Raw genomic sequence first — 72089 nt, forward strand, 5'->3', positions numbered from 1 at the left:
CTTAGGAAGAGATGGTGGTTACAGTATGTTAAGGACACTTTGCAGATACAGCAATGTCTATCTAATATGAGCCTTTCTATCTTTAATACGATTCTCAGCTATTGAGCCTCCAAATTATGAAGTTTGACTGTCGAGGGCATGGAATTTAAATATGCAAATGTTGGTGACCAAGTCATGGGATACTTTAAAAAGCACATTTTTAGTATATATTTCTTGAAAACAATATTTTCATCCATAATATGCATTTCCAATTAGGTCCTTTTAAAGGTCTATTATAACTCTCTGATGTCCCAGTAATAGTTAAAGCAGCAATACTACATTACCTCCATTTTTCTTCTTTTTTTTCTAATTTGTATATGTAAAAGCGTGTGACAATGGATAATTCTACATGCTTACCTAAGCTGGCAATCGTTTGGTGCTCCTGTTATAAATCTGTCAAAATCCCGATTGTGTAACTAGCATAATGGCCGCCTTTCAGTTTCAATGAATCCTTAAGTCAGAGTAACTCAGAAGCTACAATGTATCATTATATCACTGAGGTAACATTATCTAGTGTTACAGTTTGCAGCTCAAACTGCTGGTAAATTTGACGAAGTCGCCGCAGTGTGACGAAACGCGTAGAGCTGTGACGTCATCGCATTTATGTTGGTGTATTTGGAGTCCCTGGCTTCCCTGCGCTCCGGCTGGCGGTAATTTCAAGTGTTAGCAATAATTGTATGAGGGAGCAAAGGACGTGCAGGCATTGGATGCCTTTATATCTTGCTGCCAATTCATGGTGAACCTGGGCTGTTTACATCCACTCTGCAAACCTGGGACCCACCCTACCACCGCAGATGACCACAATAGAGATTTCTCTCCCACGAATGGTTCTGTTTGAAATCCTGTAAGTGCACATTCTTATGGGTTGCTGATTTTTTAAATAAATGTACCTTATTTTTTACTCAGTTACGTGCTAACTTTTGTTTGTTTTTTTGTTCATAGAATCCAAAAGTGGTTGGCTATACCACTCCCCTTAAAGCTGCAAAGACGCTCCCTGGATCTTCCATTGGGACTATATTTCTCTCTGGATTTTTTGTTTGAGTGGAACATTCAATTTGGATTTTCCTTTTTTTTCACTATCACGTTATGGTTTGTAGATATTATTAGGTTAAATTGTGGTAATTTTAATTTATTTTAATATTTTAAATATGTTATTATAATTTATTAGGGTTATTTCACATCCTCTTTAGCGCTACTTAATTTTTGTGTTGTCTTTGATATATATATATACTATATAAGATTTCATATGTTTTGCTGCTTTAAAATTTGAGTACATTTTAGAGTTACCCACCTCCCCCTAAAGGCACCTAACATCCCCATCAGTGACACATCGGAGCAAACCAAGCAATTTTGTTTTGTTTTTAACATACTATTGAAGCAGAGAGTCTCCAGAAACTAAACCCCATTAATTTCCAGGGACCCCCTGATTCCAGAGATATAGATACAGTAGGGGATGCCGGTATCTCTCTGCTTTTAAAAGCTCTTGCGTCACAAAGCCACAGAGCGCAGGAGCTTTGAAAAGCCGCCATTACGTGATCCCTGCTAGCGAGCCAGAGCGGCCACTGGCACTTACTATGGAGAAAAGCATCCCCGGAAGCAGGAGATCCCTGGAACTGACATTATTGGGGTTCAGCTCCGGAGACCCTGTGCTTCAAGCCTATGTTAAAAATAAATAAATACATTTGCCTGCATGGATTGCCTCTTTAACTCCTACTTTCAACTCCATTACCTACCCCCCATCAAACCTAACCCCTCCATCTAACAGTGGCTACCAGACTATTAACTAAGAATGGGTAATAACTCTTTCATTTCTTGTAATCAAATTAAAATAATAAATAAATAATAATATATATATATAAAAATATATATAAAACTACATATCCTGCACGTATTTATGATGTAAGATATTTGGGATGTTTTTTTTCCCACAGTGCGTCTTCGATTCCAAATAGGTGCAGGTGCCATGTGTCAATTACACATCTCCAAATGTCTTACGTCATAACTAAGTGCGGGACTGGGACTTACAGTATCAGAGTTTAATGAAGAGGCCCCAGAGGCTTTATAAGAAATGTCAACCCACCGCACAGGGAGGATACTGATAGCGCAATGTTTTGCAGTGTGAAATAGCTTTCTCAAGGCCTCAGGGCACATGAGCTTAAGTAAAACAGGTTATTGTTTTCAAAGTGATGTATAATAAAATGTGCTTTTAACAGATCCCATGACCTAGTGCATCAACTTTAACGCTGTCTTCAAATGTTTTGAGATTTGTCTGATAGTGGTTAATGCACAGGATAACTAATTGGGACAAATCTAATGGAGAAACAGGTGGTGACCAGATCCAGTTGATGTGTGTGCACTGTTACCATGCCTTGTGGTACCTATAATTCTAGTGTTTTTTTAAGGGCATCAGTTGCAATGATTTAACCCTTTCAACATGTCGCTGTCATTAGTTTACTTTGGTTCTCGAAGGAACTATAGGTTTAACCAAGCTCGTGTTTCAAACATGTTATTCTCTCACAGCACAGTAACAGGTGTGAGGTGAGCAAATGTAGCACAATTCTTCAGCTGTTCTAGTTTCAATGCTTACTCAGGTGGCACAACAGTTTGTCCTCCCCTCCTCCCCATCCTGCCTATAATTAGCCAAGTGTTAAGTCAATGTGCATGGCAATTTAGTTAAATGCGCTAATTTGCGAAATTCTCTTAAATCACTAGATTGACTTAATGGTGAGACTATAAATAGAGTACATATTATACCATATCTCGCTCACTGTCTGGCAATGTTTTGCTGACAACTTTTTTGCTTCATTTTTAGCCCTCTGAAGCTTGGCAAAATGGTAAAAATGGTCAATGTTAAAAATGTTGTGACAGCATTTGGACAATTTTGATGATTGTGGATTACGTCATCGGGACTTTTTTTGCAGCCAATGTTTATCCATGTCGCTCAATCAATCAAGAGGTGCGCACTACAATTTGTGCCAATTAACAATTAACAGAGTGTATTTCTGGAGGGCAATATGGTTGCACTTCTCATTCCAGAGTGAGGTTAGGTTCAAAGCTATGAGAATTGTTTGTTCATAAATAGATTAGGTTAATTCTGAAATTACGCTATGGAGTAATTTATTACACAGCGAAGCAGCCATTCGGGTAGTTTCTTGGATGAAAATCCCTATTGAAATCTATAGAGATTTTCGTGTGAAAAATGACCCCTCTGTGTACATAGAATACGATCTTAAGGGGAATCATGTGACTAAAAACACCTGTTTTTTGGACTTATGGACAACATTGAATAGCATGTAAATATGTAAATTGAAAGAAAAAATATTCACTTACGTGCTAGAATGCTACATGTTCGAATGCCTCTCAAAGATTATTTCACTTACATGGTGGTTGAGGTTTCTTGACATTTTCAAGTGAAAAATGTGGTTTATTGTAGAAGGTGGAACATTTGAACTATAATTGTTTTCTCCCACAAAACAAAAGTTTAGGAACATAGTGAATTTTGTCGTTGTGAGATGTTATTCTGAAGAGGTAAGAGATTCTTGATCCATTTCAAGTATAAAAAATTAATTCTATAATGTACTGTAGGTGTGTGATGCAAACTGACGTCCCACTTTTCCATCTGGAAGACATTAGGATGGAAATGGTTTTGGGTGAACATGTCCTTAGGGGATTCACATATGACAAGTACTTGAGACAATTAACTTTGTGTTTTTGTAAAAGTTTCAATGGAACATGATCTTTTGCCACTTGAATTAATAGTAGTAAACTTTGGACTGTGTTCAATACAGTTTAATAGGTAAATCTATAGGTCCCTTTTACACAATGCTGGACTAGCAATTCAACTCCATTCAAATGAGGGTTAAACTCTTCTCCAATATGGGGAGACCAGATTTCATAAACCGTGGATATAACACAGAATTGTAGACCAGCAAATCTCCAAAGCTACCAGAATACCAAGAAGTGATCTCCTTGAATATCCCCTCTGTGTACATAGAATACGATCTTAAGGGGAACCATGTGACTAAAAACACCTGTTTTTTGGACTTATGGACAACATTGAATAGCATGTAAATATGTAAATTGAAAGAAAAAATATTCACTTACGTGCTAGAATGCTACATGTTCGAATGCCTCTCAAAGATTATTTCACTTACATGGTGGTTGAGGTTTCTTGACATTTTCAAGTGAAAAATGTGGTTTATTGTAGAAGGTGGAACATTTGAACAATAATTGTTTTCTCCCACAAAACAAAAGTTTAGGAACATAGTGAATTTTGTCGTTGTGAGATGTTATTCTGAAGAGGTAAGAGATTCTTGATCCATTTCAAGTATAAAAAATTAATTCTATAATGTACTGTAGGTGTGTGATGCAAACTGACGTCCCACTTTTCCATCTGGAAGACATTAGGATGGAAATGGTTTTGGGTGAACATGTCCTTAGGGGATTCACATATGACAAGTACTTGAGACAATTAACTTTGTGTTTTTGTAAAAGTTTCAATGGAACATGATCTTTTGCCACTTGAATTAATAGTAGTAAACTTTGGACTGTGTTCAATACAGTTTAATAGGTAAATCTATAGGTCCCTTTTACACAATGCTGGACTAGCAATTCAACTCCATTCAAATGAGGGTTAAACTCTTCTCCAATATGGGGAGACCAGATTTCATAAACCGTGGATATAACACAGAATTGTAGACCAGCAAATCTCCAAAGCTACCAGAATACCAAGAAGTGATCTCCTTGAATACAGACAGAAAGAGACAAACGACAGGGTATCTTTGGTGGTCACGTATAACTCACATCTAGAAGCCCTACGCAAGATCACCAGGGAACTACAACTAATTCAACACCCTTATTATCATACAGACAATCTCATAATCTCAAGAAAATTAGGGTGAGGAGTAAAGTATTCAATAGTACAACTGATTGCGGGACGAAACCATGCCAGGACGTACAGTAAGATGCAAAATCTGCGCAATGCTCCACACAGCGGGCCCAATACAAATACCACACAGGAATTTGGAGTACAAAATCAGAGGAAGGTTCACTTGCTCTTCCAGCAATGTCGTTGTACCTCATCATGTGCATGAAATGTCCAGAGGGCTGCTACTACATAGGTGAGACGGGACAGGGGCTAAACAAGAGAATCAATCTGCATCGCGACAGCATCAAATGCGGAACAAGAGACAGTCCTGTTTGTGAACATTTCTCTGACTCTGGCCATAAGATGAACTATCAACAGGGACCACAAAGTATCTACACACACAAATAGTAATGCAACACCCTCATACATTTCTACACCTACCCACGCCATTGGTATACACTACCACTCCACACACACTTTTGTAAAGCACTGTATACACTGTGGGCGCTTTATAAATTTATATTTACAAACATACATACTTTACACACACATACACACACTCTTACATCACTAACATTCAGGGACCATTTAACACTTTAAGTCATAAATCGCATACAGCACAGGGGGGAGGGATAGGTTTCAGTCACAGATAACATTCCAAGATGCACTGTTTTAAAATGAAACCTTTCTTGCTTTATCCATTGTAACACTGTCGAAAGAAGAGATCAGTGTATCTCAAAAACTCGCACAAATAAAAGCATTTAGTTAGCCACAGAACGGTATCGTTTCTTCGTTTTTGAATATATATACATATACTATATATATATACATATACTCCCCCTCCATACCTTTCCTTGTCACCCTCCCCTGGCTTCAAACACTTTTAACACCCTACCTTATCTACAGTACATATCTGGTTTTTTCTACACTGTTTTAGCCATAGATTCCTTTGTATATCAGTATTGCAGACCTCAAGAAGAGAGGAAAACTCTCGAAAGCTTGTCCTATGACATAAATTGTTAATCCAAATAAAAAAGGTATCACCTAATACTGAAGAACTAATTTATTCTGCACTATCGCAACTGGACTAACACGGCTATTCCATATATATATATATACAGGTGTAACGGGTATTCCCCCACCCAATCGCAGATATAGTGTGAGTGCAGAGAACCTACTGTTACCAGGTGTGGTGCTTTACCTGTTAGGCTCACAGGAGGGCTGAGTTTCCGCCACGGGGAACCTGGGGCAAGTATATTATGAGTAACCCTGTACTCGGTGCAGCGCCTCCACCTGCGATGGCTCCTACCAGAGGGGGAGGGGTTCCTCGCAGGACAATATATATCACTCAGCACACAGTATGTATAACCACCAATACCTTTACTTGTGAGCATAGGAAACATACTTGCATATAACATCAACAGATCAACAGGTGTCCCTCTCTAGAGGAGACACTAACTAATGCGTCTTGCAGAACGCTACCCCCTTCACCAGGTGATCCCACCCCGTGTCCAGCAACCACATACACAATACGTCTGCACCCTTAAGGGAGAAGATATGTGTGACTGCGCAGCCACTAGTCCCATGTGAATAATATAGGTAGGATCGTTGGTGCACTTGTTGATAAGGGTTACCTGCCGAGCACTCCAGTGCTTGGGCCTGCAACGGAGGCAAAGGATCCGATGACAGATGAACACAGGAACTACCGTCCGGGGCGATCCCACCCGGATGGCCTCTGCAGCAACACCGATGATCTGCGCCCAACCCTTGAGATAGTCTCTGTATCTTTATCACAGACTTGAGCCCAAGTCTCTTCTCAGGAAGCGCCGTGTCTGCTGTGTCCCTATCTATCACTAGTGCTACGATGACAGTGTCCCTAACCTAGGGCCTGTCCCTGTAGCACCACATGCTGGGGAGTGAAGACCTACCTGGGGCCTAGGGGTTTACTGGCCTAATCCGTTCCCCTAGCTCTCCTGGCACTCACTGACACTCCCAGCCCCTGCAGCAATGCACTGCAATCTACACACGATGCCCTCTTGTCAGCCCTCACAGCACTGACAGCCGTGACCTGACAAGATTGCACCCCACACGCACCTAAGGGCAGAGTCCCTTACCTGGGGCCGTCCCTTATTAATTACCCACTAACCTGGTGGGGAGTTGGGGCCTGTCTGGGACCTGGGGAACCTTACCTGGTGTAGGAGCCACTTGCTCACTACACCCTTCCTTCCCCTTCTATCTCCCAGCTCCAACTGCCGTTCCCAGCGCGCAAAATGTATCTAGTTCTGGCTCCCGGGCAATCCTTCAGCCCTATTGGCTCCCTGGCATCACGTGGGGCGCTGCGGAGGCTAATGGGACTTGTAGTCCCTTCCAAGAGCCTTCCCTGGTAGGTTAGGGTTCGCGCGCTCCTTTCTGCACATGCGCAACTCTTCAGGGCCGCCTGCAACTCCCTAGCCTCTTCCCTACTCTGCTCCGCGCATGCGCGATCGCGCCACATGCGCACGCACCCGCAATGGCGGCCCCCGCTAACCGGGTATGCCGCAGAGCCTCCAAATGCTCGGCTCACTCCCTGCACCGACCCCCACCTTTGGGAACAGCCGGCGGGTCCGTCGCTGCCTCCGGCGTCACCCGCGACCGTGCTGACCCAAAGGAGGGGGGTCTCTGGGAGCCGGAGGGCACCGGGGCTACACTGGCATACCCCGGTTTAAGGACACTCACTTTAAGTACACTCGCGAGTAAGGACATATCGCCCAATAGGCAAACGGCAGATCGCGCATGTGCCTGTCAGCACGTCCTGAACAGCAATACCGGCTCCCTACCTGTACCGAAGCTGTGCGCAAGCTGGGAGACTATAGAGCCTTTTACAAATGCCTTATTTACATCAGTTATGCACGTATATGACGATTGCAGTAAAGTATATGCATCACTAAGTGGGGAAAAGGTAGTGCTTCACTTTAAGTACATTTTCGCTTTACATACATGCTCCGGTCCCATTGCGTACGTTAATGCGGGGTATGACTGTGTATATATATATATATATATATACAGTATATTTAAATATATACAGTATATATATATATATATATATATATATATATATATATCAGATCAAGCTTACTCGCAGCTCATTTCCCAACCCACACGGACAAACCTGAAATCGCACAACCATTCCTTGCTTGACTGGATTCTCTCCTCAAATCCCAGCAGAATCCAATCCTCTGGCATCCTTCCTGACATTTTCAGTGACCATGCAATGGTGTACTCTGTAAGGAAAATTAAACTGCCCCAATCAAGCCCTAAAGTTCTCCTCACTAGAACATTTAGAAACTTTAACCCACAACAGTTTATGGCTGACCTTACCAACTGCCCTTGACACAGAATCGATTTAATTCCTGACCCTGATTCTGCGCTCGACTATTTCCAGTCCGAGTTCTTAAAACTCTGTGATACCCATGCTCCACTACGCAGAATAAGGGTACAGGGTGCTCACCTTCCATGGGTTACACCTGACCTTATAGCACTCTACCAGTTCAGGGATGCCTTGTGGAAAAGCTACAAAGTAACTGGCACTACCAAGGATCTCAATCACTACAGATGCCTGCGGAACATGTGCACAAGGCAAACAAGGCATGCAAAAGCACAATATTACTCTGACAATCTCCTCCAGAATACATCAAACCCAGCTAACTTCTGGAAGGTTATCAACAACATATTCCAGCCTTCTAACCATCAACAGCGAAGTAATATCACTAAGGGCGATATTACTCTGACAAACCCCACCGACATTGCAAATGCATTCAATGATTACTTTGTGGGGTGTGCTACTAACTTGTTAGCGAAACGCAACCCAAACCACAAACCTGAATCTCATCCTGGGAGTACCCCTATAGCCCTACCCCCTCAAAACACTGCCCACAATTTTCAATTTGGCCCAGTATCCGAAGAGGAGATTACACAAGCGCTCCTCAAATTAAAACTAAACAGCCAATGTGGACCTGACTTACTACAATCAACGGTCAGAGTTGTCCCAATCTTCAAAAGTGGGGACAAAAACACTGTCTCAAACTACAGGCCAATCTCCCTTCTTCCAATCCTATCCAAAGTCATGGAAAAATGTGTCCACTCCCAATTAAGCGATTACTATAACAAGACAAATTTCCCTAGCCAATTCCAATCTGGCTTTCGCCCCAAACACTCTATCGTAACTATCCTGCTAAAAGTTTGCAAGGAAATCCAGTGTGGAATGGAACGGGGTCAACTCACTGGTGCAGTATTCCTAGATTTTGCAAAGGCTTTTGATACTGTTGATCATGCTATCCTGCTTAACAAACTCCAGAGCTCTGGAATAGGGAAGCATGCTTTAAACTGGTTTCAGTCCTACCTATCAGGTAGATCCAACATGTGTCCATCTCAGGCTCTAACTCCAACCCCCTGGATATCACCTGTGGTGTCCCGCAAGGCTCTGTTCTGGGGCCCCTACTCTTCTCAGTGTTCATCAATGATCTTCCCACAGCTTGTCAGGAAGCCTCAATACACATGTATGCAGATGACACAATCCTATATGCACACAGCCATAGCCTCTCTGACCTTCAATACATACTTCAGTCTGACTTTTTTAGACTCGAAAAATGGATTTCCCAAAACAAACTGTTTTTAAACACTGACAAGACTGTAACAATGGTATTTGGGACCAAGACTAAATTTTTAAAGCTTCCAGCGACTGAGCTCCAGATTAGAACCAACACTAACACCACCCTAACCCCTGTCACTAGTTTTAAATAACTGGGCATATGGTTTGAATCCCACTTAACATTCGGGATGTACATTGATACCCTGACAACCAAGACCTATGCCAAACTAGGGGTACTTTACAGAAACAAATCCTCCCTAAGTCTCCTGGTCAGAAAGCGTATCGCACAGCAGATGCTAATGCCAATTATTGACTATGGAGACATAGTATATGGCTCGGCACCTCAAACCCACCTTAGCAAACTTGACACCCTCTACAATTCAATTTGTCGTTTTGTTCTCCAATGCAACTATAACACACATCACTGCGAAATGCTCAAAGAACTAGATTGGTCATCACTCGAGTCTAGGCGCAAAGTTCTCCTTTCCTGTCTTGCCTTCAAATTCTTTAAGGGCCAGCTACCCAGCTACCTGAACAAGCTCCTCACCCCTACCACATGCAGCACCTATCATCTGAGATCAGACTCCAAAAGACTGTTCATGGTCCCAAGGCTCAACAAAGTATCCGGCCATTCCTCCTTCTCTTACCGTGCACCCCAAAACTGGAACAACCTACCAGAGACTCTCACATCCACCACCAGTTTAAGTTCTTTCAAATCTAAGGCTGTCTCCCATTTTAATCTGGTCTGTAACTGTTTCATATGACTATAATATATATTTTCTTTAACTGTGCATGCAATGTCTTGTATATAATGTATACCCTGTTCATTTATGTAACTGTATTTGTAACCATGTATTATTTGTCTTAACTCTGTGCCCAGGACATACTTGAAAATGAGAGGTAACTCTCAATGTATTACTTCCTGGTAAAACATTTTATAATTAAATAAATAAACAAAATACTCCGTAACCCAAAGAAATAGTTAATAAAACTGTCCATAAAATATTAATAAGCATCAGGTAAAAAGAAAGTATTACAAAGATTCTTACCTCCTTGCTGATTTATTTTAACTAATATTTCTGATGTATTTTAGAGGGGGAAAGCACTTCTCATTGTCATGATTCGTATTGTCCCCTAGAGGGTGATATGAGTATAATATAAGGTTGAAAATTAATGGAAGCTGTAGGGAAGTTCACTTAGTCCTTGTGTGGAACACTTTTACTCGTAGTCTTTGGTAAAGCACCTACCATTAAGCCTTAACCTTCCCTTTGGTGACGAGGCACCAGTTTACTTATAAATACCTCTCTAATAGAAGCCTCACTTTGCACACAATATTATGTAGATCAAGCTGTCATTTACTTTAACAATTTAATGGGGCAATCACTTCTAGGACCAAGGTGAACAAAGTCCAGTTACAACATTTAAGCGGTCTTACCTGGGTGATTGATACCTTTTGTACCCAAATTTGCAACAAATATGTATTTTTAACTATTTTCATTTACGTTAGACTTTGGAGGGGTTTGATTTCCTCCAGCTACTCCCTTATGTGTGAAGTCACTGTGTGTTTAGCGAGTGCAGTCAGAGTCCGTTCCTCACCCCACCTCCCCTTAACTTTATTGGGTCTCCGATAAGGACAGGGTGGGAAAATGGTCAAACAAAACACTTGACTGACAAACACTTCCCCATTATGAGGCCCCTAAGAAATTCAACGTGTCACCAATTTCCATAAAAATAAAAGCAACCTATACTTTGCTATTAGTATTATTAGATTTCTTTAGAAAAGCCAGTTACACTGCTACATTTTCGTTTTCTGGCTGACTATGTAGGACTGTACTTTTAACAACTAGACATGTAGCAAAGGTTAGTGTGTTTGGTGCCGAGATCGTGCGTGGTTCTGTGACCGCTCCGATTGTGGCCCGGGAGGATTAACTCTATGGGGGGGTCCCATTGAAAGGAATGGACCGCCCACAGTGCTGTCACGGCTGCAACTTCCCCCAGCATCACAAAGATCCAGAAATCCAATCATGGCACCGGATGCTACATCTCTAGCTAAAGCCCAAAAATATAAACATTTCTGAAACAGTAGTTACACCTTTCAGCAGACTAGCATTAGAGTTCTTCATAGATTTAATTATAGTGTAGAAAGATTCTGAAAACATTACAGATTTCTTCTTCAAGTGTTTTGAAGAAATCGCAATCTACAATGTACTGTATCTGCTTTTCTCCAGAACCAATACAGCTGCTAAAGCTCTGAAATTATAGTCCAATGTACAGTACACCGTGAACTGATATTTGCCTCTGGGTTGCACTAAAAAAATCAATGGGTGTAAATCAGCCACAAAACCTCACTTCATATTTATTTGTCCCAAATGTGTGGTTATGGTTACCATAAGAAGCACACAACAAACATGACAAGTAAACACCAGTCAGGGCCGTCTTAACAGCATTATAGGCCCCCAGGCAAAGCAGTGCACTGGGCCCTGCCAACTCTCTGCTACAAGTCGTAATTTTTCTCCTTCTACCGAGTTAGCGGGAGATTTGAATGTTGAGGCAGGTGATCGGAAAATTTGTGTTAAATTCTGGTCTGTGCATAGATTAGCATGGGGCCCCAATGCTCGTGGGGGTCCCGGGCAACCGCCCAGCGTGCCCATGCGTTAAGACGGCACCGACACCAGGCTAGATCAGTGTTTTTCAACCAGGGTTCCTATGAACCTTTGGGTTCCCCGGGCATCTTTAAAGTGTTCCCTACAATTTTCTGGGCATTTAAAAATGGTATCAAATATAGAAGAATTTTCAATGCATCTGATCACAGACACACTATTAGAGAGGGTTGGAGTTCCTCAGAATTTCACTTAGGGTTCCTTGACCAAAATAAAGGTTGGAAACCACTGGACTATTCATGCAATGTCTTTATATATAATGTATATTAATGTAACCATGTATTTGTCATCATAACTCTATGCCCAGGACATACTTGAAAACGAGAGGTAACTCGCAATGTATTACTTCCTGGTAAAACATTTTATAAATAAAATAAATTAAAAAAAATATGTGAACATTCTTCCAGTTCGTTTGGCAAATTGTCCTGCAAATTCATAAAAATAAATTATAATTTTTGTTCAGGCATTTGCAAAATATGAAACGCGTGCTTCAAACTTTTTTTGCATTTTAAACAAAAATCAACTTGAACAGAAATCACTTTAAAAAGCACTAAACAGAAAGACACCAAGAAAAAACACAGAATTACATAAATGTATGAATATATTTCTATCACTTAATGAAATAATGGCACCTAGCAGCATTTTGTGAATTCTTCATCTTCATCTTTTTGAATTTCCCACCAGTTTTGCAAACGTGTACAACTGTTCTGCACACCACTAAGTAATAGCAGTATTTTACATTATGCAAACATTGATACCAAACTAAAACTGGTGAGTTTAAAAGGCTATAGCAGCTGCTATTGCAGGCCCTTGTCTATGCTGCCTTAATGCAGACTTGGTTCTGAATGTTGTTTAATGCACTGGTTTAACACATTAGGGATTTCCTAATAAAGACACCTGGGGGAGGAAGAGAGAGAGACACAGGGGGAAGAATAGAGAGACACTGGGTGAGAGGGGAGAGAGGCTCAGGGAGAGAGACTGAGGGAGAGGGGGAGAAAGTGACTGGGGGGAGGAAGAGACAGACACTGGGGGAGGAACAGAGAGACACTGGGGGGAAGGAGAGAGAGACGCTAGGGGAGGTAGAGACTGGGGAGAGAGACTGAGGGAGGTGGCAAGAGAGACTGGGGGAGGTAGGGATAGAGACTTGGGGAGGTGAGGACAGAGACTGGGTAAGGGGATAGAGGCAGGAGGAAGAGAGAAGAAAGAATGTGGGAGGGGCGAGAGAAAAACTAGGGGAGAGAGACTTGGGAGATAGGGGGGAGAGAGACTGGTGGAGGGGGAGAAAGAGTGTGTGAATGGGAGAGATAAACTGGGGAAGAAGGAGAGATAGAGACTGGGGGGAGAGAGTGAGAGACTGTAGGGATGGAGAGAGAAAAACTCAAGGACGGGCAGGGAAAGAAGACTGCGAGAGGGGGAAATAGATACTTAGAGGAGGGAAAGAGAGAAAGAGATGGGGGGAGGGAGACTGAAGGGAAGGGGCAGCGATAGAGACTGGTGGGAGGGGGAAAGAGAGACTGGGGGAGAGAGACGGGGGAAAGAGACTGAGGGAGAGAGAAAGACAGGCACTGGAGGAGGCGGGAAGAGTGACTGGAGGAGGTGGGGAGAGAGACTGGGAGAGGGAGGAGAGAAAGAAACTGGGGGAAGAGAAAAGAGAGAAACTGGAGGAGGGGGAAAGAGAGACTGGAGAGAGGGAGAGAGCCTGGGGTATAGGAGAGAGAGACTAATGGAAAGGGAAGAGAGACTGGGCAGAGGGGGAGATTGAGAGAGATAGAGACTGGGGAGGGGGAAGAGAGAGTGAGATTAAGATGAGAGGGAGAGAGACTAGGGAAGAGAGACTGAGTGAGAGAGAAACAGACACTGTTTCACTGTTCCTCCGCCTATGGGGAGGGGGAGATGAAGAGACTGGGATAGAGGAGAGTGAAAGAAATTGGAATGAAGGGCAGGGAGAGACTGCAGCGAGGGAGAGAGAAAGACTAGGGGGAGGGGGAGGGAAACCGTCACCTTAAATCTCACAGAAGATCCACCAAAGGAGTATTTAACTCCACTTCCAGCTCCTTCACCAGCTCGTGAAGTTGACCGCTCTATTGATCAGTATGTTCAGGCCATTATGCAATATCAGCATCAGTTACTACGTATGCATCGTTCAGCATATCGGCAGATGAATTTCCATTTGAGCAACTAAAAAAACAACTAGGTTCCCAGCACTCAAAGATCAGAACAAGAATGAATGTCACATGGGTATGCCAAAACCAATTTTTACTGTGTCCCTATTGGTGCTGTAAATGGCCTAACCTGGGCAACAAGCATCAGAGAGATTGTGAGCACATTTAATTGTGTCCCCTCCTGCAGCATCAATCAAATCATTGCCAGCATCTGTCTATTTGCTTCTCATGTTCAGTCTTCTTCCTGCTTAACCTCCTCCAGCTACTTCCCCAAGTTCACCTAGCGAACAAGTTAACCAAGCTCCACTAAAGCATGGGAGACCATGTATAAGGGGCCTAGTCAGCCTGTCCCTTCTGCTGCAAAAAAAGAGAAATAGGTCATTTCTTATTTATTTTGTTCCATGTTTTCTGCAAATGTTCATGTGATATGTTTTTTCTTATATGTTCCTTTTCTCCCACAGTGCTTGAACTGTGTGTGGGAATAAATGTTAACGTCACTATCTCTGTCTCTTTGTAATTATTCTAAAAACATATTTCTTCAAAATATATATCTTGGTCTGACACATAACTATATGAATGGAAAGTGCTATGTGCCATACCAAAATATTATATTAGACATGCCTTTGTCATTATAGGCAATACACAGACATGCGAAAACTCATGGTCTGACTGTGATTATGGGACAGTTTTGGTGTGACCTATTTATCATAACGTTATTTCCCAGCGCTAACATTAATAGTGTTTCATTGATTTGCAATGTTAGGCTAAAGTTCATTAGCATCTGGTTTGCATATGAGTAAGCCTAACATTCGTAGAAATTAATTGCTATGCTATTTTATAGGTTTTTGTTACGTTATTATCTTTCGTGTATAGGCTTTAGGATTTTCGTATTGATAATTTATGTTAATGTTACGATAATTAGCCTAACGGATCTCTGTGAATCTGGCCCTTAGTGAGGCGTGATCGTGCCTTTGAGTACTTGAGGATGACTAGCATGGTGGCATAGCAGACAGGGTAGATGAGAATTCGTATGGTATCTATACCTATAGAATTGGCAATATCTTGGGTATATTTTCAGTTCACATTAATCATCTTATTAAATGCTGATTGTGAGGCGGCTGGCTGTTGAGATGTGAACATATGTTCTGTATCTGCTCGGTATGATCTTGGCAGGAATGAATGTAGGTATTGCCTTACCAGCTACATCGCTTTACTTAATCCTAAAGTTGTCGTGAAAGTGTTCATCAATGATTTCACAGGTGACTGTGGTGCTGCAAAAAAACATAAAGGAAACAGAATTGCACCGAGGTAAATAGACTTCACACTTGGACATTGTGAAGTAGACTTCACACAGGAGTTGCTTGCTTCCCCTGCTGTCTTCTAATGTAATAAATAGACCTAGGTCTGTTACACTGATCCCCACCAACCTATGAAAAGTATTTGTCCTTGCAGCCTACCGTACTTAGTTCAACACAAAGTGCTGCTGTCAAGCAGGGGTGGCTTTCCTCTTTGAGGCCTGGGATGAGAAATAGCACGGTCCGGTTACTGATGGAAATCTTGATTTAGCTGCACATGCTCTGGATTTCCAGGGATTAATTGAGCTGCCACCCCCTCATCCACATGGTCCAAAGGATCATGTCTCCACTTTGGCCTTTCACTGAGTTCAGTGGGTTTTATAGATGAGTGGTTTCCCAGCATTAATTGAGTTCTTATGGTTCTGTGTTGCCAGAAAGGAGTAGCTGTACAGTATTTATTTTGGTCAGTCACTTCAGACTGCTGTATGGCTTTAATTAATTATACTGTACTACAGAAGTCTGCTCTGTTGACATTAAATTTGATATAGTACATCAGATAACTTCTGAACAATCTTAAGGGGGACTCTATATTTAGGCTGAAATTTGGGGCGCTGTCCTTTTCCTTTTTTTATGCATAGGCTCGTAGCCCTACTAGATCCCCTGTTTCAAATACATGGGCAGTGACCCTCAAGTCATAGATTTACTCTGTGGCCTTAAGCATTGAAAAAAGTATGTCCCTTGATGTGCAAGTCCTGTGTAAAAGATTTACTCTGTGGCCTTAAGCATTGAAAAAAGTATGTCCCTTGATGTGCAAGTCCTGTGTAAAAGATTTACTCTGTGGCCTTAAGCATTGAAAAAAGTTAATATGTTTGAATTTCAAAAGTGTTTTTTTTTTCCCCTCTTAACTCAGTGCTGTTAATTGACCAACTGGAACAAGCTGATTGATTGGGGAGGGGGAGGGTCATGTGACTGTATTATCCACAGCATATGGTACTTACCTTTGGTCACGGAACCGCTTGCCACGGCCGCCTTAGATAGACACTGATTATACTTCTCCGACAGGAGTGAGTGTGTGTCTATATTGGTATTAGCGTTGCCAATACATGCCGCCTTGAGAATCACTCTAATACGTCTTTACATTGATGTATTACAGTGGCTCTATCCAGTGCCCCACGTATGCCAATTCTCACACCATACCTCTCAGTATCTACTATACCTCCTGCACCTATCTCCTGAAGTGAGGGCTGCATAGGTCACTAACTCAGACCAGGCCAGCTAATCACTCTGGGGTTATACATATAGAATTGATACTCTGCCTTGACAGTGTGATTGAGAGGTTTTTTCATTAGCTACCACCATACTATTACCCATGGGGTTTTATCCTACAGGTTTGACTTACCGCATATTATGCCAAAGTGTGTTTACGCATACACTACATAAAGTTTATCAATAAAGCGCGTTGTACTACACGCCCTGATACATCTATATTAAGACATAACCTCTTCCGAGTGGGTTCACCATGGCTCCTTTCCTATATCTCTAGGTAGCTATATACATAGCACTAGATCCCGAATATCTATTAGGGATCTCCCTATTTTACTATCTACCCACCTAGCCATAGCTGGGTTACCAAAGATACAGTCACGTGCTGTTGAATCATACTATTTAATTTTATTTTAACCCCCTTTTTTTATTCATTGTTAACTAATAAAGTATTTTAACATTACAATCATACATCTAGTCGTGACAGAGTGCTTGAAGACTGGGTTCCTTTTCTCCTCTATACAATTATGTCCCCATCCAGTCAGCACCTCACCGTGGTTCATTTAATACTCAAGCTGTGCGGGTTTTTTCTTTACGTGTAGCTGTTAATTGACCAACTGGAACAAGCTGATTGATTGGGGAGGGGGAGTGTCATGTGACTGTTTTAGATGTATAAAACCAACACCTCTCCTGCAATTTGCAGGAACTGCAATTGGCATTAGACAGTGAGGCATTTAAAGTGAGCTTTTTAAGTGATAAATATAGTTAGACAATAGTTTGACTAGAGGTGACTGGAGACTGCATCTTTCTGCAAACTTTTTGACTCACGACAACAAACGGTAAGCTACTCAGATCACACTATGACCCCATTCTTGCTAACCTGCATAATTTAACCACCCACCCCTTTACAACTACTTTCACTGCAGCCTCTCCCAAAACTGACCGCACAAAACACTGAAACCCTGAACTGACTCTAGCATTGCAATGCACCAAAACATTTGACAAGGAACAGGCACACCACTGCTGTTTAGTCTGCACACCTCACTTTGTTCACAACAGCTCCTTGCAGCACTGCCTACATCTGGCAAAATGAACCTGCTCTGTATCTTAACATTTTTTTTTTCTCCTGGCCTCATGGAGATTTTACTCTCTCTATACACTACAAACTCCTCCATCCTGGCCCACACCCAACATCACCATACACCCTGGACTACTGAAAAGCCTTGCACTATCTACTGAATGTTGGTGGAGAACTCTCAAAACCAGCACACCAACCACTGCTCACTCTAATGGCAAACACCACAAATTTAAAACCTCCAAACAACTACCCAAATTCCTACTCGTACTGTTACTCTCCTTAGCAGGTGATATTGAACCTAACCCAGGTCCTCCCACTTCAGCTCTGTCCCATGCCTCTGAGAATTCCACCTTTAAATTCCAAAAAGGCCTATCTGTCACCCATATAAATATCCGGAGCCTGCTGCCCAAACTGGACGAACTAAGAGCATGGTGCCTTATGCATAAACCCAAAGCCATCATTCTTACAGAAATATGGCTATCCCTTAAAACCCCTGATGCAAATATCGCCATTCAGGGATACTCCATTTTTAGGAGAGATAGGTCAAAGAGAGGAGGAGGGGTGTTATTTTATATTGCAGACACATTACAATTTACACTGTTAAATTGCCCATCAAGCCCACCCTCCTTTGAAATTCTTGTTGGCAAAATCTGCCTCCCCTTTTCTAAGCCCATCTTGCTTGCTGGCATCTACCGCCCCCCTAAAGCCCCTCTACAATCCCTGACTGATATCACCCAATTTCTTGGCTCCATTTCCTCTCTGAATGAGAAGAGTGAGATGCTAGTTCTTGGGGATTTCAACTTCAATTGGCTTGACCCTAAAAACCACAAAATCCAGATACAACTCAAGTCACTTAACCTATCGCAACTCATTTCCCAACCCACACGGATAAACCTGAAATCGCACAACCATTCCTTGCTAGACTGGATTCTCTCCTCAAACCCCAGCAGAATCCAATCCTCTGGCATCCTTCCTGACATTTTCAGTGACCATGCAATAGTGTACTCTGTAAGGAAAATTAAACCGCCCCAATCAAGCCCTAAAGTTCTCCTCACTAGAACATTTAAAAACTTTAACCCACAACAGTTTCTGGATGACCTTACCAACTGCCCATGGCACAGAATCGATTTAATTCCCGACCCTGATTCTGCACTCGACTATTTCCAATCCGAGTTCTTAAAACTCTGTGATACCCATGCTCCTCTATGCAAAATAAGGGTACGAGGGGCCCACCTTCCATGGGTTACAACTGACCTTATTGCACTCTACCAGCTCAGGGATACCTTGTGGAAAAGCTACAAAGTAACTGGCACTACCAAGGATCTCCATCACTACAGATGCATGCGGAACATGTGCACAAGGCAAACAAGGCATGCAAAAGCACAATATTACTCTGACAATCTCCACCAAAATACAACAAACCCAGCTAACTTCTGGAAGGTTATCAACAATATATGCCAGCCTCCTAACTATCAACAACCAAGTAATATCACTAAGGGGGATATTACTCTGACAAACCCCAATGACATTGCAAATGGTGTGCCACTAACTTATTAGCAAAACGCAGCCCAAACCACAAACCTGAATCTCATCCTGGGAGTACCCCTATAGTCTACCCCCTCCCAACACTGCCCACAATTTTCAATTTGGCCTAGTATCTGAAGAGGAGATTATACAAGCGCTCCTCAAACTAAAACTAAGCAGCCAATGTGGACCTGACTTACTTCAATCTAGGTTCCTATGACTTGGTGCCCCAGCCATTGCCAAACCAATTGCGTCCATAGTCAACGCTATCCTGTCTGCAGGACATGTCCCTAAGACATGGAAAACTGCCAGAGTTGTCCCAATCTTCAAAAGTGGGGACAAAAACACTGTCTCAAACTACAGGCCAATCTCACTTCTCCCAATTCTATCCAAAGTCATGGAAAAATGTGTCCACTCCCAATTAAGCGATTTCTATACCAAGACAAATTTCCATAGCCAATTCCAATCTGGGTTTCGTCCCAAACACTCCACCGTAACTACCCTGCTAAAAGTTTGCAATGAAATCCAGTGTGGAATGGAACGGGGACAACTCACTGGTGCAGTATTCCTAGATTTTGCAAAGGCTTTTGACACAGTTGATCATGCTATCCTGCTTAACAAACTCCAGAGCTCTAGAATAGGGAAGCGTGCTTTAAACTGGTTTCAGTCCTACCTATCAGGTAGATCCCAACATGTGTTCATCTCAGGCTCTAACTCCAACCCCCTGGATATCACCTGTGGTGTCCCGCAAGGCTCTGTTCTGGGGCCCCTACTCTTCTCAGTGTTCATTAATGATCTTCCCACAGCTTGTAAGGAAGCCTCAATACACATGTATGCAGATGACACAATCCTATATGCACACAGCCATAGCCTCACTGACCTTCAACACATACTTCAGTCTGACTTTTTGAGACTCGTAAACTGAATTTCCCAAAACAAACTGTTTTTAAACACTGACAAGACTGTAACAATGGTGTTTGGGACCAAGACTAAATTTTTAAAGCTTCCAGTGACTGAGCTCCTGATAACAACCAACACCTGTCACTAGTTTTAAATACCTGGGCTTATGGTTTGACTCCCACTTAACATTCGGGATGCACATTGATACCCTGACAACCAAGACCTATGCCAAACTAGGGGTACTTTACAGAAACAAATCCTCCCTAAGTCTCCTGGTCAGAAAGCGTATCGCACAGCAGATGCTAATGCCAATTATTGACTATGGAGACATAGTATATGGCTCAGCACCTCAAACCCACTTTGGCAAACTTGACACCCTCTACAATTCAATTTGTCATTTTGTTCTCCAATGCAACTACAACACACATCACTGCGAAATGCTCAAAGAACTAGATTGGTCATCACTAGAGTCTAGGCGCAAAGTTCTCCTTTCCTGTCTTACCTTTAAATTCTTCATGGGCAAGCTACCCAGCTATCGGAACAAGCTCCTCACCCCTATCACACGCAGCACTTATCATCTGAGATCAGACTCCAAAAGACTGTTCATGGTCCCAAGGCTCAACAAAGTATCCGGACGTTCCTCCTTCTCTTATCGTGCACCCCAAAACTGGAACAACCTACCAGAGACTCTCACATCCACCACCAGTTTAAGTTCTTTCAAATCTAAGGCTATCTCACACTTTAATCTGGTCTGTAACTGTTTCATACGCCCATAATATATATTTTCTTTAACTATGCATGCAATGTCTTGTATATAATGTATACCCTGTTCATTTATGTAACTGTATTTGTAACCATGTATTAATTGTTTTACTCTGTGCCCAGGACATCCTTGAAAACGAGAGGTAACTCTCAATGTATTACTTCCTGGTAAAATATTTTATAAATAAATAAATAGTAATCCTTTTGCTCCCAAGTAGCTTTAGCTTTGTGGTTTTTCACTGTCTCTATGATGAGCTCAAATACACTGCCAACCGGGTTACATAGTATACTGGATCTGAGTACACCTTTCCAGAGTCAGTTCCACATATGTAATCAGCTGGCAAACAGATCTCCCTCCCATATAACACCATAAAAGGGGAGAACCCGGTGGATTACTGAACATTGCTTCTATATGCCATCATTACATAAGGGAGCATAGAATCCCAATCGGCTTGATTTTCTTGTACAAACTAGGCCAACATGATCAGAATGGTGCGATTTAATCACTCAACAAGCCCATCCGACTGCGGGTGGTAAGGGATATTTCGAGTTTTGTGAATCCCAAGAACTTGGAACATACCCTGAAATACTTAGAACTCAAAGTTTCTTCCCTGATCAGAGTCACCCCATGATGACATACAAACCCCTCCACAAAAGCCTTGGCTTCTGTTGGAGCCTCTTGAACTGGCAGAGGATATGACTCCACTAAATGGCCATACTTGGTCCCATTTGAGGTGGTGGGTAGGGATCCCAAAATATCTAGGGCTACTCTTTGCAAAAGATGATTTAACTGAGTGGACACCATGTGGGCCCATGGTGTATTAATCTTTTTCAGGCACAACATACCCCACATGTAAGAAAGAAACACAGGGTGCACCAAAGGTGAAGATAAAATATATTGTACAGCACAAATAAAGCAAGTGAGAACTTACATATAATAATAATAATTGTTTGTTTTTATATAGCGCTGCTAGTTTTACGTAGCAATTTACAGAGACATTTTGCAGACACAGTCCCTGCCCCGTAGAGCTTACAATCTATGTTTTTGGTGCCTGAGGCACGGGGAGATAAAGTGACTTGTCCAAGGTTACTAGGAGCCAACACCAGGAATTGAAACAGGTTACCCTGCTTCAAACTCAGTGCCAGTCAGTGTTTTTACTCAATGAGCAGTTCCTTGTCAGTAGTTCAGTGGGTTCATAAAACAATATGTCCGTGCTGTCTTGTTGGTGATTAGGGAGATTAGGGAGACAGTGCAGTACTCGAGACATTAGATCCTGCATGCTGGGATCAGCTGGTGCCTCTCCTCTGACCTGCCTCTTTTTGCGTAGCCTGTATGCTGCAGTCTGACGCGTCACCTTCGCTCCTTAATTTTACAGTGTCTTCCTCGACACAAACAGCAGTTACACATGATGACTCTGTTGATGCTCTACACAACGCCTTTCACATACTAATGTGCTTCGTCAGGCAGTCGTTTGCTGCATCCATATCAGATTAAATATACTGTTTGTTACAGCATGTCAAGGTCTCCTAGACATCCTGCTCCTAGCCATAGTTCCTTTCCTTGTCCACCGTGTGTGCTGCTGCTTTCTGTCTGCTCTGGGGTTTGTCTGTCTGTCAATCTCCTCTTGTTGCTCCTGTTCTCTGTCCTTATAGTTCCTGCTTCCTGTTTCGGCCTTTGCCTTTGTTTTGTGTCAGACTCCTATGCCCATGCTTCTGTCTCTGATCCTGATCTGTTCCTGTACCAGTCATGTTCTGTTTTTGAGTTCTGTTCATAGTAAAGGCCCTTGCTGGTAATCTGGCTTGTCCCTATTTGTTCCCTGCACCCTGTTCCCAGACCTATCCCTGTTCCCATGCCCGGTTCCTGCTCCCCTGTTCTGCTCTTGCCTTCCTGTTGCCGAACCTCTGCGTGTTGCCCATGACGATCCTGCTTGCTGCCTGCCACTGACCCTTGCTTGCCCACGACGATCTGACATGCTGCTTGCCACCGACCTCAGCCCGGGACCCCAGCAATCTTTGCCTGCTCCTGCTGTTCCGGCCACCGAGGTCCTACCCGCTACAGGAGTTTCCCTTGTGATACAGCAGAATTCAATTTGGCTTGATTGATTAGTGTGCTTCAGTTTGAAAGCATTAATCATGACCATGGGTGCCCTACATATGCAGTAATCACTTTCATGCCACCTTCCCTGCATATTACATGGCCCACAGATTTCAACTGTTATCCAAAAAATGGCTTTGGGAAATCTTCACTTTCAAGTTAGGCCCACTTAGCTTTGCTTGCACTGTTGCAGTTTCATTAAGTTTTCTTTGATAGTTTGACCAGTTACTATGATATATAGGTATACCAGACAGGAGATGGCTTGCAGATCTGCTAATACTGTACAATGTCCATCAGCCTCTGGAAAGTGATTGGTGCCTTACACAAATCGAATGGCATCACATTAAACTCAAACAGTCCATGCTTGGTAGCAAACCCAATTTTAGCTCTGTCACTTGGGCACACTTCTTCATGCCAGTATCCACTTGCTAGATCTAGAGTTGAAAACCAGTAAGCCTTTGCCAGTAGGTCTAAGGTGTCATCAATCCGTGGGAGGCGGCAAGCATCCTTTACTGTCAAATCATTCAATCACTGATAATCTACACACAGATGAATGCCGCCATCTTTTTTAACTAGGATTACAGGAACTAGGGAGTCACCACCTATCTCTTGATTCTTGGAGTTGTTCATCAAACTCCTGTTGGAGATTAAGTGGCACCTACCTGGGATGTAGGTTTACTGGCCTTGGGCTGCCTGTATCAATCTTGTGCCGCATTAAACCTGTGCACCCTAGATCAGCGGTGCGCAAACTGTGGGGCGCGACCCCCAGGGGGGGCGCGAGACTGCCGACGGGGGGCGCGGGGTTTACAGACGCCCCGCGCGCTTCCCGAAGGCACTTAAATTAAGTGCCGGGGGAGCTCCAGGGCCTCTGTAAACCATACTTACCCGTGGCTCCGGCGGCTTCCTCCCGGCGTCGCCATGGCAACGCGGCGTCAAAATGACGCTGCGAGGTCATGTGACGTCACGTTGCTATGGCAACGTGACGTCATTACGCCGGAGCGAGGGTAAGTTGGGGTTGGGGGGGGCGCGGGAGTGAGGGGACAGACAAATGTCTTAATGGAGTAGGAATAAGTATTCAGCACTGGTGATCATGATCTAGGGCAGGGGGGCGCAAACCTTTTTCCCTGCGCCCCCCTGCCCTAGATCATGATCACCAGTGCTGAATACTTATTCCTACTCCATTAAGACATTTGTTATGGCCTTCACCCGAGTTAATTCCAAACGTCTCTGCTCTAGTTTCAGTTCTTCTACCAAACCCTTAGTGGTCCAAGGGATCCTTCTTTTGGCAAACCCTCGTGGTTCTCTCATCAAACTTTGGGTGCTTCTCACCCCCACCGTCTGGGCAAGAGTTTTCTCTTCCATCTCCACTGACTTCAACGTGAAACAATCCAATCACCATACCAGAATATATCTGTGAGGATTCAGGGATCGCGGCGCCCGCGGCCCGCCCCCCCCTCATCTTCTTTACCTTCTGCTGCTGAGGTGCATGCCCCTCAATGGCACCACTTACCTCCTGCTGCTCTGGGGGTTCGCCGCCATCCACGGCGGTCTCTCGCACATGCTAGCTCTTCCCTCTCCCATGCGGCTGCCGTGTGTCCCGGCCGCGCGTGAGAACAGCGCGCGCCGGGTGAAGATAATTTATTCACTGCTCTAGCAGTGAAACCACGCCCCCAGCAGACGAACAGGACCCCCTGCCAAAATAAGAGTTCTCACCTGCCTGCCAATCAAGTGGACCTATCCAAGATAGCTCCACGCACTCCTCCAGGCCTGCCCCCACTTCTGATTGGTCAGCCACACTTTATATTGCCTGTCCTCCCACTCACTCATTGCTCGACATAGTTTCCACTTGGATACTACTCTAGCATTCTCACCCTTATTTCTCTCAGGTTACGACTTGGCTTGGCGGATGTCTATCTCTGGCTCTCGACCCCTGCCTGGACAAACGACCTTCCGGAATTCTCCAATCCTTGACCTTAGCTAAACGTCAATGACGACGGCACTTCTTTACCGGTACCGGCAAGTATTGCTAGCTAACACCACCTGGCCTGGCAACGCCTAAAACACCACACTCCGGACACGCACCTTTTGCTGCGGGTGCGTGCCCATATATGTTCCTCACCTCAGTAGAAGGGACGGGTCTGGTCTGCGGGCAGCACCGGTGTAACTTTATGTCAAGCCCACAAGACGCAGACCAGACAGATGTGGACTCTATGATGACGGCCATGTACCAACAAATCCAGGCCTTAACGGATCAAGTGGCTCTCCTCTCCCAACAGGTACAGGACCTTTCTCTACAGGCACCACCTGCGGCTGCACCGCCGGCGCAGTCAGGTTCTACATCCACTTCATCCTCAGGTCCGAAGATTCCAGCTTCGAAACCCTATGCAGGGGATCCACACGCTTGTCGTGGCTTTCTCAACCAATGTGAGATCCAGTTCGAGATGGCTCCGCAGCTGTATTCTACTGGTCGGAAAAAGGTAGCTTATGTGTACAGTCTGCTCACTGACATGGGCCTCCCTGATCTGGGAACTGCGCCCCGATATTACTCGAGATTACGCAGCCTTCAGACGAGACTTTCGATACCCCCGCACAACAAGAGACTGTTTCTGATTCCCTGCTGCAGCTTACACAGGGACGTCAGCCTGTGGCCCAATACGCCTTGGAATTCAGGACCATAGCAGCTGAGACTCGTTGGGGCCAGGAGGCCTTAGTCTCCGTCTTCGGGAAAGGCCTATCAGACTCCCTGAAGGATGAACTTGCTTCTCAACCCAGACCAGGACTTCTGGAGGACCTCATCACCCTGGCCATTCGTATGGACCAGCGTCTCCAGGTACGCCGCGCTCAGCGTCAGCAACCCCAGTCTACATCTTTCCGTGCTCCTTTCTCCAGGTTCTCTACTACCTCAAGACCCGTCTTCTCCCCGCTGCCTGCGCTGGAAGCCCCAGAGCCGATGCAACTCGGAGTCCAGCACCCTCGGGCACCCTTACGACAATTTCGCTCAACCGGAGAGTCGTGCCATCATTGCGGATCTTCTGAGCAGCGTACCCATGACTGTCCACCATCTCCGGGAAACGACCAAACCCAGTGAGTACGAAGGGGCTCTCCCTGGGTGCTAAATCTCATTGTCCCCGATCCAGAAGGGAACTCCCTAAAAAATTGACCATTCCAGTCTCCCTTTCTGGCCCTACCATCCGCACCTCCACAGCAGCATTTATCGATTCCGGCGCAGGAGGGAACTTCATGGATCAGACCTTCTCTGAACAAAATCAGATCCCACTCTCTAAGAAGAAGTCCCCCTGTTGCCTTGGTCGGGATTGATAATCGGCCACTCACTCCGGCATATATCTCCTTGGAGACTGGACCAATCACCCTTTCTTTTCACTCTCACAAAGAGACCCTGGGCTTTGACGTGATTCATGCCCCGGGTACACCGGTCACGCTTGGCCTGCTCTGGTGGCAGAAGCACAATCCGCGCATCAATTGGGTATCCCCTAATCCCATTGTCTGGAGGTCAAGGTCAGAGGAATCTTCTTCGTCTACGGAACATCCGTTCCACCTACTAGCTAACACATCCAATCCTAAGAGGGAGTTACCTTCCCCTTACGCAGAATTTTTGGACGTTTTAAGCAAGACGCAATCTGAGCTCTTACCCCCTCATCGTTCCCACGATTGTCCGATTGACCTGGTACCTGGATACACCTTGCCAAAGTCCAAATCTTATCCCCTTTCGTTGCCCGAGACAGAAACCATGGATGTATATATTCATGAGAACTTAAAGCGGGGCTTTATACGTCCTTCCAACTCTTCCGCTGGGGCTGGATTCTTCTTCGTCAAGAAGAAAGATGGTACTCTCAGACCGTGTATTGATTACCGGGGCGTGAACCATATTACGGTGAAAAATCGTTATCCACTCCCACTCATCTCCGATTTCTACGACAGACTTCAGGGGGCTAATCTCTTTACCAAACTTGACCTCCGTGGGGCATACAATCTCATCCGTATCCGAGAGGGCGATGAATGGAAAACTGCCTTCAACACCCGTAGTGGGCTCTATGAATACCTAGTGATGCCCTTCGGTTTGTGCAACGCACCTGCAGTTTTTCAGGACTTTATCAATGACATCTTTCGGGATGTCCTTAATCGCTTTGTAATTGTCTACCTGGATGACATCCATATTTTTTCCCGAAACTTACAGGACCATATCATCCACACGAAGTTTGTGCTTTCGCGTCTCCGAGAGAACCGGTTGTTTGCCAAGATGGAGAAATGCCTTTTCACCAGTCTACCACTTCCTTTCTTGGGTACATTATCTCCAACAGAGGCTTGGCCATGGACCCAGAAAAAATGAAAGCCGTAATGGATTGGCCACAACCCAATTCCCTCAAATCTATTCAGCGATTTGTAGGATTTTCCAACTACTACCGGAAATTTATTCGCAACTTTTCCACCATCATCGCTCCTATCACGGCACTGACACAAAAAGGTGCAGATCCTGCATCTTAGTCACCCGAGGCAGCCACGGCTTTCAAAGCATTGAAACAAGCCTTTGTCTCTGCTCCCATCCTTCGACATCCGAACACTAATTTTCCATTCACCCTAGAGGTTGATGCTTCTGACTGTGGGGCTGGTGCGGTTCTGTCTCAGAAATTTTCTCCCCAGGACAAACTTCACCCTTGCAGGTTTTTCTCTAAAAAGTTTCTCCAGCGGAGAGAAATTATGACGTGGGCAATAGGGAGCTTTTGGCTGTCAAGCTGGCTCTTCAAGAATGGAGGCACCTTCTGGAGGGGTCAAAAGAGCCATTCACGATTCTCACAGATCATAAAAACCTGTTGTACATCGAGAATGCCCGCCGCTTAGGTCCTCGCCAAGCCCGCTGGTCGTTATTCTTCTCCAGGTTTAATTTTATTCTGTCATATATTCCCGGTACAAAAAACGTCAAGGCGGATGCTCTCTCTAGACAATACTCTTCTGAAGAGAGACCGGAAAAGACCACTGAGTCCATCCTTCCTAAACAAAGGATCCTAGCAGTTGCGGCGTTCAAGAATCTTGAGAAGATCATCAAATCACAAAAACATCTTCCGACTGGTCTTGAGGTTCCGAAAGACACCTTGTACGTAGAGCCCAAGTTCGTTCCTGAGATACTTGACTGGGGACATGCTGCCCGCTCGGCAGGACATCCAGGATTCAAGAAGACTTTGGATCTCATCCGTCGCACCTTCTGGTGGCCCAATATGGCCAAAACCATTCTCGAATTTACACGGTCCTGTCCGGTATGTGCACGTAACAAAATTCCTCGTCAGAAACCTCAGGGCCTTCTCTTACCTTTACCTATTCCGGAGCGTTCCTGGTCACACATATCGATGGACTTTATTGTGGAGTTGCCTAGGTCAAATGGTATGAACACCATTCTTGTAGTAGTGGACCGGTTTTCCAAGATGGCACATTTTATCCCTCTCAAAGGATTACCCTCCTCACCCGCCCTAGCTGATATTTTCTCCAAAGAGATTTTCCGGATCCATGGGATTCCTACATCCATCGTATCTGATCGGGGCTCTTAATTCGTCTCCAGATTCTGGAGGAATTTCACCAAGAGACTGGGCATCTCATCTTCCTTTTCTTCTGGATATCACCCTCAATCTAACGGACAGACCAAGAGGGTTAATCAATCCCTCGAGAAATACTTAAGGTGCTTCGTCTCTAACTCTCAGGATGACTGGGCAGAATTACTTATCTGGGCTGAGTATGCCTTTAATTCCTCCAGGAACGAGTCTACCTGTGAGACTCCCTTCTTTATCAACTACGGATTCCATCCGGCTCGCCTACCTATTTCTAAAATCTCCTCTGGAGTACCAGCCATGGATGAGCACATCCTCTCCTACAGGACTCTTGGTCCAGAATTCAATCTGCACTGCAAAAAGCCTCCTTGACATCTAAAACCCAGGCTGATCGTCACCGCCGACCGGCACCCAACTACAAACCCGGGGACAAGGTTTGGCTATCTTCCAAGAACATCCATCTCAAGACTCCTTTCCCCAAATTGGCACCTAGGTTTCTGGGTCCTTTTTCCATCGTGGAACAGGTAAACCCGGTTTCCTTCCGACTTCAACTACCTCAAAGCATGAAAATCCCGAATGTCTTTCACACCTCGCTTCTCAAGCCCTTCATCTCCAGTAGCCTCTTTTCGGACCACACGGGAGCAGACCCTGTGATTGTACAGGGTAATGAAGAGTACCAGGTCCAGGCTTTACTGGATTCCCGTCTTTCGAAAGGTAAGGTCCACTTCTTGGTCCATTGGAAGGGTTTTGGACCCGAAGAGAGGTCGTGGGTACCCCTTAAAAACATTCATGCCCCCGGACTCCTCAAACGCTTCCGAAAGAAGTTTCCATCCAAACCATGGAAGGATCGTCCTGAGGCCGACCCTGAGGATTCAGGGATCGCGGCGCCCGCGGCCCGGCCCCCCTCATCTTCTTTACCTCCCGCTGCTGAGGTGCGTGCCCCTCGCTGGCACCACTTACCTCCTGCTGCTCTGGGGGTTCCCCGCCATCCCCGGCGGTCTCTCGCTCCTGCTAGCTCTTCCCTCTCCCATGCGGCTGCCGTGTGTCCCGGCCGCGCGTGTGAACAGCGCGCGCTGGGTGAAGATAATTTATTCACTGCTCTAGCAGTGATACCACGCCCCCAGCAGACGAACAAGACCCCGTGCCAAAATAAGAGTTCTCACCTGCCTGCCAAATCAAGTGGACCTATCCAAGATAGCTCCACACACTCCTCCAGGCCTGCCTCCACTTCCGATTGGTCAACCACACTTTATATTGCCTGTCCTCCCACTCACTCATTGCTCGACATAGTTTCCACTTGGATACTACTCTGGCATTCTCTCCCTTATTTCTCTCAGGTTAAGACTTGGCTTGGCGGACGTCTATCTCTGACTCTCGACCCCTGCCTGGACAAACGACCTTCCGGAATTCTCCAATCCCTGACCTTGGCTAAACGTCAACGACAACGGCACTTCTTTACCGGTACCGGCAAGTATTGCTAGCTAACACCACCTGGCCTGGCAACGCCTAAAACACCACACTCCGGAAACGCTCCTTTTGCTGCGGGTGCATGCCCATATACGTTCATCAGCTCAGTAGAAGGTACGGGTCCGGTCTGTGGGCAGCACTGGCGTAACAATATCACATGGGATAGCCACTCATACAGGGATCAAGCTTTGTTGATATCTTTCCAAAGATTATCCAACAAGCAAATCCATCTGACTTACAAATGCACGCTCCAATAGTTCATCCTCCTCTTGTTTAAGCCAGTTCTTTACTCTGAGCTAATGACTGTCTAGAGACTGCCAGGTAACAAAGTGTTCAATAGATTATAACGTTGCTTTCATGTGGGAGTAATAAATTAGGATAGCATATTTCAGAGGGCACATGCAATCAACTGGGCACTATGAGGAAGGTAAGCTACAGTATTTACCTGCTATGAGGAACCCAGGTTCGTGGGTGATTGTGAAGATCCTTTTCCTATTCAATCTGAAGTGTGGCCATTCCGATTTCACCGTAGTCTCACAGTGTTACAGTCTTGCTATTGCAGTATATCTGCTGCTTAGATCCCAGTGTCGTGTCTCCGAACAAGTGATAGAGTAAGCAGAGAGTCGAAGGCGTAAGGAGTCACAGCTGGCAACAAATATTGCACTAACGCAATAGTTTGAAAAAAATATAAAAAGAGCTTTATTTAGGATATGATTAGAATACAAAAAGACAAAAACATCCGCCCATGTGTTCTTACACTTCCTGCTAGAACTACTTCACTTTGGGTGGGTACAACCTTGAGGGCACATAAGACTTATGTATCTTGGGAAGATGGTACATGATTGGTATAGATGGATGCTATATGGGCAGAAATGATGACACACTTTTACTCAAAATTCCTAATTCCCACGCTTTGACAACTAACTGTTTACATGTAATAATTTGGGGTGTAATAAAATTCTGGTGTAGGATACCTTTAAGTATACAATAGGCCTCTGTGTCAGATAGTAACGTCACACCTCAGCAACCTAATCCACTCTGCCCTGAAGCAAGACTGCTGCACCTTTATCTGCTGAGTGCACTATAAATTGACTATTCTTGCTGAGTTCTGTGAGCTCATTTTTCATATGTATTATATTCTGTAATTCCTTTGAGTCATCATTATTAGCCATCTCTATAAACCTTTTAATATCATCTTCAACAGTCTTGCCAAATAAATCTAAATGATAGCCTCTTAAGGACTGAGGGTAAAAGAAAGAGCGTGGTTTACATTTGGAATGTCCAATCCCCATTCATTAATCTCCAATAAACAGACAAGATCCAAAATAGCTGCCCATTTAGCAGTGGTATTTAACCTAAAATCTATCAGTCCTTCAGGAAATGTTTAATCATCCTTATGATACTCATTGTTAATAAAGTGTTTTATAAAGTCTATATACTATACATCTAAATTATTTGGCATATATGAAGGTGAGAAGAAGAGTCCTTTCTTTACAAAATAAAGATGATTCCACTTCCAATTGGATGTTGATAAATTGAAAATCCCATTCTGCATCAACATCCCTGGAGTTGGAACCTCCTTTTTAGTGTGGGTTTTATTCCACCTTTTTGTTCCTCTTCTAGTGCTAATCTTTTTATTTGTTTACCATACTGTAAAGTGTTGTTCTTAATTGTGGAGGAGAATTTCTGGTTGGGAAGACTTTTCATCTGTCCACATCCCTTTCCCTTTGAAAATCCTCCTAATTAGTTAGATGTGACACTATATTAGATCTATTTGGTAAGTATCTCTGATTTGTACTCAAAAATAGTTCTTTATATATATGGACATATATATGTCTATAAAGAAGACATACATCCATCAAGTTCAACCTATGCTACATTTAGACGACAGATACTTTATCCTATACTGTATTTGTATTTGCAGTATATTGATCCAGAGGAAGGCAAGCAAAAACCCCAGTGAAATATCATCTAATAAGATTTCATACGGGAAAAAATAAATTCCTTCCTGACTTCAAATATTGGAAATTAGATGACTACCTGGATCAACATCCTTCCCAAGTTTACTTATGATTCATAATGACCATTGCCATTTTTTGAGAATCTGGGATCTTTTCTGATACCACTATTGCAATGAGTCCGTTAGAAATTGTTAACTTCCCTATAACTTGAATTATGTTTCCTATCATTTTTTGCTATTTTTAGAACACTTTGGCCCAGATACATCAAATTCCGTAAAAGTGGAGTTAATATTGTACCCGGTAAAAAAATAAGGGCGTTATTACCACAATTTAAAGTTGGTATTCATCAACATTACGGTAATAATTTACAGGCCATATCCCAAAGACCTGGAAAACTGCCAGAGTTGTCCCAGTCTTTATTGGCCATTATATACATAGGAAAGACAGTGCTAATGCCAGACTAGAACAGGTGATAAAATATTTGCGGCATTTTTGCCTTTAATCCTATTCCGATAAATATTGGAACGTGATGAATATCCGACAAAATGTTATCGTTAAATAGTGTAATTTCAATATATAAATAATTTAATTCTTGCTTTCTTTCATAAATTAGTAATTTCATTAACTCTACAGAGGAAGAATCCAAAATTCTATACCAGTCACTGATAAACGTAACACTACTGATTCCATGTGTTGTGGCATTCAATAATCGTAAACCTCTTGGAATCCTTGAACATCCTACATACTGTTCTAAATTTACTCTATCCCACCATAATCTTGTTTCTTTTGCAAGTAATTTCTCCAAATGAGATATAAATTGGGGTAGATTGTCCGACACCAAAACTGACTGTACATCTACTGTACCATGGATTGAAAGACTCCTAGTATATCTTGTCTAGAATTGTGACTGTCTAAAACTGTTAGAAAATGACTTACATTTTCATTGGCCATTACAAGACCAGATCACTATATACAAATACAAAATAAAGAATAAAAAACTAAGAAAAAATTCAATTGAGAATTGATTTTAAAAAAACACAATTGAAAAAAAAACAACAATTGGAATGCTTTGAAAAAAATTGAAATGAAAAGAAATCAAACATAAGGTTAAAATTAATAATCCAAAAATCAGAAAAATATTAAAATAAATGCCCAGAAAATCTTACAAGTGCAGCAACAGGAACAACAAATTGGGTCCACTTGAAGTTGAAACAGCAAACCAAAGTGTCCACTGCGCAATCCGCTCTCCCGCAAGGAATCAATTCAACAACTGGTGGCTTGTTTCCAAAGCAGGGCAATCCAAGTGCCCTTCACAAACAGAAATCAGAGGTAAGTATCAGATTTATATATCATAAAAGAATAACATCCACACTTACTGTATAATCAGGGAAAAAATCTTGAGACAATCAGAAAATGATCAAACCGCTCAGCCTAAATAATCGCAAGTAGAAGCAGTAATATATAGTGGTACGAAGCAGGGTGCATAAGGGAAACAGCATACAGTACATATATACAAATCTGATCCTCAAGGGGTCAAAAAAGCTCTTGTATTAATGTACACATGTATATCTTTCATACGTGGTATATTGCATAAATGTTGGTATTTCTTGAATAGATAACATACACCCTGTCTATCCTGGTCTGTATATGTGATTAGCTATTATAGCAGCAAAATAGTCAGAAAGCTATTGTTTCATATTATCACATACAGTATATTCGCAATCCAGGTTTAGGGTGCATCCCTTTGTGGAATACCTAGCCGGCTGTATGTGATAATATGAAACATAGCTTTCTGGCTATTTTGCTGCTGATATATTTAACATTTCTCTGACTGCCATGTCAGCCAGAGGGTCTTGTACCAGGTAGGCTATGTATCTAGCACATGACATCATAAGGCACAAAAACTGGTGGCAGATAAAGAGAGTCAGCTATAAAGTTTACACAGAAAGCAGACAAAGAAAGAAATAGAGGAAGTCATGTGACATGTGAGAAGAAAGCAAGAATGCTGGAGAAGCAGAGAGGGGAGGAAAGAATTACAGATATCATAAGGTATTAAAGGAAAGTGATGGGAGAGCGAGAGAGGGGGTGAGAAAGGGGGAGAGAGAAAGAGAGGGAGAGAAGGGGTGTCAGGGGAGAGAGGGTAGGGGAGTTGGGGGATAGAGTTAGGGAGAGGGAAGGAGAGTGGGATGGAGAGAGGGAAGGGAAGTAGGTGGGAGAGGGGGAGACAGAGGGAAGGCAATGGGAGAAAGAGAGACGGGGAGTAGGGGGGTGGGGGGAGAGGGGGGATACCCGCATGAAACCAAGCTTTTTGACTTCAGAATTCTGCAACCTGTGGGAAGTCGGGCACTTTAGCTAGTAATATATATATATATAATATATGTAGCACTATTTCCCCCATCCTCTGGAAGATGTGGCGGGTACTGAGTGTATGTGGTGCTTTACCTGTGGCTCACAGAGCCTGAACCTCCGCTGCTGGGAGCCTGGGGTGTACCTGGATCGTCCGGTGACAGCGCACCACCTTCACAACCCCTTCACAGGACCCAATACAATAATTATGCAGAGACGTATATAATAACAGGTTAACTGCATCCAACTTAGACTATAACGCATATGACACAGGCCCCTCACGGCCTTAGCACCCCACTGTTCAACCTCCTTGTCCACACCCTGGTAGGGTCTTTCCCAATGTACACTGGCGTCACATTTAATTCTTACTTTTCCCGCACGGCTGGATGCGTGTGGGCCGCGTGGTGACGGCGGCATGTCGGCACGTCACTGTGACATCACTGTCACGTGGTGCGCCCGGCTTCCCCGGCTTCCCCGACACCCCTGAAGTTGAAGTGAGGTAAGCGGGGGTGCCAGAAAGCAGAGGGGCAAAGGCAGGAGCAGCTAGGGGGTCAGGAAGGGGAACAAAAATGCGTGCGAAGTGGAGGGGGTGCACGGAGGGGATGCGGCTGGCGCGCTGTTTAGTCACGGCGCCAGCCGAAGTAAATCCCCGGCCAATTAGTGGCAAATGTAAGAATAAAGGCTGCCGCAGCAGTACTGATGTGCCCTGGGCACCTAACCACCCTGGTCTCCACAGGAGCCAACCCACCCCAAAGTGTATGACAGCCCTGCCCACAGTATGTACAGTATAGTTGGTGCACTTGTTGACCTTCTGATACCTGCCAGGTGCTCCAGCACCTGGTACTGCTGACTTAAGCAAGGGGCCTGTCTGTCCCACACCTTCGCCGTCAGAGATGGTGTGACAGGGTAAATAAAAGCCACCAGCTATATGCCTGGAAAACCTATGTCTAGTCTGCAGTGCAGCACTGACTAGGTTAATTTCAGCTGGGAACCTCAGGACAATTAGTTGGATCCCAGCTGCCTAATCAAGGTGTGTTAAAACCCCAGGCTGTTGGCTGTTGAGGAGAGAGGAGTAAGCTACTGAAGAGATTACTGATACAAGGTCTGTGAGCAAAGTAGATGAATTATGAACTGGCTGTCCCCTGCATAGAAAAGGGTAGCTGCCTTTTTTTTAGACAGTCTGCTAAAGAGAACTGTTTTGTTTGGTCTGCTGAAGAAAAAGCCATTTTTCTTTTGTTTGCTGATGAAAAGCCATTTTTTCCTTTTGTTTGCTGCTGAAAAGCTATTTTTGTTTTTGTGTGTTGTATATCTTTTAAGGCTAAATAAATAAGCCTTGTCAAGAAACCCGCGTGTGTAGTTGCATGTACCCTGCAACATATGGTGTTAGAAGTGGGATTTTTTCAAAAGGCTCCTGCAGTTAAAGGGCCACACACACACACACAAGAATGGAAGAAATGTTGAAAGAGTTTCTGTGCGAGCAGACCAGACAGCAGAGACAGTTACTGCAGGGGCAGGCCCAGCTGCAAGCGGAGAGAGATGAAAGACTACAGGCAGCACAAGATGAGCGGATTGCCAAGCTGCTGACCCATTTCCAAGGGTCTGCCAGTCCAGAACTTGCAAACAGACGCCCGATACTCCTGAGGAAAATGGTGCCGAACGAGGATCCAGAGGCTCTTTTACTGACATTTGAAAGAGTTGCCAAAGCTCAGGGCTGGGCTACAGATCGCTGGGCAACTGCTTTGGCCCCGCTCCTCATAGGAGAAGCCCAGGCCTCATATCAGGGTCTCCCAGCAGATCAGCCAAGTAAATGCCGCCTTACTGGATCGCTTAGGTCTGACCCCAGAGACCTACCGGCAGTAGTTCCGGAACATGAAGTACACTGTTAAGATGAGACCCCGGGTCCTCGCTTAGCGATTATTGGACTTGTGTATGCGCTGGATACAACCCGAGGAGTGCACTAAGGAGGCAATTCTGGAGCAGGTGGTTTTGGAAATATTTCTACAAATAATACCCCCTTCCGCACGCTTGTGGGTAAAACGCCACGCTGCTGAAACCCTAGCTTTGGCGGTCCGACTCGTGGAGAACTTCCTTGGGGCTGAGCAGCAGGCGAGTGTCCTGGACCCGACTCCACCGGCACTTGCGGATGCCCAAAGATAGAGGTCGGATCAATGGGGAACCTACGGCCTGTCCATATGCCACCGCCAAGTCCAACGGAAGGAGCAGTCGTTCCAGCAAGGACGGAGTCCAAATGCTGGTCCCCGCCGAGACCCTCATCTCCTTACGGATGTCGGCTCGTCGCAAAATGAGAGGAACTTCCGAGGACGTCGCCCACAGGACCCACTACAGAATCATATACAAACACAGGATACAGAAGTTTTATTTTGGTCTCCAGTAACCGGTCCAGCGTAGCGCTATCCACAGCCCCCTCCTGCGAGGAAACCCTCTCCATGTTCCGCCTGCGGAGAACAGGGCCACCAGTATGTGGACTGTCCACAGATGGATTGTTCATTCAGCAGAACCGTCGCCTCGGCTTTTACTGGGGAAAATTACAAGCCCTGGCTACTTCCAGCCCTGATTGGGGGAAAAACCGTCCAGGCCCTTGTAGAGTCGGGCTCTGGGAAAACTCTGGTCCTCCAGGAACTGTTACCACCCAACGTGTGTTCTTTTGACTCCCCATGGAGCATAGAATGTATACACGGCGATGTAAAACGCTATCCGAAGGCCAAAATCCGGCTACAGGTAAAAGGTCAGGAGGCTTACCTCGAAGTAGGAGTCGCTCCTTGGCTCCCTGCCCCCGTTGTGCTCGGTCGGGACTGGCCTTTCTTTTCGGACCTAATGGCCCCAGTCTTTAATGAGGAGCCTCCTTCTAGGGCTCAGGAGAACCCTGGCAAACTGTTCCCCTTCTCGGCAGACCTTTTTCCCAGTAGACACCGGGTTCAAAAGACTCGGAAACAAAGACGCTCGGACAAACATGACTGGTTGCAGAAATCTGGGTCTCAAGGTGACCATTCTAGTAATCAGAGGTCACAAGTGATGGCTGGGGATGGCCAGAGGGAGGGGGATATGGGCCCTGGAGATTTACCAGACCTGTACCCCCCTGACTTTCGCCAGAAGCAAAGGGAAGACCCAGTCCTTGCTAGACAGTATGACAAGGTGGTGAAAATTGATGAGCAGATTGTAGATGCACAGGGGGTGATAGTGTTCCCCCATTTTGAGCTATCAAAAGGATACTATATAGGGTGAATAGGCAGACACAAACAGGGGAGGTCACCAGACAGATATTGATTCCCAAGGCGTTTGTTAAATCTGTGTTCACTCTAGCCCATACTGTCCCTTGGGGTGGTCACCTGGGCAGGGATAAAACATTGGACCGTATTTCATCCCGATTCTATTGGCCAGGGATGCATAGTGATATTGCTAAGCTATGTGCGGCTTGTCCGGAGTGCCAGCTAACTAGTCCAAAAGGACAAAAAACAGCCCCTTTGGTTCCTCTACCCTTGGTGTCAGTTCCCTTTGAGAGGATTGGGGTAGACTTGGTAGGACCTCTAGAACCTTCTGCAAAAGGACACAGGTTTATCCTTGTAATAGTTGATTATGCAACAAGATATCCTGAGGCGTTCCCGCTGAGAACAGCAACGGTGAAGCAAGTAGCCAACAAGTTGTTGGAACTGTTCTCACGGGTTGGACTTCCCCAGGTTATGTTGACAGACCAAGGTACAAATTTCATGGCTAAACTGATGTAGGATGTCTTAAAGTTACTAGAGGTCAAGTCTGTTCGGACATCGGTCTACCATCCACAGACTGACGGATTGGTGGAAAGATTTAACCGAACTCTAAAAGGGATGCTGAGGAAATTTGTAGATTCAGAGAAGAGAGCCTGGGATGAACTTCTCCCTTTTCTGCTGTTTGCAGTGCGGGAAGTTCCCCAGGCCTCCACAGGATTCTCTCCATTTGAATTGCTCTATGGCCGCCAATCCCGGGGTATCCTAGAACTCCTAAAGGAGTCCTGGGAGGAACAGCGGTCCCCTTCTAAGAATACCCTGCAGTATGTACTAGACCTTAGGAAGCGCCTAGATGTGGTCGACCATTTTGCCAGGGAGAATCTTAGATCAGCCCAGGACAGTCAGGAGAGACATTACAATCAGAATGCTCGCATGAGAGTGTTTCACCCGGGAGACCAGGTGATGTTATTGTTACCCAGTTGCGAGAGTAAACTCCTGGCCAAATGGCAGGGCCCATTCAAAGTACTCCGCCGTACGGGTGATATGGATTACGAGATCGCTCAACCAGGGTCCAGGAAGGGTAAACAAATTTACCATGTGAACTTGCTGAAACCCTGGAAGATGCAGCGGTCTCTATTCATCGACCCGGTGGAGGAGGAAACGGACTTGGGTCCTCAGCCTCCACGGGAGAACATCGTGAGTGACGATAAAATCCCAATGGGTAAACAGTTGTCCTCTGAACAAAAAGGGGACTTGTTATCAATAATTACACAATTCCATGATGTTTTTTCTGATTTACCAGGACAAACTAACTTAATTTCCCATGCAATCGAGACAGCACCTGGGGTAAAAGTACGTTCCCGTCCTTATAGGTTGCCTGAAAGTCGTAGGGCTCTGGTAGAGAAGGAGGTACAAGAAATTTTACACTTAGGAGTGATTGAGGAATCATGCAGTGAGTGGTGTAGTCCACTAATTATGGTCCCTAAACCCGATGGGAAGGTAAGATTTTGTGTGGACCTCCGAAAGGTCAATGCGGTATCCAAGTTTGACGCATATCCGATGCCAAGGGTGGACGAATTAATTGACGCCCTTGGTAACGCGGAATATATATCCACGCTGGACTTGACAAAAGGATACTGGCAAATACCCTTAGAGGAAAAGTCCAAATGCAAAACAGCCTTTGCCACTCCCATGGGTATATACCAGTTTGTGACAATGCCATTTGGACTGCATGGAGCCCCAGCCACATTTCAGAGACTCATGGATAAGGTACTGAGGCCCCATAGGAATTATGCTGCAGCCTACCTGGATGACATTGTCATTTATAGTAAACACTGGCGGGCCCATCTAAATAGGCTGAAAGCGGTCCTCAAATCTCTAAGAGAGGCAGGGCTCACAGCCAACCCTAAGAAATGTGCCCTGGGTAAGGCGTAAAATAAATACTTAGGGTATGCAGTGGGAGGTGGAAAAGTAAGGCCACTAGCCGACAAGGTAGTTGCCCTGAAAGAAGTTCCGACCCTCCAAACAAAAACGCAGGTACGCTCTCTGCTGGGTTTAGCAGGGTACTACCGGCGGTTTATCCCCAACTATTCGGAAATGGCAGCCCCTTTAACGGACCTCACAACAAAGTGTGCCCCTACACAAGTGGTATGGTCAAGGGATTGTCAGAGAGCCTTTGTGGACATAAAAAGGTGTCTATAAGAGGGTCCCATCCTTAGAAGTCCGGACTTCAACAGCCCTTTTATAGTGCAAACAGATGCATCAGAGATAGGGCTAGGGGCAATGTTGTCACAACAGTTTGAGGGAGTTGAACACCCTATCCTTTTCCTGAGTAGGAAATTGTTCCCAAGGGAAAAAAACTACTCAGTGATTGAGAAAGAGTGCCTCGCAGTAAAGTAGGCAATCGAGGCTTTGAGGCATTACCTGGCAGGAGTCCATTTTACTTTGGTGACGGACCATGCTCCACTGAAGTGGTTAAATAGTATGAAAGATTCCAATGCTAGATTGACTAGGTGGTATATGGCCCTCCAACTCTTCTCATTTGAGATTCAGCACAGGCCGGGAAAAGAGAACGCAAATGCTGACTTCTTTTCTAGAGAAGGGGTGGATGGTTAGGCTTCAGTCATGCGTAGCCCCAGCCACACACTAACAGGGGAGGAATGTGACAGGGTAAATAAAAGCCACCAGCTATATGCCTGGAAAACCTATGTCTAGTCTGCAGTGCAGCACTGACTAGGTTAACTTCAGCTGGGAACCTCAGGACAATTAGTTGGATCCCAGCTGCCTAATCAAGGTGTGTTAAAACCCCAGGCTGTAGACACATGCTGCTGGCTATTGAGGAGAGAGGAGTAAGCTACTGAAGAGATTACTGATACAAGGTCTGTGAGCAAAGTAGATGAATTATGAACTGTCTGTCCCCTGCATAGAAAAGGGTAGCTGCCTTATTTTTAGACTGTCTGCTAAAGAGAACTGTTTTGTTTGGTCTGCTGAAGAAAAAGCCATTTTTCTTTTGTTTGCTGATGAAAAGCCATTTTTTCATTTTGTTTGCTGATGAAAAGCTATTTTTGTTTTTGTGTGTTGTATATCTTTTAAGGCTAAATAAATAAGCCTTGTCAAGAAACCCGCGTGTTTAGTTGCATGTACCCTGCAACAGATGGTATCCACCTCTACGTGGGGTGGTATCCAGCTGGAGGGTCCCAACATGAAGATAGTATCTGTGATGGTGTCTGGTCCCAGACCACAGGCCGCAATTACTGCGTGGCATTCTGTGCGTCCCTGACACTATGTAACTACAGGGCCAGTGTCCCTATCTAATGGAAAATAGCTGAAGCGCTCAAATGCAGGTATATCTCAAAATGATAATAAGCCAGACCACTGTACCAGGGTACTAACAATTGATATAGTACCTATTGTGTCATATAATGGGTACTATCCTCCTGAAGACAGGTGGTGTGTGGTGCAACCCACTCACCATATGTCTCATTGGCAGGTTCCCCTGAAAAATATGCAAATACTCACATCCTGGTAGGGCAGGCAGGCAAGCTGTGCAGCTACTCAATGCAATACAGGGAAAAGGGAGACCAAAAAGCGCACCAGCACAAACGGAGCAGGAAAAAACCAGAACAAAAAAATGATTAAAAGGGCACTTTAATGTGGCAAAAGACCCATCCAATGCATTTCGAACGTCGCAGCGTTCTTTTTCAAGGAACGCTGCGACGTTCGAAATGCATTGGATGGGTCTTTTGCCACATTAAAGTGCCCTTTTAATCATTTTTTTGTTCTGGTTTTTTCCTGCTCCGTTTGTGCTGGTGCGCTTTTTGGTCTCCCTTTTCCCTATCTAATGGGCCTGTCCTTGTAGCATCCACAAACTTATTGGGGGAGTCGAGGCCTAGCTGGGGCCTATGAGGGCATCTCTAGCCTAGCTCAGGGGCTACTGACACCCTGAGCACACCTTTACCCCTCTCTGTTCCAGCTCCGACTGGCATGACTCGCAGCGCGCCAAATGTATCAACTCTCGGGAGCAGGGAATAGTTGCAGCCCCATTGGCTGTTGTGCCACATGTTCCTGCATCCCCAGTGGCTGCTGGGGGTTTGTAGTCCCCCTGCGGAAATATAGTTAACATGGCTGCCGCTTGCCAAGCTTCTGGGCATGCGCACGCTTCCTGTAATGGCCGCCACAACTCAGGGTTCCTCCCACGCATGCGCTAGATGTTACTAACATCTCGGGTGCGCCTCCTAGTTTGTGCACCTCTGACTGTATATAATTAAACATCCATTACACTAGGCAACTTAATTGATCGCTAACACCATTAACAGTCTTATTATGGTTTAAGACAAGTTGAAGTTGGTGGATAATTTTTTGCACACATGCGCAATTCAGTTGGAGATGCGCCAATTTGGTGCAAAAAAAGCTGTTTGAGAGACTTAGCACAGAGACCACTGCATATTTGGTAGGCGAGTAGTTGTATGTTTTAGGCCGCGTCCATAGTAGAACGCGCTAGCTTTCGCGCTCCTCCGTGACCCGGCGTCGTGCTTGAAATACAAACTTGTTTGTATTGCGAAGCGCCACTCTCCCTGTAGCGCATGTGCACGCGCACTATGCGCATATGCTATGGCGTCCTAGTGTTTGTTTCGGTGCGAGCTACGTAGCTCGCGCCGTATCCTGCACCATGGACGCGGCCTTAGTGTTTTTGTCTTAGTACTAGAGATGTAGCCAACGTTATTGCAACCAGCGGCGCACTGCAGCAGCTTATAAACAACCGACCAGCAGAACAAGCAGCCATTGTTTTAAATTAGCAGTGCGAGAAGGGTACGGGGCTATCATGCTATTTTCACCCAAAGGCGGGCGCTACTATAGCACCGATAGCTGGCTACATTAGTAGTTAAGCTCAGTCACTAGCAAGGTAGGAATTAATTGGGTCACTAACACCAGTAGTTGTAAATGGGTTGTATTATCCAATTAACACTAGTAGTTACATTAACCTACTTGTATACCAAGCAACATCACATTTATCCTGACAGTAACAGCCAACATGTAAAAAAAAAAGAAGCAGTGCCGGTTGCTCAGCAATTTATAGTTAATTTGCCAAGTATGCATCTCTGGTTTTAGTCAACTAAATGTCGGTGCTTTAACTGCCTCTACAAATTATTATTACTTTATGATACATAGCCAGTTAAAAGTGTAAAACCCTTCTTCTTTTTTTGTACAAATAGTTTTATTGAGTTTTCAATAGGGGAGAGGAAACAGAAAGAAAAAGGGGGAGGGTGGGGGGGGGGGGGGGGGACATAAACGGGGAAACCATCACATCACTCACAAAATGCTGGTTTATAAATTCAAATCACAACAAACAGCATAGTTAATATCTTCAACTACTGAACCAATAAACATCATTGGATAATCTCTGCACTTTTGCATATGAAACCCCTTTTATTCTTTCTATGGAGATTCTTCTCTTCACATCTTACAGACTTTCACTTCAAGCTCGCAGCAAATAATGGCTTTACTGGCGATTGATGAAATATGGTGGGGCAGATGCGTCAATGTTTGTTTTGATGCATTGCTCCGTCTTCTGCGCTCATTTGCGTCAAATGTAAGAAAGCGTTTCCTGCGCGTGATAGAAGTCGTTAGCAAGAGAATTTGACACCACTTCTGACCTGGCGGATTTGTGGACGCAAATACAATATAAAGCAGGGGTGCTCATCTCCAGTACTCAAGCCCTCCGACAAGCCAGGCATTCAGGATGTCCCCGCTTCAGCACAGGCAGCTCAATCAGTCCCTGCATCAGCACACGTGGTTCAATCAGTCTCTGCTTCAGCACAGGTGGCCCACTCAGTCCCTGCTTCAGCACAGGTGCTCAGAGGCTCAGTCTTGAGTTTTTACTAATTGAGCCACCTGTGCTGAAGCTGGGATATCCTGAAAACCTGATCTGTTGGGGGGGGGGGGGGGGCTTCAGGACTGGAGTTGAGCACCCCTGACAAATTATTGACCCACACAAATGCAGAGTTTGATAAACTAATCTGTGCATCATGTAATTCCTCCCTAATTTTCAGTGACACTATATCACAATCTGACGCACAAATCTTGAAGCACAGACCTGGATATACAGTATTGACATGAGTGGCAAGATAAAAATTATGCAATTTGCATATGTTTTGCTCCAGATTTACACTGATACATCTCCCCCATAATTCACAATGTTAAAATAATGCAAAACCCAGACAGTGCTAAAAAAAAAAAAAAAAAGAACATGCAAACGTTATTTTATAATGAAAAAAATCCTTAAGGTTTGTGCGTTATTTGCTAATGTTTCGTAGAGTAGCTACAAAACTGGGGGAAAACCAGTGCAAAATAATTGCCTAGGATTTATCAATTGAACAACTCTAATTGAGCCCAATGGTGCTCTTTTTCTATTCCTAAATATGGTGCGGTTTTTGCACTTGTGTTGCCCCCGTTTTGCAGCCAGAAGACCTTATTAAATAACCCCATTATTTGATATAGTGATCAAGAGAGAAATAAAAGAGTGTCTGGAGGAGAACATACTTTATATACCCTGAGATTCCCGAAACCGTATTTTTATGAGGCAAAGCCTGGTCCAAAACCAACTATTGAGGTAATATGTTGATGCAATGTAGAAGCTTAATATTAAAGTTTATACGAGTGCCGGTTGCTATGCAGACTTAATCCTTTCACTGCTAGTGAGACCTGCAGAGCGTGTCACCGTTCATAGGATAATGGTTGGCTTGGCTCCATTTTATCAGTGCCAATAATTGCTTGAAATTGTAGGATGAATCAGAGTGAAAGCAATGAAAGTAACCTGTTTAAAACTTCCCAGCTTCATCTGTACACCAAATAAAAATGCCACTTGAGAGCATATTCCCATGTCTCAGACAGGTCTGCAATCCTGCTTTTTACCATTATCTTTTAGCATATCAGTGCTTCCATTGCAGCAAGGGATTCTGGGTTATCACGTGCAAATGAGCACACAGTGAGTCGCCTTTTGCTTATTGTCCAGTTAACATGGACCCCTATAAGCCTGCGGCCCTCATGACCGCGCTCAAGCTTGAGAGTGGTGACATCACCAGCTCTCCAAGCATGAGCACCGGGTGTCCTGTGTATTTTGCAAGCGCGGGGGGGGGGGGGGGGGGACATTGGGGGCTTGTTGAGCGTTCTTCAAACTCTCTTATTTTGTCTCCCCAAACGCCAAGCTTGGGATAGCGTGCATACCCGCGCATGAGCGAGCACCGCGTGAGTGGGGACGGGACAATTTAAATTGCAGAAACTAAACTCGGCAAGCGCCGCTCGCTGAGCACGCTCAGCGCTAGCGTGGCCGCAGCCTAACCTTATGCTTGCTATATTTCAGCACAGCCTCGATTGAAGAAATACATAGCCAGTAAGGCTAAGGCTGAGTCCATGCTCCCTGCTTGCTCGCTGAGGCGCGCTGAGGCTCAGGGAAAGCGGGTGCTTTCCCTGGCCTTGCGGTTGCTTACCGCACGCGCCGTCAGCGGGCCGTCAGGGGGCGGGCCGGGGGCGGGCCGGGGGCGGGCACGTCACTGGCCGGGGGCGGGCCAGTGATGTCACAGAGCTGATTCGCCCTCATTGGGCGAACCGCTCACATGACCGGCCTGTCGCGCCGGCAAGCGGGGGAATTTTAAATTCCCCTAAGACCTGCGCTTCCGCAAGCGCGCGGAAGCGCATGTGAGCCCCTACTAAAGCCGCTCTAATTGCGGCTGTAGGGGCTCAGTGCTGAGCGGGAGCGCGCCTCAGCACTCTTCCGACAGCAAGCGGTTAACATGGCTGAGGCCTAAGGCCCCGCCGCACGCGTCCGCACGGCCACCTTGCTTGCTGGCGGTGCGTGCGATTCACTGCACAGCGATCTGCAGTGATTTTTTTCCGGCACGGGGGGGCGTGGCCAAAATGGGTAGGGCGGGCGCAGCCATGACGTGAGGGGGCGGGACCATCACACAGCCCCATAGCACAGCGCTGCAGCCCCTCAGCCGCCCCTCAGCTCTACAGCAGCCCCTCAGCCCCTGCAATTGACCGCTCCCTGCAGTCTGTAGGGAGCGGGAGCTGGGGGCGGGGGCGTGGTTTGAGAGGAGGGCTCTCGTGCTGTCCTTCTCCCCCCTGTCAGTCCCTCTCCCCCCCTCCCGGAGGAGGGGGGGGGGCGCTATGCACGGCTGCACAGACAGGGTAGCCGTCTCCCTTCCCTCCCCGTAGCCGCCTCCCTTCCCTCCTCATTGGCTGACTGCTGCACCATGTGACGTGTCAGCGCTTCTGATCACCAGAAGCTTGCAGCATCGGCCGGCTGATGCGTCACAGCACGCAGTCAGCCACGTCTGAAGGAGCCAGCGGGGACCTTCAGACTGGAGGAAAGGAGCTGGTGGCCCGCTGTTGGACGCAGCGGGACCAAAGCCTAAACCTACTCACAGACAGCTGTTTCGACCTTTGGGTCTGATTAGTGTGAGGATGGTTATACTGGCTTTGCAATGTGAAGCTGGAATAGGTTTCAACATTGCATCCTCTGTGCCACTCTCTGTTTCTCTATGTATTTCTCCCCCTCTCTCACTCCCCCAACTCTCACTCCCCCCTACTCTCTTTCTCCCCACCTCCTCTCTCTCATTCTCCCCCTTTAACCCCCCCTCCCCTCTCTCTCACTCACTCCTCCATGTATCTCTCCCTCTCACCCTTCTTTATGCCCCCCCAGCCTCACTCTTCCTCCTCTCTACAAATTTTACCTTGGGGAGGTCTGCGGTAAGTGAGGCTCCCACGGCAGGGGGGATTGTTGGGCCTCACTTCCGAGCAGGCCAAACTTTCAGCATCGGTCAGCTGGCATGGACCTGTGGGGAAGGTGGTTGGTGAGAATGGGTGATGACGTCACACGTCCTACGCGTTTCGTCACAGTTAGTGACTTTCTCAAGGAAAATAAACTAACTGTGACGAAATGCACAGGACGTGTGACGTCATCACGCAGTGACGCACGGACGACAGGCGGTGCTTTCGTTCAGGACCAAGGCTTGGAACACATCTCCAGGAAGCACCACACATCCCGGGTACCCCTTTCTACTCCACTCCACTCCTCGTGGCACCGCCATTACGCGCGGCCAGCTGAACACTGTTCTTGTCACCTCGACACTCTGTGGCATATCCGTGAGGAGGTAACTTCGGTTATTAGGGGCACAGCATATTGTGTTACAGATAGCCGGTGGGATTAGTGTTGTGGTGCAGCTGGGATTAGTTCCATTGAAAGATCACTCTGGGGATTGTGTGAGACCTACCATTCATCAGTTACCATCTTCCTCATCTGGTGGATGTGACCCCATATTCCTGGCTACCTGCCTGATTGTCCAAACATCAGCATTCATCTGCAGTCACAGATTGTCTCAACCGAATGTGTTTTTTACCCACCATGTGAGTATAGGTCTTGTTGACTACTCCATGTTTAATAAAGTATTCAATTTTACAGTATTATGCTATGGAGCTGGCGCTTCTCTTCTTTTGTTTTTTTGTAGGTGTTTGTGATCAGGCAAGATCACAGAAAGAAGCGTGTCCTCCTCCATACAGACTGTTCTCTGAACTGGACTTTCCATCAGTTTTATTCACGTGATTGGTTTTATTATATTATTATTGTTGTGTTTGCACTGCACTCACTTTATTTAATTCATTTAATATCACCCATCAGTCACATTACACTTACACTCACACTCATTAGCGCTACTTTTTGTTTGTGTTAGTTTATATATATATATATATATATAAAAAAACAACATTACCATTCTCTCGTCCGGTAATGAAAGACTGCACTCGGTTCAGTAATCATGAAAAACTGTATTGGGCATCTGAATAAAAAAGATAAGTCACCCAATCCGACGTTTCGGTCCTGGAATAGGACCTTTCTCAAGGGGGACCAAACGTCGGATTGGGTGACTTATCTTTTTTATTCAGATGCCCAATACAGTTTTTCATGATTACTGAACCGAGTGCAGTCTTTCATTACCGGACGAGAGAATGGTAATGTTGTTTTTCTATTACTTGAGACTAGCACCTGTCTATATGAACCAGTACATTGAGTGCAAGCTGTGATGTTTTTATATATATATATATATATATATATATATATATATATATATATATATATATATATATATATATATATATATATATAAGCAATACGATACCGTTTGGAAACGAAATCAGCAGGCAGCACTCCAGAATTGAACAAACAAATGTATTGAAAATAAACACAAAACCAACGTTTCGGTCCACGAATGGGACCTTTGTCAAGGTGGTGCAGTTACAGGACAGAAGTGAACATATATATATACCCCTAGAATACTCACAAATAACAGGTGCTGCAAATCAAGTTGATTGCACAGCGTGATGTCATATGCAGTGCTGACCTTGGGTGACCTCAATGTGAGCACTCAGTACAAGGTGTACTTAGTAGCTCAATAGGAAATATAGTGGAAGCCACTGTAGGGGGATTAAAGTTCACACAGTGGCTCCCAAGCCAAAAGTGGTGTGTGTAGGCTCCACATGTACAGTATGTGTGTGGCAGAAGCCATAGAGCTGAACTGTGGTCCCTATTCACATTGCTGCAGTGTCACTTATGTTGCAAACAGAAAAAAAGCCCCAACCACAAATTGCATATGAGGCCAAGGTCAGACATGCACTGTCATACAAAAATCAATATTCCAACGTGCTAAGTGCAAAAATATAAATATAAATGTTAAAATGACGATGTGGAAGGCTGTTGGTCACTCGTGGACCTAGTATCAAATCCGTGGCTGTTTCCGTGGACCCGGCACGTGGCCAATATAAACTGCTCTGGCATAAAGCTGTGGCAAAAGCGTCACAAGACCATTGTAATGGATACATAATATGTAGCCTGGGTATGGCTTCTAATGACATTACTGATAAATGGGGCATTAACCACCTAAAAGGCAAAACATGATAATCGTTAATGCAAAACCAGCTCAATGTCCAAGAGCCTTAGTGTACAGTCCATAGTCCAATCCTTATCCGAAACGGGTATGTCCTGGTGGTTTGCCCATGGAAAATCCCTATGTGCAGAATAGGCGCCCTGCTGGTGAAAAACCTAGTAAACAGAATGCAATCATACCTATTATGATAAGCAAAGTTAACCATTGCAGCAGGGAAACCAGCGATGTGTGAATCCTCAGTTAGCGCTGTCATGCTCCTCTGGGGATGTAAAATCACCTATTACAAGCAGCTATGACATAGAAAAGCAATAAAGCATATACAAGAAACATATAGTTGGTAAACAAGTTGTGGGGATATAAAATCTCCTAGAGTCAACATGAAAAACCCTCAATCGGCTGGTTTAAAGGAAACAACTTAATTTGAAATCTTCATTCAGACCCCGTGGACTGAGTGTGTCCAAGCTGTGGATAGTTCTTGCTTCCAACTGTAGTAGTGCCCGATTCCTATCACCACCTCTCGGGAATGCATGGACCTGGGCGATAGGCATACATCTCAGCGTTGCCAAGCTATGCTTTTTCTCTTTGAAATGGCGAGCCACTGGTTGCTGTGTAAGATCCTCATTGTCATCTGTGTCTGCTAGAGCTTTTCTGATTGCCGACCGGTGCAGACTTAGACGCTCTATGAGCATGCGGATAGTTTTTCCAATGTAGTATAGTCCACACGGGCATTTAATAAAGTACACAACGAACTTGGAATCGCAGTTCAGGAACTCTTTGATCTTCAGACGATTTCCCTGATGTGGATGTGGATAAGTCTTGCCAAGAATCATGTACTGACAGTTAACGCATCCGCGACATTTGTAAACTCCTGCTGGCCTACCAAGCCAGGACTGTTTCTTTGCATACTTGGAAATCGGATCTGCCTGAGTCAAGAAATCACTCAAGTTTCGTCCTCTGCGGTAGCAGAAACGCGGCGGTTCCTTGAAGAAATGGCCGATATGCTGATCCCTGGATAGAATGTGACTGTGTTTGAGGATGGTTTGTTTAATAAAGCCAGATGCTGTGGTGAATGTACTTTTGATGTTGAAACGGTTATCGTATGCTTTTTTGGGTTGCGGTTGTAGTAAAATTGACCTCTGTGTCAGTTTTGCTTTTTCCAAGGCCATAGAGACCTCCAGAGGGTCGTATCCCCTATCCAGGAAGCATTTTCTCATTTCATCAAGAGCAAGTTCGAGTCTATCGTGATCACTTGTAATCCTAATAACCCTCAAAAATTGGGAAAAGGGAAGGCCTTTTTTCATAGATGCAGGGTGGTGGCTGGATGATAGTAATAAAGTATTCCTATCTGTTACTTTTCTATAAATTCTCGTTGCCAATTTAGCATTGTGTTTATAGACTATTGTGTCTAAAAATGCCACCTCAGTTTTACTGAAGTTCAGTGTGAAGCGTATAGGTGTAGGAATTTTATTAAGCATATCAACGAATGCCAATAATTGTGTCTCTGAACCTGACCATAATAAAAACAGATCATCTATGTAGCGAAATAATCTAATAATATATTTGCTGAATAATGGATGTTGTAGAATATGCGTGTTTTCATAAGAATCCATAAACAAATTCGCATACGATGGGGCCATATTAGACCCCATCGCGGTGCCCATTAATTGCAAATAGAAATTAGTTTAAAATTTGAAATAGTTTTTATGTAGAATAACATCCATCAATAGAAGCAAAAAATCGGGGGGCGGGCCTGTGTATGCTCCAGAACTCAGGAGATGTTCTTTACTTGCTTGCATGCCGTCTGCATGATTGATGTTAGAGTATAAACTTGCTACATCCATGGTTGCCAAAATGATATCATCAGAAATATCTGAAAAAGTGTCCAATTGGTTGATAAAGTCAGTAGTGTCTTTGACATATGTTTTCATTTTGGCAACCATGGGCTGTAGGAAAAAATCGACATATTGCGATAGAGGATGAGTTAAAGAGCCACGGGCAGATATAATTGGTCTGCCAGGGGGGTGATGTAGTAGATTTATGAATTTTGGGCAATATGTAAATAACCGGTATGATAGGATGAGATTGTTTCAGAAACTTACTTGTCTCTTCAGAGATCCATCTATTGCTTAAACCAAGGTCAATTATGCTGTCTATCTCTCTTTTGTAGCCAATTGTGGGGTCTGTGGAGAGAAGTTTGTATTGAGTATTAACGCTTAACTGTTTTTCAATTTCTTGTTTATAATAGGTATAGGGCATTACTACTACACCACCCCCCTTATCAGCTGAACTGATGATTATTTCGGTGTTGGCACTGAGAGTTTTAAGTGCATTATGTTCCTCTCTACTGAGGTTGGAATAGCTGGTTTTATAGCCTCGCAATTTCTCTCTTGTATCAGTTTCAATTAAATGCATGAATGTTTGAATGCTGTGATTATGAGTTTGGGGGTCAAAAGTATATATATATATAGTCAATGAAAAAATAGTTTCCACTCACGGTTTCTCAAATGTGGGCAGATGCTCGTCCCATATAGAAACATGCACAGGGTAACCAGGGAAATCCAGGTAACAAAGAGACAGCACACAGCAATATAATGAAGTAAATAAAGTGTGTTAGCAACACAGGGCAGTAAACGTTTCGGTCCTCGGAGTGGGACCTTCCTCAGGGAAAACCCTGAGGAAGGTCCCACTCTGAGGACCGAAACGTTGGCTGCCCTGTGTTGCTAATAAACTTTATTTACTTCATTACAGGCATACCCCGGTTTAAGGACACTCACTTTAAGTACACTCGCGAGTAAGTACATCTCGCTCAATAGGCAAACGCCAGCTCACGCATGCGCCTGTCATCACGTCCTGAACAGCAATACTGGCTCCATACCTGTACTGAAGCTGTGCACAAGCGGGGAGGCTATAGAGCCTGTTACAAATGCGTTATTTACATCAGTTATGCACGTATATGACGATTGCAGTACAGTACAAGCATCGATAAGTGGGAAAAAGGTGGTGCTTCACTTTAAGTACATTTTCGCTTTACTTGTACATACTTGTACATACTTGTGACATACTTGTCCCATTGCGTACGTTAATGCGGGGTATGCCTGTATATTGCGATGTGCTGTCTCTTTGTTACCTGGATTTCCCTGTATATATATATATTCATTGGGGTGGTTGTGGGGATTATATGTATTGTGGGTTGCTATACAGTATGTATTGTGGTTGCTATACAGTATGTATTGGGAGTGTGTGAGTGGTTATTATATGTCTTTGACATGTGTGAGGGATTACTATATGTATTGGGTGTGTGTGGGGGCTTACTGTATATGTATTGGGGGTGTGTTTTTTCAATATGTATTCGGGGGTGTGGGGCGGATTATTACATTTATTGGGGGGTGTGGTGGTTATTATATGTATTGTGGTATGTGAATTTTTATACAGTATGTATTGGGGGTGTGGGTGATATTCTATGTATTGGGAGGGTGGGGGTTATTATATGTATTGGAGTTATGTGGGGGTTTTTATTATATGTATTGGGGTGTGGGGGTTATTATATGTATTGGGGTATGGGTTTTTTTATATGTATGGGGGTGAGGGATTATTGTATGTATTGGAGGGGTGTGAGGGTTATGTGTTTTGGAGATGTGGGGGGCTATTATATGTATTTGAGGTGTGTTTTTTTAATGTGTATTGTGTGTAGGGGAGTTATGTGTATTGTGGATGGGGGCTTAGTGTGTGTATTGGGGAGGGGGATATTTAAGTGTGTGTGGGAGAGAGTGAGGTGTGGGGGTGTTGGTGAGAGAGGTGAGGGTGTGATAGAGAGAGGTGGGGTGTGGGTGAGAGGTGTGGGAGAGAGAGTGGTGGGGGTTTGGGAAAGATAGGTGTGAGAGAGAGGTGGTGGTGTGGGGGAGAGGAAGGGAGAGAGGTGGAGGTGTGGAAGAGGGGAGAGAGAGGTGTGGAAGAGGGAGGGTGGTCTTGACATGTGGGCGGGGGGGGGGGGCAATGGAAACTCCTGTCCCGGGCCCAGTGAAATCTGTCGGCGGCCCTGTATGCCTGCAAATACATTGAAAACATGCATTGACACACTCACAGCCCCTGCATGCTAAGAACCCAAATCCACCAAGTCATATACTGTATATCACATATATATGGTGTCAAAAAAAGTGTTGCTAGGATCCCTCCTCCCAGTTTCCAAGCTCACTCATTTCACATTTTTAATTGCAGTTCTTGCTAAGCACCTAAGAACGACCAGTCTATTAAAGACAGCTCTCCCTCCATTAGTGAGGTTATGAGAGCTTTTTGCAGGTCCAGCAGTGTTAGGACCTACAAATGGGCCATACCGTGATGTGGTTGTAGGGTTAAAATACTTTGGTCAAATAATTGAACTAAATGACCTTTGCTTATAAAGAGATAAGTATTTAACTATATAATATGTCAAGTTAAATGTAGCACTAGACCTTTTTGTCTTTTGTTCGATTACATGCATTGTACAGACCCGTGATCAGGCTGTCATTACTCTGCCTGTGAATTAGGGAATTATTAACACGTCTGAATGACATTTCGAGTAGTGGTCCATTTGCATCAGATGATCTTTTCTTACCAAAAGTGCAAGTATGAATAAACCATTCACACTCTAACTGTAGCCGAAACGACTCAGGCGCTCCCTTAGCTTGCAACATAAAATGTTTCTGTTACTATTAAAACTTTTTAATAAACAGCTTTTGGCACGTACAATAGTTTGAAGTGTTACATTGAGTGTTAATAAGACTCTCTCAGTTCCATTTCACCCACTGGACAGGTTTAGTTCAGTGTTCAATTTGTATAATGAAGTATTAAAAAATAATGTATTAAAGGTGCAGTTCAAGCAATATCCTACACGTGTTTTTTTTATTTTTATACATTAGTTCTGTACTATAAGAAAATACTTGTAGCATTTACAAAAGAATACATTTTTTATGTATTCTAATGTAACAAGCATTTTTGTTTCTATAGCAACCATTTACAAAGTCACACCCCCTCCCTCTTCTGACTCAGGTTCTGGTACATCCCTTTTTTCCCCTCTCTAGCAGTGCATCAATTGTATCTGGTACCTGCCTGGTCTCATGATCTTCCACACAACTTTGCATCTTGGGTACTTTTCTGCAGCACTTAGGCTGCGGACATAGTGCCGCTGCCAGTGCAGAGATGCTTTCCCTGGTGCTTTCCCTGGCCATAGTACTCGGACCATGGGGGGCATTCCTGGGCGCTTTCCCAGTGACGTCATGTAGCTGGTTCGCCCTCATTGGGCGAACTGCTCACGTGACCGCCCTGTCGCGCGAGAAATCAGTTTTAACATTTAAGCTGGTTGCATTCATTCTGTACTGGGACTGTAAGTGTTGGTACTAGCGAGTAGATGTAAAGAGGATAGGCAGGTGGGTATAGGAGGTTTACAAGCAACCTTAGGCTTCATCGGCTCATTTAGCCAATTTAAAGTCATGCTTCATTTCAGAAAATAACATGGGGGGAAGAGAGGTTTCTCCTCTGGATCTGCGGAGTCTGTCTGTGTGTCTGTTCCTTCCACAGTAAAGTGAAGAACCGCTTTCCTTTTTCCGTCTCTTTGTTTTGGACGACTCCCTCCCATCAGCTGGTAGTCATACAGGTGGGCAGACTTTGCTTCTGAGTTTGTAGCTCTCCCAGGTGTCTCTGTAGACTTTTTCTTCTTTACTTTGGTAGGTTCTGAAACATTAGCAGTGCTGTGCACACATTCTTTCTTATCCGTGATACTGGATATGCACTTGCTAAGAAAAGTCTGTACCTTCCTTGTGACCACAGCACATTGCTTGATCATTGGCTCATTGGAAAAAAATTCCTCTGGCTGCTGCCCTTTTTCATAGACATCATCCTCATCATTGGAATAAGACCAGAAGGGGCACTGCTCCATGTGCTGGGCTCTTTACACCAGGAACACCTTTTCTTCCCCATTCTTGCAGAGTCTGTATTTGACTTCAGCTGGTCGGATATTTTAAATTCTCAGAGTTTTTTTTTTCACACAGGTGGTGGGGTAGACTCTGGTCACAGCATCAGTCCCTTGTGTGGACACCATTTGTCATAGTCCCCCCAGTCAAACTGTGGCATTGTGGCGTTCTCCAGTGCAGTGTAGTTTTCCTGCCTGGATGTGTAGCCCTTTAATTCTGGTCACTTCTGCACGTGATTCTTTGTTTTGTTGCTAAGGCTGTTGCAGGAACTGTATGCAGGCAAAAGCACAAAAAAATTCACAGGCAGTCTCCATGGCCCGTTTGAAATTCAAGGGCCACCTCTCATCCCACTTTAACCACCATATGTAAGAGATGTGTGCAGAGGAATGCAAATGGAGACCGTTTAGGGTGAAATTAACATATGGCTTTATTGAGCCTGTCCCTTTAAACAGCACAGCAAACAAAAATATACAAAAACAACAAACACCTATCCCTTTGTAAGGGCTAACTTACTTCCCACAGTTCCTCTCTAACAAGACTGGGAGGATAAGCCCCTTTCCTGCCAACCAGCCAAAAGTCTAAGCGGTACCTTAAAGCAGGTGGCCCTTCAGGTCAGTGGTGTCCAGGTGCCTTGGTGTGTTTGAGGTTCCAGCCTCTGGCAGGTTCCTGGGTCCTCTGCATCCAGGAAAAGAGGTCTGGTCTCCTTGTGCCTTGCTGTCAACACACACTCCTCCTGTGTATCCAAAACCCTCTCTGTGAGGAATCGCCATCCTGGCGGCCGTAAACCGTCTCCTCACCTTAAAGATCCTTCCGCGACGAACATGCAGGACGTGCAATTTTGTGGCCCAGTAATGCCTGCGCGGTATAACTCTCCGCCCGCCTGCTCTGACTCCGCCCCCGTTCCAGCGCATGACGGGTGTGCTCGTCCAGCCGTTCGGCTGCCGCGCGTTCCAAGCTTCCCTCGCTCTGATTATGGACAGGACCGGCGTAGGAGTGACGCATGTTCTAGACTCCGCCCCGTGACGTCCGCAACGCGCTCGGGTTGGCGCGCGATCGGTCCCGCCTCCATGCCTGATCAGGTTGCATCATAGGGCACACCTGTGTGCACCAGCAGCCTATTGGATTTCACTTCCTGGTTCTGCCCTGGCTTGCTATTGGAGGGTCTTCCAATATATACCTTCCTGCTTCTGACTCTCATTGCTGAGCATAGTCTAGTGTGACGCTGTGCCTTGCTGTATTCTTGTCCTATGACCTTGCCTTGCTGTGCCTGTTAACCCCTTGTTGCCTGACCCTGCTTGCTACTTGGACTCTGCACCTCTCCTCTCCTGATCCGGCTACAAATGACCATTCTTCAGTCTCCAGTCCTGACCTTGGCTAAGAACTCCATCGATCCGATACTCTCCTATCCTGAACCTGACTATGTACCCCGACGATCCGCTACTCTCCAATCCTGAACTTGGCTACGCACCCCGAGGATCCGCAACTCTCCACTACTGACCTGGCAAGTACCCTCAATTATTCTCACGTCTCTAATCCTGACCTGGCTTGCACGACCAATCTACAACCTAGGCGCGCCCGTGTGGCTGTGGGTTGGTGTTAATCATTTCCCTACCTCAACACTTTGCGCTTTGATTGTGGTGAGCTGCGCCAGGGGGGCGCAAACTTTTTTCCCTGCGCCCCCCTGCCGGCGGTCCCCTCACTCCCGTGCCCCCCCCTAACCCCCACTTACCTGCGCTCCGGCGTCATGACGCCATAGCAATGTGACGTCACATGACCTCGCAGCGTCATTTTGATGCCGCGTTGCCATGGCGATGCAGGAAGGAAGCCGCCGGAGCCTAGGTAAGTAAAGGTTTACAGAGGCCCTGCAGCTCCCCCGGCACTTAATTTAAGTTCCTTCGGGAAGCGTGCGGTGCCTCTGTAAACCCTCCGCCCCCCCGCCAGCAGTCTCGCACTCCCCCTGGGGGTCGCGCCCCCCAATTTGCGCACCGCTGAGCTACACGTTACATTCTCCTCATGTCAGCACCCTTGTGTGCTGAGGAAAATCTCTTTCCTGTGTCTCACATGAGGCTTTTTTACAGAGCTTCCATTAGCCCAGATGGAGACTGGCTAATGGAGTGGCAGCAATTAACCAGCTTCATGCTGTATTCAGAGCTCTGAATCCAAACAGGGATAAGTCCCTGTTACAGTTACTATTTGCCATCAATAAACTGTTTGCATTTGACTTCTTTAAAGTGTGTTTTGGTGGTTATAAGTCCTTCTGTAGATGCTTGTTTAGCCTAGCCTCCTGGCAGCTACTTCTTTTTCCTGGGCCTTTTCTCTGTCAGTCCTGTTAGTGCAGACAGTGGTAAGGTTAATTCCTTCGGTAGGCCTGTGTGTGTGTTACAGCCTTGGATGATGCAATCAGTATCCAAGGGCGAACCTAGCAACTTCTGAAGATGTCAATCTGAGGGTTATTGATTGGAACACACCCTGTAGGTGGGGGGATCTGGCTTGTTATGAGTCATTGTTACAGACACTCCACAAATATTATAAATCCTGACATTCTCCCAAATTGAGAGTTCAGTCCAGTTCTGAGAGAGGATGGAGTTATAGGAGAAGAGAGGAGTCTCTTCCTCCCACCCATGAGGGAATGGGAGGGAAGAGGAGTAGGCTTGAGTCAGGGCTCTGACTAGGAAATGAAGGAAGAATACCACAGGCCTGAGCTGGGCATAAGGCTTGGTGCAGGGCAATGGTCTATAATTAATAACCTACAGCTATGAAGAATGTCTGCCTCTCTGTTATGATCAGCTGGCTACAATAAACATCAGAAAAGACAATGCTGTTTGTAACTCTCTCTGGTGTATGGAGGAATGTCAGTAGGACATCCACTGAACAACCACAGAGGATACCTGCTGGCTGGAGGTGCTGCACCCACTGAGAACAAGGTAACCTGTCCCTCCTGTCCTGTTTCTCCCCACACCAATGCGGAGCACTCAGACCTCCTGTTACCAACAGGTATGCACCACCACACAGCGTAGCAGGAAAAGGCATACCCATCCCTATCTCACTTAGGGGCAGGGGTAGATGGGCTACACTTGTAAATACAGATCCCAAAAGTCTATACAGTATGTGTGTAACCCCTCTCTTATGTACCTTAGGCAAACCTCTACTGCTGAGATGTGGGCTTGAGTTCTACTCCCCATTATGGCTGTGCATTGTCACTTGCTGAGTACATGGCCAAAAGTCTGATAATAGGACACGACACCGGGCTATGAATAACCAAAAAAAGTATTTATAACCAACCACTATAACCACAGTTATATAAACATAATTGTCATCTTCTCTGCGAGGATCATATACTCTACATACAATCACAATACTGGTAATGCGCTGCGCAGTTGTGTGCCAATGTCTCTCATAGTCCCAACGACCCCGTGTTATAAGGGGCCTGTAACAGGGGAGTTATCCCTGTTCAGGTAATCTGCCTCTAATCCAGCAGTGTGGTGGTTAACTGCTGGTAGTCAATTAACAAACACCACCTGCCTGATTAGATTGCTTAGAAAAGCCTGTCTTTTGAGACAGGAAGAGAGACTCCTTAGCTCACACCTGAGCTGAACTTGGAGACAGAGCAGGGATTGTCCTTGACTCTAACAACTTGTCTTGAGCCCTGCCAGAAGAAACAGCAGAGCTGCTTTCAAGACACAGGGGAAACTTCTAAACCTGAATGCTTACAAAACCTGAGGAAAGGTAGCAACGCAGGAACAGAGAAGATTTTCCCTCCAAACCACAAGGAACAGATAAGACTTTCATTTATGAGACTTTATATATCTGCTTATTTTCATGCTATATGTTTGGGGCTGGGAGACATACTTATCTAAAGGGAGTGTGGACTGCATACAGTAGTATTTCACTAGAAATACTCCCAAGTGAATAGAAGCTTTGTTTACCCCTTGTTTGGATGGTTTCCTGATGTTAAGGAAACAGGCGCAATAAAAAACCTTATTTAATTTCATTATAACCAGACTCCCTTGCATACCTCTGTGAGCGTCCGCCTACATATGGTGTCCGAAGTGGGACGAGAGGGGGTTCTTGAAGTTAAGGAACCCGGAGTTTGGCTGTGAATTTTTTTTAATGCTTTTTGCCTACAGTCTGAGCAACAAAGATCTCATGCAGCAGAGACAGAGTTAAAGGGACACACCCAGGCAGGAAACTTACACTGCACTGAAACTTACAAAACCAAAGATGGACTCTTTTCCCCAATCCCAAGAGGAGAGAGAGAGAGAGACTGCTGAAGCAGGTAAACCTTATTTGCCTATCACAATAAAGTGTAATATGGTCATTGAAATAGGGGGTTTGCCTTCCAGCCACAGTCAGGGTTCAAGAAGTGAGTTAGCCCTTAAAGGGAGCGCGTTTATTGTTTTCAAATGTTTAGCTGAAACAGTGAATACAAATGGTGAACCATGAGTGGTACTGATTTTGCAAGTAAAGGCTGCCACACCACATAGGACTACCAGTTGTGAATGGAGTATATGCAGAAAAATGTGAAAATTGATGCAAGACTGTGCTGAAGCAGGTGAAGTTTCAGTAAACAAGTGCTGAGGGTAAAATTGCCTACTAAAAAAAAAAAAAGGTTTTGCTGAACTGTGAAAAAGGTATCCTAAAGTGTGAAGAGTGAATGTCATAATACCCAAAGTTGAGACTGAACTCAAGCAGAAAATCACATTATTTGGCTGAAGCAGAGAGATTGAACCTAGCAAGTAAATGGTGTAAAGCAAACAGAAGTTTTTACCTAGCAACTACACATTCAGCATACCTAATGAGAAATTAGACCTAGCAAGTAAATGGTGTAAAGCAAATAGACGTTTTTACCTAGCAACTGCACATCCTGTATACCCGATGAGAGAAAATGCGTGCACAGTACTGCTGATATTGTAAAACTTATCCAAGAAAGAAAAGTCTACAGAGATGCCTGTGAGAGCTACGACCTCTACAAGCAAAATATGCCCACCTGTAGGACTACCACAATTGGGGTTCTAGCAAATACAGGGGCAACAGCTGCAATAGCGCCTCCTGAGGTCAGGAAGAAAACTACACCTGAGAGCCCCAAAATGGAGGACAAAATGCAGCGTTCCTGTAATGAACCCTACCCCACAGAAGAGTGGCCCTTCCAGTCCAATAAGGAGGAAGACATCTCTTACGGGGAACCCGAACCGAGTCACATCCACAAAACACCCCAAGAATGGTGGGGGTGCCTGAACTCGGCACGAACAGAAAAGACCGCTCTCTATGATGACGAATATGGTCGACAAGAGAAAGAGCGTTAGCAGCAGATCACCCAATATTTCTGTCAGCTAAAGCAACTGCAAGAAAAGCCTGGCGTATATAATGAAGCTGCTAAAGTATCAAATAAAGAAGGAGACCCCAGTATTCCTGATGGGACGGAGTCATCCAGAACAAAAAGGTAGAAAAAGAAAAAGAAAAGTGGTTCTTCTCTTACCGTGGAAGGAACAGACATGTCCGCAGATCCTGTGGAGGAAAAGGGGGACAGAGTTGCCCTGCAGCCTAGAGAAAATGGAGAATTCGTCCCACGGTTAACCGAATATCCAGAGGGCCCAAGGCAGAAGTCGTGTACCCCAAAGAAGTGTCTGTCCGGTGCCAACAGTGAGGAACCCTCAACCAACCATCCCAGGAAAGTGGAAAAAAGAAAAAAGAAAAAACACAGCGCACAACGCTCATAGTGTATTAAAAATTATAATGTGATGCAATAAAAGGGGAGTATTAAGCGTACATTTATATAAGAAAAACAGGCATTGGAGGGTTAATGTTACCCATACACCACTCAGGACGACAGTGAGGAAGTCTTCAGTGTGCAAACACACCACTCCTGCCGTCACGGTCACTTGCACTCAGGCTGGGTCTTGACTGGTAATCAGCTCCTGTTGTAGACAGCCGTTCAGCAGGGCTCACAGTAACACACAGTGTCCTCAGGTAGGGAAGTCTTGGCAGCAACACGAGTCACGCTGTTCCTCACTCCGATCCGGTACTTCCGTGTTGGTGACGTCACTCGGGAGCATCAGCGTGTCGTAGCCCTCCCAGACAGCGTTATGGGCCGCAGAAGGGTGATATAAAATCCAAAGTTCGCAGAGCAGCTAGAGTTCTTATATCCAACGCGTTTCAAGACAGCACGGACTCTTCATCAGGGAATAATTAATAACAATAATCGAGTAGTTTAAATACCCCACGCCCCCACCCGATAGGCTCTCCAATCAGGAATAATGGCCAATCCCGTGGAAGTGGGGAGGAGTCAAAAGACTCATGGAGCTCAAAGCCCTACTACATGTTGCTAGGGGCAACTCATGGCAACAAAATCTAATAAACTTAATTAAACACACAAAAGTAAGTAAATAAACATCAATCGCGCAGTTGTCTCTAAAATAAAGAAAAAAGGGTTAAAAACAATACTAATACCCAAGTTAAAAAACTACATCTCAAAACTAGAATATTACAGTAAAAATCCTCTTATAAAATAGGTAATGAAAGAAAACATGAAAAAGAAGCATGAATCTAAAATACATATAAATCGTAAGAATAGCATATTTACTATTAGTTAAAAAAGATAAGTCCAGATTCAGATTTGGGAGGGAGGGGAATAGCACAATGAGCACTTATGAGGATACCTTCCCAGGCACTCCAGCCCCCGGGTCCTGCTGGGTAGTAATTGGCAACCGATCTGTCTGTTCCAACGAAGATTCACCTCTGCGTTGGGTGGCTTCCCGCATGGAGTGTATCACCTCAGGATAGTCTCTGACTTGGTTGGACATGGTCCAGGCCTAGCCGCAGGCTGCTCACACAGCGTGCGTCCGTCACGTTTCAACTGATACTAGAACTAGCAAGCTAAGTGGAACGTCCCTATCTGAGGGGGCTTCACTATAGCACCACAAGATGGTCGGGGCCTAGCTGGGACCAGAATGGGGTAATCTGGCATAGTCCAGTGCAGCACTTCTCCCTGGACCTTACCTATCCCCTTGCTGTCCTGCTTCCGACTGACTCTGCTTCCCTGAGCATGCGAAATGTATCTTTCTCCCTGCAGGAGATTCCGGCCGCGTGATTGGCTGCTGCAGCCCATGTGTCTAGCAGCCCCAAGGGCTGCTGGGGAGTATAGTTCCCCTGCGGAGTACTTCTTGTAATGGCCGCCGCTACAGAAGTAACTGCGGATGCGCAAGGAGTCGCAAAATGGCCGCTGCCGGTTCCAAGGAGCTCCAGCGATGCGCTCGCCTGCACCAACCTCCCTGCACCGGAGGTAAGAGAAGGGGGTCACGCAGCTGAACCGTGGGACCAGAGGAGACCTGGTTACATCAATATATCACCAATATATCTCTTAAATACGGATGGATTGTTGTGCCATACAGTTTGTGCCCATCTTCACAACTTCCCATGTACAGATTTGTGTAGCTAAGGACAAAATGAGTACCCACTGCTGCGTCTCAAATCTGTACATACTGTAGAGCTGTTGAAAGAAAGGGAAATAATTATGGGTAAGTATGAATCTTATACTATCCAAGATGAAATCACAATTCGGGAGGCTCAAGAATTGATTGTTCTTTGTCATGCGGACTGCACATATACAGTGCCTATACATCGCATGTCACCCATTTATAATCCTTTTCCCATTTAAAATCACAAAATGTTTGAAGTATAAATATTGAAACTTAGGTGTGGGAAGGGAGTAAAATCATTTATCTTTGTAGAAAATAATTGACATTTTGAGAAATTAGACGTAAGTGAGTTGATACCCAATATTATCTGTCTCTATAGGGGCAGGCCCCAGTGGCTGTGTGTAGGCGCGCAAAGCGCTGTGACGCATATGCTGGCAGGAAAGACAATAATTTTGTCTTCCCTTGCCATGACACGGTCACGTGGCAGTGCGCAGTCTATGGCAGGGCCGATATTCCCCATCATGGCCGCGCCCCCGTCATGGCACCATCCCCCCTGCGCTCCCCTAGTGCTCCCTACAGGCCGCGGCTGTATTCGCTGCACGCGCCGCCATGCCGCCAGGCATGCGTGCAGCCGGGACAGCCAGAGCATTAGCTTTACAGGAAGGTCTACCGACTGCTTATGTATTTTAGGCAGGTGGTAGAAAATGGGTATTACAGGTTATTTTTTAAACAAATTCAAACTTACTCTTATTAAGAACTTTCTGGTCCATTGCTGATTCTAAAATTTCTTTTAAGTCTAACACATAGGGACCGGTGGGGTCTTGTTTGAGTGGTAAATATGAATTAATATTAGACAATAGTCTCATAGCTTCAAGATGATAACCCTAATCTGACCCCCACCCCTTATCACCTTGTCTTATTATTAAATCATTATTCTCCCTTAAAGTATTGAGTGCCTCATTTTCCTTTTTACTTAGAATCTCTTTTAAAAGTGATTTTCCCATTCGTCAGATTATTAAATTCTTTATTGATAATCTGATGGAATGTTTCAATTAAACTCCTCCTAGATTGCAATGGGTAAAAATTGGATTGGTTTTTGAATCTTGTATTTGTAATGGAAGCCTTAGATGTACTATTAGAGCTTAATGAATCCAGAATGGGGGAATCTAATATCGAAACATTCCACCTAGTTTCAAGTTTTAAAATGACGTTTCAATGTTACATTTCTTGTGTATTCATGTACGTCTGTGAAGAGCTGGTACCCATTTGAACCAGAGGGTTGGGGGGGGGGGGGGGAGGGAGGGGAACGGGGGGGGGGGGGAAGGGGGGGAGGGAAGTTCCCTGCCCAAGACATATATATATATATATATATACATATATAGGGAAGAGATGACCTAGGCGCAAATAAGCCAGGAAAGAGACAAAGGGAAAATATCATAGGGCAGTATGTCTGTTAATATCAGAGTTAAGGTGGTAAGATATACACTTACACTTAATCAGCCAAATATAAGCCTTTAATCCACCACTGGGATTCAGGAACACTGGTACTGGTATTTCCTCGTTATTTGCATGGATCTTAGACTCTCCACGTGTGCTGCTTACTTCAGGGGTCACCTTTTCATCTGCAGCCGCGTGTCTCCTTAGCATAGGATAGAGCTCACCGGGGAGGGGGGGAGGGGGGGGGGAAGAGGGACAATGGAACAAAGATAGTGTAAAATCTTTTATTATAAAAACTATCTAAAAAATAACAAACAGTATCTCACTCACATGGTGTGAAATAATATCAAGCAGTTGAGAGTTTGAATTGAGTCTCTCACACTCGTAGAGTAAGGTGTCCGGTCCACTGCACTGCTACTAGCCTGGTTTACTTCCGCGTCACGTGCTCCGGCTCCAATTCTCGCGAGACTTCGACCTCCGATGATGTCTCAGCGCTCTCTCCTCTCCGGTCTGCAGCGCGTCTCACTCTGCTCGGTTTGTAGTGTCTGCAATGACTGCAGGGTCTGCCCTACGTGTTTCTCCTCTAGGGCTTCCTCAGGGGCATAATACCATTGTGTCTCCCCACCCCTGGTATATATACCCACCTCCTGTGACTGATTGGATAATTGCATACAAAAAAACTTTAACTCCGTGACGGTTGCTAATTAAAAACGAATGATGAACATATAATGAGCAAGGTGTCTCTATTACCCAAACAAGCGATATCTAGGTATATTATAAGAAAAGAGAATTACATAGTGTATACTTATAACAGTATTGGTCTGTGCCTCAGCCTATATGGTCAATTAGTTTTAGTACCATAATATCTGGTTGCCCTAATCTAATCAGGGATCATATTGAGGAGCACAAGTTAACCTCATATATGTGAGTATGCCAATAGATATTAGACTAAAAATTTAAACACTATATATGTTGTATGGCAACTATAATCGCTAGGCTGGGTAACAGAAAGCATAACAAAATTACATACATACACAAGAGCAATTGGAAGGTGAATTGAATGGAGCTTAATGCCCCTACAATTAGAACAAGTTATATATTTGGTAAAAGCTAGGATATGCTTATGCACAGTTGCTAAGTGTTCCCAAAGCTCACTAAATTGATATGGGCTAATTTTTTGTGGATAGTTTAGAGCCAACTCTTTAAATGCCAGCAATAAAGAGAATTGTACTTAAGAATTGTACTTAGGACTAGAGGTCAATAGTATATTATATTTGGATAGTATATTAGCAAATCATCATAATGACACATCAAACTTATTGATAATGAGGGGACCAGAAAATTTAGTTAGATCTGACCACAAGAGTATTACTAAATGTTGGATCTAAAAGTAAACATAAACACCCCTACATTATCCATTGCGGCAAGTGTGGAGCCGCAGACCTAATTGGCTGCATTCAAGCAAGAATAGATTGTAAGGTATAACACCTCCTGTTTGACTGATTGGCCAGGGGTAGTTAATATTTTTTACTACAATCCCACTAAGTGTTTGGAATTTGCGCTGATTGTAATCTGTTTTTTCTATATATACATATATATATATACTGTAGTTATATTTGCATGTATTGTAAATATATTCATTGATTCAATAAATTGTCCACCTTTCCTCTGCCCTTGTGGTTAATGCAGTGTGGGAAACTTGAAGAGAGTACAGACCATGCAACAGAGTGACAAAAGTGAAAGTGAAAAAACCTGCACTACTAATTATATATTAATTAAAGTGAAAAAATGTAACCTTCAGCCATATCAGTTTCATTAACAAATAAGTGATAACATGGCGTGTTATTAAAAGTGATCATTCAAGTGATATAACAGTGAATACTAAATATATAACAATAAAGTGAATAATAATGTAAGATAGGGAAACCTTAATAATACTAATAGTGGAGTCTGCTGCTGTGTTACCTCTGATGGCTTAACATCCGATGTAGCTAGTATAGGAAAAAAGAACAAACATCGCACAACTCACAGTGTAATCAATTCAAATTATATTGGAAAAAGTGAACGTGGTGATAAATGCACGTACAGAATAAAATGACGGATATATCATATCCCTGAAGAAGTTGATAACAAAACACGTAGGATATGTTTTAAGGAGCTAAACACCTTTATTAATGTGTGAGCACTGTTGAGCTATACCAAGCTACAGGCATACCCCGCATTAACATACGCAATGGGACCGGAGCATGTATGTAAAGCGAAAATGTACTTAAAGTGAAGCACTACCTTTTCCCACTTATCGATGCAATCGTTATATACGTGCATAACTGATGTAAATAACGCATTTGTAACAGTCTCTATAGTCTCCCTGCTTGCGCACATCTTCGGTACAGGTAGGGAGACGGTATTGCTGTTCAGGACGTGATGACAGGCGCATGCGTGAGCTGCCGTTTGCCTATTGGGCGATATGTACTTACTCGCGAATGTATTTAAAGTGAGTGTACTTAAAGCGGGGTATGCCTGTATTATAGCCAGCGTTCCTTTGTTTTCCACTGCTCTACCCCAAATTACATCTGACGCTCACTCCATGACGTGGGTCAAGTGACGTCTATCGGGCGACTACGGGAAAATCTGTGCAGGACTCAATAGCTGATTACGAAAGCAGCGTTAAACTTTGGTGAGAAGTCCTGAGGGCACTTAACTCAAGCGGCTACAGAGTGGTGTATTTGTTACACAATCAGGACTTATATCCAGAACACAGACGAAGTCGGGAAGCTGGGACACTGTCCGTGGTTAACGGGTTCCCCTGATCATCGGTGGATGCTGGATACTGCTGTCGATGAAGAACCTCTTGAGCGCTGACTCCAGTTGGTAAAATGTGCCAAAATTCATGTATTGTCTGATAACATAATTTTTTCTGTACGTGCATTTATCACCACCTTCACTTTTTTCAATATAATTTGAATTGATTACATTATCAGTTGTGCGCTGTTTGCTCTTTTTTCCTATACATGCAACAGAGTGGATGAAAGGTGATCGTCTGTTGCTGACAGTCAATCTAACAGGGTTACCAATCAAGCCTGTTCAATAATGAGGCTAAGGCTTTGCCTCCTTTTTGCATTTCAGGAATGGCCAAACCGCAGTTCAGGGGAAATCAAAAGCCACATTTACTAAGTGGTGCTACTCCATAAAACACCTTCCGGCGCCCGAAGACCCCTTCCAGCATATTTACTTGACACCTTCACAGTGGTGCCAGAATCTGCACAGCCAATTTGCATTCAAGTGAATAGGCTGGAAGGTGTCTTCCGGCGCAAGCCTAGCACTGCATGGCCCCAAATAACATGCAAGAACGATAGTTTTGCAATTAAAAAAAATGTGGTTAAATCTAGTTCTTTAGAAATACAAGAAGTACATGGTTGGATTTTTTTCAGATAATAAAAGACGGGAAGTATAGTAGGTTGGATAACACATTAGAGCAGTAGCTGCAACAAAAGGTGTGTTTACTGGCAGGAACATTCAATAGCAATTCTCAGAGCACTAAGCCATCCCTTGGAAGTGCTTTGACTCAGACTTGGTTTTATTTATGTAAGACAGATGTAGCTGGGCAATGTTACAAGAGATTTGAGGCATGGTGTTTTCTGGCTGCTCGAGATGTTGCGCGCATAAAGCACAAGTGTGTTCATTCCCATTAATATTGTCCCTTTGGCTGCCAGATCATGTCACACTTTGAGGCCTCATGATCCAACAGCCAACATAAACAAGAGAAAGGACATGGGGTTTCTCACTATATAATAAGCTATTCATTAAAACAGATACTGTACAACCAGCGCAGCACAGAACTATGTTACAAATTATCCATATTGAAAAAAAAGTGTTCTCATATTCATCATGTTAGCATCAGTTGCTTCCTAGACAAGAAATGTCAAAGGTTTACATTTCTTTACACGTTACTTTGGGAGTTAAAAAAAAAAAAATGTCTTCCAACAATTAATATATATATATATATATATATATATATATATATATATATATATATATATAGTCTGTTGCTGCCTTTCTGGAGTGTATTTGTGGAGACCAATGTATGGTTCAAAAAGTCAAAAGAGTTATGTCCCGATGAGACAAGGATCTTGACCTAAATATACCTCGCAAATTAAAATAACACCTTACATCAATCGATTGTGTGCTCGACACGTGTTGTGTATGATTAAGTGAAAAAAGAGAAAAAGTGAAAAATCAGGTAAAAAAAATCACCATAATAGAGAGCTGCAGCTGGTTCAGAAGATGTTTCCCGACATCACATGGAATAGATAACACAGGGCTTTCTCAGCGCAAGGTACCTCCAGTCTTTGATCAGCTCTATCTGAGACATGCTTGATTAGACCTACCACATGTACAGTAAGTAGGCATTTGGAAGTCTGACATATTGAAATCTTTGCTTTTAGAACATCTGCACTATTGTATGCTTTGTTTGCTTTTTTCATTTACCACTGAGAATTCCTTGCACTGAGAAAGTCCTGTGTTATCTATGTTAAGAGGGATATATGACTGTGTCCAGTGCAATGATGTTCCTGGGGCTTTGTATATGTAACGGATGTGCTCGCCACAAACCAGGACCAACCACAGGGCTGAGCTGGCGATATGGAAAGCACCGACCTGAAGCTGCAAAGCCAGGTCCGTATTGCGGATTCCGTCGTCCTGGGTAGCTGGGTCAGTTTTGGAGAGAGCACCATAGTCGATATCCAGGCTCGGGTCAAAGCAGGCGGCACAGGAGTGATGGTCTGGGTCACAGGCTGGGGTCGGCATCAGAGAAGGCTTCAGCATAGTGAAGACCTTGAGAAGAGAGAATCTTCAGCACAGGAGATTCAGCGCAGGTGCTTCAGCACAGTAACGGCCTCCAGAACAGAGAAGCTACAGTGCAGGAGATCCATCGCAGGCGCTTCAGCATAGGAAAGGCCTCAGGAACAGAGCAGCTTCAGCGCAGGGGCTTCAGCACAGGAAAAGTATCCAGAACAGAGAAGCTTCAGCGCTGGGGCATCAGCACGGGGAAGGCCTCATGAAGCAGGGTATGGTCTCAGGAAGCAGGATATACTGCAGACAGGCAAACCAGAGGTGCTTGTGACAAGCACAGGTTACATAGAAAGAAGGTGTTATGCTCAGCCCCTTCCTGGTGGAAGGTCTGACCCTAAATAGCATGGACAGCCAATAGGAGAAGAACTGCACAGAAAGCAGCAATTGCTCAGTTCAGGGAGAGATTTGCCTGGACATTCTACAGCCATGTAAGGGTGAGTTCCAGCCAAACTCAGGACCGGAACCCTTACAGTATCCCCCCCTTCAGGAGAGACCTACGGGCGATCAGAAGCTGGCTCACTCGATGATCTTGGCGACTTGGAATTGTTTCTGAAATGTCTTGGACCGGTAATAAACCTGCAGCAAAGCCATTTGTTAGCGAGTACCATCTTAGAAAGAGAAAGCAGTGGCACTGCAAATCTTGACACGAAGAATGCATAATAGGCAGACTTGGGCATGCAGAGCTGTAGCAAAACTGGACAGGTAGGAACAGGCTGTATAAGCCTGTCAGAAGGCCGTAAAACAGATGCAAGTCTCTCAGCAATAATCCCAGAGCACAGAGGAAGAAGCACCGACTGTTGGTTGGATTCAGAAGAAAAACGTTCCGGAAGAGTAATTATATTACTCAGATTGGCATGTAAAAGTTAATGAGAATTTTTTGCCACAGGTTGAATCCAGTCACAGGACAGCATGGACAGGGACCCAAAGAAAAGCACAGATACTGTTCTCTGGTCGGACCAGTGAGTTACACCTGACAACTTATCTTTGACAGTTAAAGTGAATAAGTAGCTTTCTGCCTTGGGACTGGCAATCAGTAGGAGGCCAGCAGCCCTGGGCAGGTGAGCTTCGGAAAGCATCAATTCAGATATCAGGGAATCCGCAGGCAGCAAACTTGACTGGGGCATGGGAGCCATGGAATCTGCTGTAGCTCCCTCAGGCTCTGGAAGAGAATCAATGTGTAGGAAATTTGTCTCTGCAGCGGGGGCACAGGAAACAGGGACGGGCACATCGGGCATCGCAAGGAAATCCAAGAAGAGTGCATCAGTCTTTGAAGGTGGCACCATGAAATCAGGAGAGGGCACATCAGGCACTGCACAGTGATCAGTGAGTAGTGAATCTGTCTTTAAAGTGAGAGAGCTTGTCAGTACGGATTGTATCAGATACTGCAGGAAAATCCAAGATGACTGCGTCTGTCTTCGAAGTGGGCGCCATAGAATAAGTAAAGGGTACATCAGGCGCTGCACAAAAATCAGTGAGCAGTAAATCCGTTTTGAACACGGGTGCATTCGAATCAGTACATGAACGGCCTCTAGAAAAGAGAAGCTGCAGCGCACGAGATCCAGCACAGACGTTTCAGTATAGGAAAGGCCTCCGGAACAGAGAAGCTTCGGTGCAGGGGCTTCAGCACAGTTAAGGCCACCAGAACAGAGAAGCTTCAGCACAGTGAAGGCTTCATGAAGCAGGGTATGGTCTCAGGAAGCAGGATATACTGCAGACAGGCAAAGCAAAGGTACTTGTGACAAGCACAGGTTATACAGAAAGAAAGTGTTAGGCTGAGACCCCGCTGGCGCTGAGCTCGCTGAGCGGGCGGCGCTAAGCGCGGTAACTTGCATATATATATATGCAAGTTCCGGCTCACGCGATGCGCGGGCACACACGCTCGGCGCTTTTGTAAATAAAAATGTTAAACTTTCCCGCTTGCTCAGATAGCCCGCAATTGTGCCCCCCTCCTTTCCCCCACGCGCGCGTCCACAAGTTGCAGGACACCCGACGCTCATGCTCTAAGCATGAGCACGCTCAGCGCCAGCAGGGACTCAGCCTTATGCTCAGCCACGTCCTGGTGGAAGGGCTGACCCTAAATAGAATAAACAGCCAATAGGGGTAGAACTGCACAGAAAGCAGCATCAAGGCAAACTGCAGTGTAAGTCCAGAAACAGCTGTCCCAAATTGCTCAGTTCAGGGAGAGATTTGCCTGGAACCTCTACAGCCATGTTAGGGTGAATTCCAGTGAAACCCAGAACCGGAACCCTTACAGCAGGCCTGCACAACATACGGCCCGCTGGGGCACCCCGTGCGGCCCCCCTTCACGCCCCTTCCCTGGTAAGGAAAGAAGGCGCGCGCGGCCGCATGCTGTACGCAGCGGTGCGCAAACTGGGGGGGGGGCACAGGCTGTGTGAGGGGAAGCCTGGGGGCGGGCAGAGCTGTTCACGGGCGGCCAGAAACTCACAAGCTCCGTGCTGCTGCTCCCTGTGTGATCTCTGCCTGCAGCGGGGGCAGGGCCTTCCCTGCACACACACAGCCCCACCTCCTCTTGTCCCAGTACTCAGCCGCACATGGGGGACTGCAGCAGGCTTATTGTGAAAGTAAGTGAGCAGGCTTAAGAGAGTGAGAGAGTGGGGGAGGGGAAGAGTGTGTCATATTGAGGGGAGGGGGAGAGAGTGTCATATTGAGGGGAGGGGAAGAGTGTCATATTGAGGGGAGGGGAAGAGTGTCACAATGAGGGGAGGGGGAGAGAGTGTCATATTTAGAGGAGGGGGAGAGTGTGTCCTATTGAGGGGAGGGGGAGAGAGTGTCATATTGAGGGGAGGGGGCGAGAGTCATATTGAGGGGAGGGGAAGAGTGTCATATTGAGGGGAGATTGTGTCATATTGAGAGGAGGGGGAGCGCGTGTCATATTGAGGGGAGGGGGTGAGAGTCATAATGAGGGGAGGGTGAGAGTGTGTCATATTGAGGGGAGGGGGAGAGAGTGTCATATGGAGGGGGAGAGAGTGTCATATGGAGGGGGAGAGAGTGTCATATGGAGGGGGAGAGAGTGTCATATTGAGGGGAGGGGGTGAGTGTCATATTGAGGGGAGGGGGAGAGTGTGTCATATTGAGGGGAGGGTGAGAGTGTGTCATATTGAAGGGAGGGGGAGAGAGTGTCATATTGAGGGGAGGGGGAGAGTGTCATATTGAGGGGAGGGGAGAGAGTGTCATATTGAGGGGAGGGGGAGAGAGTGTCATATTGAGGGGAGGGGGAGAGAGTGTCATATTGAGGGGAGGGGGAGAGAGTGTCATATTGAGAGGAGGGGGAGAGAGTGTCATTGAGGGGAGGGGAGAGTGTCATATTGAGGGGAGGGGAAGAGAGTGTCATATTGAGGGAAGAGAGACATGGGGGGGCTGCTGACATGGGATGCTGACTTGGGGGGGATGCTGACTTGGGGGGGGGGCTGCTGACATGGAATGGGCTGGGGGGATGTGGAGGGGGTATTGTGTGTTTGATGTGGAGGGGGGTATTGTGTGTTTGATGTGGAGGGGGGTATTGTGTGTTTGATGTGGAGGGGCGTATTGTGTGGGTGAGGGGGAGAAATGGGGGTATGAGAGATAGATGGGGAGTATCGTAAAGGTTGATAGTGAGGGGTTCTGGGGGATATATGAGGATGATGATGATGAGAGGTGCTGGAGGAGAGATGATGATGATGAT

General features: G+C 45.0%; 1 long non-coding RNA gene across 1 annotated transcript; it reads right to left on the reverse strand.

The window, feature by feature from the left end:
* Positions 1 to 14197: 14197 nt before the first annotated feature.
* LOC142488693 (uncharacterized) lies at positions 14198 to 30920 on the reverse strand. The gene is made up of 3 exons (XR_012799586.1): positions 30740 to 30920; positions 15553 to 15626; positions 14198 to 14712 (listed from the first exon to the last, which is right to left on the reverse strand). It is a non-coding gene; the product is annotated as an uncharacterized LOC142488693 (long non-coding RNA).
* Between the last annotated feature and the right edge of the window lie 41169 nt (positions 30921 to 72089).

This window comes from Ascaphus truei, chromosome 2 (assembly GCF_040206685.1).
Source record: "Ascaphus truei isolate aAscTru1 chromosome 2, aAscTru1.hap1, whole genome shotgun sequence".
In the NCBI taxonomy this organism is placed as follows: domain Eukaryota; kingdom Metazoa; phylum Chordata; class Amphibia; order Anura; family Ascaphidae; genus Ascaphus; species Ascaphus truei.